General features: G+C 45.0%; 1 protein-coding gene across 1 annotated transcript; it reads right to left on the bottom strand.

The window, feature by feature from the left end:
* Positions 1-1,260: 1,260 nt before the first annotated feature.
* On the bottom strand, positions 1,261-45,535 carry ugt8 (UDP glycosyltransferase 8). Its single transcript, XM_056410227.1, has 6 exons — positions 45,352-45,535; positions 37,504-38,339; positions 11,836-11,978; positions 2,742-2,818; positions 2,277-2,496; positions 1,261-2,205 (listed from the first exon to the last, which is right to left on the bottom strand). Exons 2-6 carry the CDS (start codon positions 38,335-38,337, stop codon positions 1,845-1,847), a joined length of 1,635 nt encoding a protein of 544 aa, XP_056266202.1. The 5' UTR covers positions 38,338-38,339; positions 45,352-45,535; the 3' UTR covers positions 1,261-1,844.
* Between the last annotated feature and the right edge of the window lie 26,554 nt (positions 45,536-72,089).

The following is a 72,089-nucleotide window of genomic DNA, read 5'->3' on the forward strand; positions in this document are numbered from 1 at the left end:
GACTCCCAAGACCAGACTCTCAAGACCAGACTCTCAAGACCAGACTCCCAAGACCAGACTCCCAAGACCAGACTCACAAGACCAGACTCCCAAGACCAGACTCCCAAGACCAGACTCCCAAGACCAGACTCCCAAGACCAGACTCCCAAGACCAGACTCACAAGACCAGACTCCTAAGACCAGATTCCTAAGACCAGACTCCCAAGACCAGACTCACAAGACCAGACTCCCAAGACCATACTCCCAAGACCAGACCAGACTCTCAAGACCAGACTCCAAGACCAGACTCCCAAGACCAGACTCACAAGACCAGACTCCCAAGACCAGACTCACAAGACCAGACTCCCAAGACCAGACTCCCAAGACCAGACTCCCAAGACCAGACTCACAAGACCAGACTCCCAAGACCAGACTCACAAGACCAGACTCCCAAGACCAGACTCAAGACCAGACTCCCAAGACCAGACTCACAAGACCAGACTCCCAAGACCAGACTCACAAGACCAGACTCCCAAGACCAGACTCCCAAGACCAGACTCACAAGACCAGACTCCCAAGACCAGACTCCCAAGACCAGACTCCCAAGACCAGACTCCCAAGACCAGACTCCCAAGACCAGACTCACAAGACCAGACTCCCAAGACCAGACTCACAAGACCAGACTCACAAGACCAGACTCCCAAGACCAGACTCACAAGACCAGACTCCCAAGACCAGACTCACAAGTCCAGACTCCCAAGACCAGACTCCCAAGACCAGACTCACAAGACCAGACTCCCAAGACCAGACTCACAAGACCAGACTCACAAGACCAGACTCACAAGACCAGACTCACAAGACCAGACTCACAAGACCAGACTCACAAGACCAGACTCACAAGACCAGACTCACAAGACCAGACTCCCAAGACCAGACTCCCAAGACCAGACTCCCAAGACCAGACTCACAAGACCAGACTCCCAAGACCAGACTCACAAGACCAGACTCCCAAGACCAGACTCACAAGACCAGACTCCCAAGACCAGACTCACAAGTCCAGACTCCCAAGACCAGACTCCCAAGACCAGACAACCAAGACCAGACTCCCAAGACCAGACTCCCAAGACCAGACAACCAAGACCAGACTCACAAGACCAGACTCACAAGACCAGACTCACAAGACCAGACTCACAAGACCAGACTCTCAAGACCAGACTCCCAAGACCAGACTCCCAAGACCAGACTCACAAGACCAGACTCCCAAGACCAGACTCTCAAGACCAGACTCCCAAGACCAGACTCCCAAGACCAGACTCACAAGACCAGACTCCAGAAGAACACGAGTCTGTACTCAGTGTTCTTGGAATTGATAAACGGCTGAAGTCAGAAAGCTGTCTCTGCTAACTTCTGCTAACGGTTAGCTGAGCGAGCTTCAGCTCATGTGCCAGGCAGAAGTAGTCGAGCACAACACACCAGGTGCATCACACTCCTGTGACCAATCATGCTTTAGACAGAGGTTCGGACCGCCCAGCTCATTTGAATATACGGACACATAAATAAATGAAGAAATACAGAAATGTAGAGATATATTTATTTAATTATGTCCTGTTGATTTATAACTTATATTGATTAATTCCTATATTTATTTATTTATTCATGCATTTATTTATACATTTATTTAAGCATTTATTTATTTATACATTTATTTAAGCATTTATTTATTTATTCCTATATTTATTCATGCATTTATTTATTTATACTTAAGTCATTTTGAGTCCTCCATAACCTCCAGCTTCCTCCCAAAGCTCTTCTGAAGCCACTGGCCCTCCTCCCCTCCTCCCCTCCTCCTCGCTCCAGTCCCGCCGTTAGTTGCTCTTCTTCTCGCTCCGCGAGGCGCCGTTGCGCCGCGGCTTCCCGTTGGCCACGCCCTCGCCGTGGCAGTGTCCGTTGGCCCGGCCGCCATCGTCCCGTTCGCTCTGGCCCCGCCCCCTCAGCCTCCGGACCAGCCACCGCAGGGCGCAGAACGTCAGGACCAAGGCGGCGCCCACGGTCACCATCACGTCCAGCAGGAAGTACTGGTAGGGCGCCACCTCGTACACGGCGGAGCGCAGGTGGGCGGCGCCGTTGTGGCGCAGCACGTAGCTGATCCAGTACACGGCGCGGCTCACCGGGGTGCCGGGCTGGTCCTTGTGGATGTTGGAGAGCGCGAGCGCCCGCTGCCGGTACCTGGGGGACAGGGCGGAGACGTTGGTGGTGATTCCAGACGCGGCCACCGGGGGGCGGCGCGAGTCTCTCACCTGGAGTCCGTGATGACGGCGGTCAGCGCGGCGTGCAGGTCGTCCTCCGTCATGGCCTTCCAGTGCAGCATGACGCCCATGCCCTTGGCCGCCACGCGGGTCATGGTGTCGTAGTGGTCGCCGAACAGCGGCACGCCCACCACCGGCACGCCGTGGAACATCGCCTCGTAGATGCTGTTCAGGCCGCCGTGGCTCAGGAAGGCCCGGGTGTGGGCGTGGCCTGGATCACGGGGGGGGGGGGGGGGCATGTTGCATGCTGGGTGATTTGGTCATCAGGCTTTTGACATGGTGTTTATTTAGCTGCATTATTATGAGTTTGTGCAACATCCCATAATAACTTCACACAGTAGTGTTCACTGCGTGTGACACTTACACATAACACTAATAATAATAATACGTAGTGAGGAGCTTTGATAAATACATTTCTATGTAAATATTGCATTTAGAGCACAAAGTGTGACTCACCTAATAAATCGTTCTGTGGCATCCAATCAACGAGCTTGGTGTTGTTGCCAAGGTTACTGGGCGGAACTCCAGAGAACCTACGGAAACAGAAATCCACATCACCCGTGTGTGTGTGTGTGTGTGTGTGTGTGCTTTATTGATATTCTACTCTATTAATATTCTACTTTATTAATATTCTACTTTATTAATATTCTACACTATTAATATTCTACTTTATTAATATTTGAATTCATTAATATTCTACTTTATTCATATTCTACTTTATTGATGTTCTACTTTATTAATATTCTACTTTATTGATATTCTACTTTATTAATATTGTACTTTATTGATATTCTGCTTTATTAATATTCTACTCTATTAATATTCTACTTTATTGATATTCTACTTTATTAATATTCTACTTTATTAATATACTACTTTATTGATTTTCTACTTTATTTATATTCTACTTTATTAATATCCTACTTTATTGATATTCTACTCTATTAATATTCTACTTGATTGATGTTCTACTTTATTAATATTCTACACTATTAATATTCTACTTTATTGATATTCTACTTTATTAATATTTGAATTTATTAATATTCTACTTTATTAATATTCTACTTTATTGATATTCTACTTTATTAATATTTTAATTCATTAATATTCTACTTTATTAATATTCTACTTTATAAATATTCTACTTTATTGATATTCATTAATATTCTACTTTATTAATATTCTACTTTATAAATATTCTACTTTATTGATATTCTACTTTATTAATATTTGAATTAATTAAAATTATACTTTATTAATATTCTACTTTATTGATGTTCTACTTTATTGATATTCTACTTTATTGATATTCTACTTTATTGATATTCTACTTTATTAATATTCTACACTATTAATATTCTACTTTATTAATATTCTACTTTATTGATATTCTACTTTATTAATATCCTACTTTATTGATATCCTACTTTATTGATATTCTACTTTATTAATATTCTACTCTATTAATATTCTACTTTATTAATATTCTACTTTATTGATATTCTACTTTATTAATATTGTACTTTATTAATATTCTACTTATTAATATTCTATTTTATTAATATTCTACTTTATTAATATTCTACTTTATTGATATTCTACTTTATTAATATTCTACTTTATTAATATTCTACTCTATTAATATTCTACTTTATTAATATTCTACTTTATTAATATTCTACTTTATTAATATTCTACTTTATTGATATTCTACTTTATTAATATTCTACTTTATTGATATTCTACTTTATTAATATTCTACTTTATTAATATTCTACTTTATTGATATTCTACTTTATTAATATTCTACTTTATTAATATTCTACTTTATTGATATTCTACTTTATTAATATTGTACTTTATTAATATTCTACTTTATTAATATTCTACACTATTAATATTCTACTTTATTGATATTCTACTTTATTAATATTCTACCTATTAATATTCTACTTTATTGATAGTCTACTTTATTAATATTTGAATTCATATTCTACTTTATTAATATTCTACTTTATTGATGTTCTACTTTATTAATATTCTACTTTATTGATATTCTACTTTATTAATATTTTAATTCATTAATATTCTACTTTATTAATATTCTACTTTATTAATATTCTACTTTATTGATATTCTACTTTATTAATATTCTACTTTATTAATATTCTACTTTATTGATGTTCTACTTTATTGATATTCTACTTTATTAATATCCTACTTTATTAATATCCTACTTTATTTATATTCTACTTTATTAATATTCTACTTGATTGATGTTCTACTTTATTAATATTCTACTCTATTAATATTCTACTTTATTAATATCCTACTTTATTAATATCCTACTTTATTGATATTCTACTTTACTAATATTCTACTTTATTGATATTCTACTCTATTAATATTCTACTTGATTGATATTCTACTTTATTAATATTCTACTTCATTGATGTTCTATTTTATTGATATTCTACTTTATTAATATTCTACTTTATTGATATTCTACTTTATTAATATTCTACTTTATTGATGTTCTACTTTATTAATATTCTACTTTATTGATGTTCTACTTTATTGATATTCTACGTTATTGATATTCTACTTTATTAATATTCTACTTTATTGATGTTCTACTTTATTGATATTCTACTTTATTAATATTCTACTTTATTGATATTCTACTTTATTAATATTCTACTTTATTAATATTCTACTTTATTAATATTCTACTTTATTAATATTCTACTTTATTGATATTCTACTTTATTAATATTCTACACTATTAATATTCTACTTTATTGATATTCTACTTTATTAATATTCTACTTTATTAATATTCTACTCTATTAATATTCTACTTTATTGATGTTCTACTTTATTTATATTCTACTTTATTAATATTCTACTTTATTGATATTCTACTTTATTAATATTTTAATTCATTAATATTCTATTTTATTAATATTCTACTTTATAAATATTCTACTTTATTGATATTCTACTTTATTAATATTCTACACTATTAATATTCTACTTTATTGATATTCTACTTTATTAATATTTGAATTCATTACTATTCTACTTTATTAATATTCTACTTTATTGATGTTCTACTTTATTAATATTCTACTTTATTGATATTCTACTTTATTGATATTCTACTTTATTAATATTCTACTTTATTAATATTCTACTTTATTAATATTCTACTTTATTGATATTCTACTTTATTAATATTCTACTTTATTAATATTCTACTCTATTAATATTCTACTTTATTGATATTCTACTTTATTAATATTCTACTTTATTGATATTCTACTTTATTAATATTGTACTTTATTAATATTCTACACTATTAATATTCTACTTTATTGATATTCTACTTTATTAATATTCTACACTATTAATATTCTACTTTATTGATATTCTACTTTATTAATATTTGAATTCATTAATATTCTACTTTATTAATATTCTACTTTATTGATGTTCTACTTTATTTATATTCTAGTTTATTAATATTCTACTTTATTGATATTCTACTTTATTAATATTTTAATTCATTAATATTCTATTTTATTAATATTCTAGTTTATTAATATTCTACTTTATTGATATTCTACTTTATTAATATTCTACACTATTAATATTCTACTTTATTGATATTCTACTTTATTAATATTTGAATTCATTACTATTCTACTTTATTAATATTCTACTTTATTGATGTTCTACTTTATTTATATTCTACTTTATTGATATTCTACTTCATTAATATTTTAATTCATTAATATTCTATTTTATTAATATTCTACTTCATTAATATTCTACTTTATTGATATTCTACTTCATTAATATTTGAATTAATTAAAATTCTACTTTATTAATATTCTACTTTATTGATGTTCTACTTTATTGATATTCTACTTTATTAATATCCTACTTCATTTATATTCTACTTTATTAATATTCTACTTTATTGATATTCTACTCTATTAATATTCTACTTGATTGATGTTCTACTTTATTAATATTCTACTCTATTAATATTCTATTATTGATATTCTACTTTATTAATATTTTAATTCATTAATATTCTACTTTATTCATATTCTACTTTACTAATATTCTACTTTATTAATATTCTACTTCATTGATATTCTACTTTATTAATATTTGAACTCATTAAAATTATACTTTATTAATATTCTACTTTATTAATATCCTACTTTATTAATATCCTACTTTATTAATATCCTACTTTATTGATATTCTACTTTATTAATATTCTACACTATTAATATTCTACTTTATTAATATTTGAATTCATTAATATTCTACTTTATTAAGATTCTACTTTATTGATGTTCTACTTTATTAATATTCTACTTTATTGATATTCTACTTTATTAATATTTTAATTCATTAATATTCTACTTTATTCATATTCTACTTTACTAATATTCTACTTTATTAATATTCTACTTCATTGATATTCTACTTTATTAATATTTGAACTCATTAAAATTATACTTTATTGATGTTCTACTTTATTGATATTCTACTTTATTGATATTCTACTTTATTGATATTCTACTTTATTAATATTCTACTCTATTAATATTCTACTTTATTGATATTCTACTTTATTAATATTCTACTTTATTAATATTATACTTGATTAATATTATACTATATTAATATTCTACTTTATTGATGTTCTACTTTATTGATATTCTACTTTATTAATATTCTACTTTATTGATATTCTACTTTATTGATATTCTACTTTATTGATATTCTACTTTATTAATATTCTACTTCATTCATATTCTACTTTGTTAATATTCTACTTTATTGATATTCTACTTTATTAATATTATACTTTATTAATATTATACTTTATTAATATTCTAATCTATTGATATTCTACTTTATTAATATTTTAATTCATTAATATTCTATTTTATTAATATTCTAGTTTATTAATATTCTACTTTATTGATATTCTACTTTATTAATATTCTACACTATTAATATTCTACTTTATTGATATTCTACTTTATTAATATTTGAATACATTACTATTCTACTTTATTAATATTCTACTTTATTGATGTTCTACTTTATTTATATTCTACTTTATTGATATTCTACTTTATTAATATTTTAATTCATTAATATTCTATTTTATTAATATTCTACTTCATTAATATTCTACTTTATTGATATTCTACTTCATTAATATTTGAATTAATTAAAATTCTACTTTATTAATATTCTACTTTATTGATGTTCTACTTTATTGATATTCTACTTTATTAATATCCTACTTTATTTATATTCTACTTTATTAATATTCTACTTTATTGATATTCTACTCTATTAATATTCTACTTGATTGATGTTCTACTTTATTAATATTCTACTCTATTAATATTCTATTATTGATATTCTACTTTATTAATATTTTAATTCATTAATATTCTACTTTATTCATATTCTACTTTACTAATATTCTACTTTATTAATATTCTACTTCATTGATATTCTACTTTATTAATATTTGAACTCATTAAAATTATACTTTATTAATATTCTACTTTATTAATATCCTACTTTATTAATATCCTACTTTATTAATATCCTACTTTATTGATATTCTACTTTATTAATATTCTACACTATTAATATTCTACTTTATTAATATTTGAATTCATTAATATTCTACTTTATTAAGATTCTACTTTATTGTTCTACTTTATTAATATTCTACTTTATTGATATTCTACTTTATTAATATTTTAATTCATTAATATTCTACTTTATTCATATTCTACTTTACTAATATTCTACTTTATTAATATTCTACTTCATTGATATTCTACTTTATTAATATTTGAACTCATTAAAATTATACTTTATTGATGTTCTACTTTATTGATATTCTACTTTATTGATATTCTACTTTATTGATATTCTACTTTATTAATATTCTACTCTATTAATATTCTACTTTATTGATACTCTACTTTATTAATATTCTACTTTATTAATATTATACTTGATTAATATTATACTATATTAATATTCTACTTTATTGATATTCTACTTTATTAATATTTTAATTCATTACAATTCTACTTTATTAATATTCTACTTGATTGATGTTCCACTTTATTGATATTCTACTTTATTGATATTCTACTTTATTAATATTCTACTTCATTCATATTCTACTTTGTTAATATTCTACTTTATTGATATTCTACTTTATTAATATTATACTTTATTAATATTATACTTTATTAATATTCTAATCTATTGTTATTATACTTTATTAATATTATACTTTATTAATATTATACTTTATTAATATTCTACTTTAGGTCCTGAGTGTTGTTGCTGACGCTCATGAGACATATGAACCTTCTGCATACGATGAACGATCATTCATCGTTCATCGTATGCAGAAAGTGAACAAAGGGGAATTCAACGTCGATCTCTAGAAGAGGGGCGTGGCTTAGAGGTTGTTTAGGGTCCGACCTCTGCCCTCGGGATGGGGTGGGGGGGGGGATACTGTCTGTGGTTGCGTGTGCGGAAGCTTTCTCCAACAGTCGCAGCACACATCCACACACATGCTACATGCCCATCCCTCCTTTCATCTCTCTCTCTTCAACAAAGACCCAATTCACTGCGCAGCCAATCAGAGCCCTCATTCATGCAGCCAATCGTCAATGACGCGATTCATCTGGTCCTTTGGGACACAGAGGACCAATCAGAGTCCCCGATTGAGGCTCCGGCTCCTCTCATTGGTCAGACACCCCCACGGGGAGCGTCGCCGTCAGGGCTGGAGATTCAACGTCGTCCTTTGACCTTTGACCCACATCCCTGAAAAGATTCTTGACATCAGCTGGACGCGTCTCCAACCCACACATGACGTCACGCGGTGGAGGAGGTGACCTCCACGGAGAAGAAGAAGAAGAAGAAGAAGAAGAAGAAGAAGAAGAAGAAGAAGAAGAACGCTATTGTCTTATCTGGGTTACGCAACCCGCAGCCGTCCCATTGGATGTCCTCTTGCTGAGACGAGGCTCTTTGGGATGAAGAAACGTCAATGAACTCCAAGACGGAGACGGCTGCTTTTGAAAGTATGATTGCCAGGATGAAGAACAGTTCAAGCCAAACTGACCAAGCATGGAAAAGTCTGATGGCTTTCATTACAAATTAGAGGAGGGGTCAAATACTCCGGGGTAAGATTTGGATTTTGAGGGGATTGCAAATGCAGAGGCAGGGTAGTGTATACACACTTACAAGTAAAAGATAATTAAGGGGGTGCCGGGGTTGTTTTTGTTGTTGTTGTTGTTTTTTTGTGTTTTGGAGGAGGGGAGGGTATGTGTGTGTGTATATATGTGTGTGTATATGTATGTATGTCTGTGTGTGTGTGTATGGGTATGTATATGGGTGTATATATATGTTTATGTTTATGTCTGACATTTCTGTACTTGTTTTATGTTTATATCATTAAACAAATCAAAAAAATTAAGTGAAGAAAAAAAAAAAATGAACTCCAAGACGAGAGATAAGGATTAACTGGCTCAAGGTTGAACTCCCCCCCCCCTCCTCCTCCTCCCTCTCTCGTCCCACTCCTCCTCCTCCCCCTCCTCCCTCCTCCTCCCATCTCCCCCCTCCCTCTCCCCCTCCTCCTCCCCCTCCTCCTCCCCCCCTCCTCCTCCCTCTCTGTTGGTCTCTTGGTGAGACGAGGCTCTTTGGGATGAAGAAACGTCAATGAACTCCAAGACGAGAGATAAGGATTAACTGGCTCAAGGTTGAACCCTGTAAAGTAGTCTATTACAACCTAACAACCCCTCCTCTCCCTCCTCTCCCTCCTCCTCACCCCCTCCTCCTCCCTCTCTGTTGGTCTCTTGCTGAGACGAGGCTCTTTGGGATGAAGAAACGTCAATGAACTCCAAGACGAGAGATAAGGATTAACTGGCTCAAGGTTGAACCCTATAAAGTAGTCTATTACAACCTAACAACCCCTCCTCTCCTTCTCCTCTCCCTCCCCCTCCTCCTCCCCCCCCTCCTTATATTACAATTATATATGTTGTTGAATGTTGCTTAAAGCCGTAGACCAGGATAAGATGGTTCTTTTTTTACAATGTTTTAATGATATTTTTTAGGGCTGTCAGCGTTAACGCGTTAATCTATGCGATTAATTTGGCCGCGTTAACGCACTAAAATATTTTAACGCAATTAACGCAACTGTGTTTACTTCCGGTGTTCGTTGAAGTAGTTTCACTCCCCTGAGTGTCAAACGGCGGCAGTACGGTTTGACACCGTTTCCGTTTTTAAAACAATTATTTCTCCGCGAAAATAAGGAGCATGAATCAGTTTAAACTCGTGGATGAATCAGTCGGGTTTCCTCCTGCTCCTCCTTCCTCCCGTCTCCCCCTCTGATACACAGAGGAACGGAGGGGCGACGTGTCGGGGGACGCGGCGCGGAAAGAACTCGTCACACGAAACCTTCACCGTGATTGGTCAATCCGTTTGTCTGTCAACATTTAGCGAAAAAAACAACCAATGATCACTCAGTAAATCACAAAGGACCTCCCACCTCACAGGTGAGGCTCATTAGCAGCCTGTCAGTCAGAGAGCAGAGAACACGGCAACAGGACAATGAGCCTCATTGAATAGAGCTGAGATTGTTCTGGAATGTTTGATGTAGAACACGTGGGGGTGTGTCATATGAAAACGCCTTTAAAAGGTGAATTTACATGTTTTTGTAAAATGGAGACATGAGCCCAGCCTCCAGAGGGTCACGTGACATATGTGAATGTCAGTCAGTTATCAAGGCCACTGGTTCTGCTGTTCAGTGGTAAAGATGACAGGACCAATGGGGTCTCAATATACTTCTTTTTTTTAAACTAATCTGATGTTTCACTGAAGAAACAATTTATCATCCACAATATTAAATACCTCGCTGGCACTTTATAGGTAGGAGCCTCTTTGAAACACAGCTCTGTGTGAAGTTTGGTCTTTAAAAAGAAAAGAAAAAACTTTTAATCGCGATTAAATTTTTTTAATCGATTGACAGACCTAATATTTTTAAAACGTTTTAACCATATTTTAACCTTATTTTAACCATATTTGTTATCATATTTTTACAATGTTTTAACCATATCTGTATCATATGTTATGGTATGTTTTGACCATGTTTTAACCTTATTTTAACCATGTTTTAACCATATTTTAACCATGTTTTTACCATGTTTTACGTGTCTGTGACTGCTGACTTGAGTCAAATACTCCGTGGTCGTGAAGTCTTCCTGAGGAGAACAACGTGTCTTCAGTTAACACTCGAGCAGCTTTTCCTCCTGACGACCTCAGAGATGTGAGTCTGGACTTTGTTCTGGAGGCCCGGCTCAGAGGAACCGCCCACAGACGCGTTTATGAAGTCGTATAGATTATGGAGGAGCATGTGAAACCATAAATCACGTCTGACATGAGGGTCAGCGGCGTGAAGCGGCGGCGGCGGCGTTACCTCCAGACGACGCGCTGCGGCAGCCGGGCCAGGGCGCCGGCCAGCTTGTGAGCGATGTCCTGGGAGAGGAACTTCACGCCGGCGCCGAACGACACGACCACGAAGCCGTGCTCCGCCGAGCCGTTCACCCACGACTCAAAGTCCTGAGGGCGAGAGACGAGGAGGGGTCAACAATACAGAGAGGCGGAGACAGGTGAAGGGAATGAACCAATCAAGGGACGAGGAAGGGTCATGAATACAGAGAGGGAGGAGACAGGTGAAGGGAATGAACCAATCAAGAGATGAGGAGGGGTCATGAATACAGAGAGGGGGGAGACAGGTGAAGAAAATGAACCAATCAAGAGATGAGGAGGGGTCATGAATACAGAGTGGGGAGACAGGTGAAGGGAATGAACCAATCAAGAGATGAGGAGGGGTCATAAATAAAGAGAGGGGGGAACAGGTGAAGGGAATGAACCAATCAAGAGATGAGGAGGGGTCACGAACACAGAGAGGGGGAGACAGGTGCCAATCAAGAGATGAGGAGGGGTCATGAATACAGAGGGGGGAGACAGGTGAAGTGAATGAACCAATCAAGAGACGAGGATGGGTCACGAACACAGAGAGTCCATGAGGAAGGTCATCATCACAATGCAACACTACTGAGGGTCTTCCTCCTGTTTTCATCCTCCTCCTCCTCCTATTCTAGCAGTTCCTCAACTTGTCCCGGGTGAGGCTCAGGTTAGAGGGACAGGCTGGAGAGGAACTCAATCACTTTACATCAAAAAAGGTCAAACATAAAAACTCTGGCTTGAAAGAAACTACAAAAAACTGTAAGAATCAGAGACTGAGAACGAGACATAGAAACAGAGACAGTAGAGACAATAGAGACAGTAGAGAGAGTAGAGACAATAGAGACCAGTGGCGGCAGGTGAATTTTGGGGGGGGTGGGCGCAGTTGGGCGTCGCGGTTTAAATATCACTCAACAATGAGAAGAAAAGAGGTTTTGAGTAGAATATAGTGAAAAACAAAGCTTTATTTCAAGAACACAGCGTGCTCAACACGGTCCAATAACAACTATCAACACACTGTGACTTTGGGCATGAGAGGTTCAGAGCAGCTTTAAGGAACATGGGGTTGGGTTTCAGAGGTTTACAGAATAAAAGAGTTTCACCCTCACATGAAAGAGGTTCAGAGCAGAATAGAGTCAGAGAGATCACATGTTACATGGGGACAGAGTAGAGTCAGAGAGATCACATGTTACATGGGGACAGAGTAGAGTCAGAGATCACATGTTACATGGGGACAGAGTAGAGTCAGAGATCACATGTTACATGGGGGACAGAGTAGAGTCAGAGATCACATGTTACATGGGGACAGAGTAGAGTCAGAGAGATCACATGTTACATGGGGACAGAGTAGAGTCAGAGATCACATGTTACATGGGGACAGAGTAGAGTCAGAGATCACATGTTACATGGGGACAGAGTAGAGTCAGAGATCACATGTTACATGGGGACAGAGTAGAGTCAGAGATCACATGTTACATGGGGACAGAGTAGAGTCAGAGATCACATGTTACATGGGGACAGAGTAGAGTCAGAGATCACATGTTACATGGGGACAGAGTAGAGTCAGAGATCACATGTTACATGGGGACAGAGTAGAGTCAGAGATCACATGTTACATGGGGACAGAGTGAGTCAGAGATCACATGTTACATGGGGACAGAGTAGAGTCAGAGATCACATGTTACATGGGGACAGAGTAGAGTCAGAGATCACATGTTACATGGGGACAGAGTAGAGTCAGAGATCACATGTTACATGGGGACAGAGTAGAGTCAGAGATCACATGTTACATGGGGACAGAGTAGAGTCAGAGAGATCACATGTTACATGGGGACAGAGTAGAGTCAGAGATCACATGTTACATGGGGACAGAGTAGAGTCAGAGATCACATGTTACATGGGGACAGAGTAGAGTCAGAGATCACATGTTACATGGGGACAGAGTAGAGTCAGAGATCACATGTTACATGGGGACAGAGTAGAGTCAGAGATCACATGTTACATGGGGACAGAGTAGAGTCAGAGATCACATGTTACATGGGGACAGAGTAGAGTCAGAGAGATCACATGTTACATGGGGACAGAGTAGAGTCAGAGATCACATGTTACATGGGGACAGAGTAGAGTCAGAGATCACATGTTACATGGGGACAGAGTAGAGTCAGAGATCACATGTTACATGGGGACAGAGTAGAGTCAGAGATCACATGTTACATGGGGACAGAGTAGAGTCAGAGATCACATGTTACATGGGGACAGAGTAGAGTCAGAGATCACATGTTACATGGGGACAGAGTAGAGTCAGAGATCACATGTTACATGGGGACAGAGTAGAGTCAGAGATCACATGTTACATGGGGACAGAGTAGAGTCAGAGATCACATGTTACATGGGGACAGAGTAGAGTCAGAGATCACATGTTACATGGGGACAGAGTAGAGTCAGAGATCACATGTTACATGGGGACAGAGTAGAGTCAGAGATCACATGTTACATGGGGACAGAGTAGAGTCAGAGATCACATGTTACATGGGGACAGAGTAGAGTCAGAGATCACATGTTACATGGGGACAGAGTAGAGTCAGAGATCACATGTTACATGGGGACAGAGTAGAGTCAGAGATCACATGTTACATGGGGACAGAGTAGAGTCAGAGATCACATGTTACATGGGGACAGAGTAGAGTCAGAGATCACATGTTACATGGGGACAGAGTAGAGTCAGAGATCACATGTTACATGGGGACAGAGTAGAGTCAGAGAGATCACATGTTACATGGGGACAGAGTAGAGTCAGAGATCACATGTTACATGGGGACAGAGTAGAGTCAGAGATCACATGTTACATGGGGACAGAGTAGAGTCAGAGATCACATGTTACATGGGGACAGAGTAGAGTCAGAGATCACATGTTACATGGGGACAGAGTAGAGTCAGAGATCACATGTTACATGGGGACAGAGTAGAGTCAGAGATCACATGTTACATGGGGACAGAGTAGAGTCAGAGATCACATGTTACATGGGGACAGAGTAGAGTCAGAGATCACATGTTACATGGGGACAGAGTAGAGTCAGAGATCACATGTTACATGGGGACAGAGTAGAGTCAGAGATCACATGTTACATGGGGACAGAGTAGAGTCAGAGATCACATGTTACATGGGGACAGAGTAGAGTCAGAGATCACATGTTACATGGGGACAGAGTAGAGTCAGAGATCACATGTTACATGGGGACAGAGTAGAGTCAGAGATCACATGTTACATGGGGACAGAGTAGAGTCAGAGATCACATGTTACATGGGGACAGAGTAGAGTCAGAGATCACATGTTACATGGGGACAGAGTAGAGTCAGAGATCACATGTTACATGGGGACAGAGTAGAGTCAGAGATCACATGTTACATGGGGACAGAGTAGAGTCAGAGATCACATGTTACATGGGGACAGAGTAGAGTCAGAGATCACATGTTACATGGGGACAGAGTAGAGTCAGAGATCACATGTTACATGGGGACAGAGTCAGAGATCACATGTTACATGGGGACAGAGTAGAGTCAGAGATCACATGTTACATGGGGACAGAGTGAGTCAGAGATCACATGTTACATGGGGACAGACTAGTAGAGTCAGAGATCACATGTTACATGGGGACAGAGTAGAGTCAGAGATCACATGTTACATGGGGACAGAGTAGAGTCAGAGATCACATGTTACATGGGGACAGAGTAGAGTCAGAGATCACATGTTACATGGGGACAGAGTAGAGTCAGAGAGATCACATGTTACATGGGGACAGAGTAGAGTCAGAGATCACATGTTACATGGGGACAGAGTAGAGTCAGAGATCACATGTTACATGGGGACAGAGTAGAGTCAGAGATCACATGTTACATGGGGACAGAGTAGAGTCAGAGATCACATGTTACATGGGGACAGAGTAGAGTCAGAGATCACATGTTACATGGGGACAGAGTAGAGTCAGAGATCACATGTTACATGGGGACAGAGTAGAGTCAGAGATCACATGTTACATGGGGACAGAGTAGAGTCAGAGATCACATGTTACATGGGGACAGAGTAGAGTCAGAGAGATCACATGTTACATGGGGACAGAGTAGAGTCAGAGATCACATGTTACATGGGGACAGAGTAGAGTCAGAGATCACATGTTACATGGGGACAGAGTAGAGTCAGAGATCACATGTTACATGGGGACAGAGTAGAGTCAGAGATCACATGTTACATGGGGACAGAGTAGAGTCAGAGATCACATGTTACATGGGGACAGAGTAGAGTCAGAGATCACATGTTACATGGGGACAGAGTAGAGTCAGAGATCACATGTTACATGGGGACAGAGTAGAGTCAGAGATCACATGTTACATGAGGACAGAGTAGAGTCAGAGATCACATGTTACATGGGGACAGAGTAGAGTCAGAGATCACATGTTACATGGGGACAGAGTAGAGTCAGAGATCACATGTTACATGGGGACAGAGTAGAGTCAGAGATCACATGTTACATGGGGACAGAGTAGAGTCAGAGAGATCACATGTTACATGGGGACAGAGTAGAGTCAGAGATCACATGTTACATGGGGACAGAGTAGAGTCAGAGATCACATGTTACATGGGGACAGAGTAGAGTCAGAGATCACATGTTACATGGGGACAGAGTAGAGTCAGAGATCACATGTTACATGGGGACAGAGTAGAGTCAGAGATCACATGTTACATGGGGACAGAGTAGAGTCAGAGATCACATGTTACATGGGGACAGAGTAGAGTCAGAGATCACATGTTACATGGGGACAGAGTAGAGTCAGAGATCACATGTTACATGGGGACAGAGTAGAGTCAGAGATCACATGTTACATGGGGACAGAGTAGAGTCAGAGATCACATGTTACATGGGGACAGAGTAGAGTCAGAGATCACATGTTACATGGGGACAGAGTAGAGTCAGAGATCACATGTTACATGGGGACAGAGTAGAGTCAGAGATCACATGTTACATGGGGACAGAGTAGAGTCAGAGATCACATGTTACATGGGGACAGAGTAGAGTCAGAGATCACATGTTACATGGGGACAGAGTAGAGTCAGAGATCACATGTTACATGGGGACAGAGTAGAGTCAGAGAGATCACATGTTACATGGGGACAGAGTAGAGTCAGAGATCACATGTTACATGGGGACAGAGTAGAGTCAGAGATCACATGTTACATGGGGACAGAGTAGAGTCAGAGATCACATGTTACATGGGGACAGAGTAGAGTCAGAGAGATCACATGTTACATGGGGACAGAGTAGAGTCAGAGATCACATGTTACATGGGGACAGAGTAGAGTCAGAGATCACATGTTACATGGGGACAGAGTAGAGTCAGAGATCACATGTTACATGGGGACAGAGTAGAGTCAGAGATCACATGTTACATGGGGACAGAGTAGAGTCAGAGATCACATGTTACATGGGGACAGAGTAGAGTCAGAGATCACATGTTACATGGGGACAGAGTAGAGTCAGAGATCACATGTTACATGGGGACAGAGTAGAGTCAGAGATCACATGTTACATGGGGACAGAGTAGAGTCAGAGATCACATGTTACATGGGGACAGAGTAGAGTCAGAGATCACATGTTACATGGGGACAGAGTAGAGTCAGAGATCACATGTTACATGGGGACAGAGTGAGTCAGAGATCACATGTTACATGGGGACAGAGTAGAGTCAGAGATCACATGTTACATGGGGACAGAGTAGAGTCAGAGATCACATGTTACATGGGGACAGAGTAGAGTCAGAGATCACATGTTACATGGGGACAGAGTAGAGTCAGAGATCACATGTTACATGGGGACAGAGTAGAGTCAGAGATCACATGTTACATGGGGACAGAGTAGAGTCAGAGATCACATGTTACATGGGGACAGAGTAGAGTCAGAGAGATCACATGTTACATGGGGACAGAGTAGAGTCAGAGATCACATGTTACATGGGGACAGAGTAGAGTCAGAGATCACATGTTACATGGGGGACAGAGTAGAGTCAGAGATCACATGTTACATGGGGACAGAGTAGAGTCAGAGATCACATGTTACATGGGGACAGAGTAGAGTCAGAGATCACATGTTACATGGGGACAGAGTAGAGTCAGAGATCACATGTTACATGGGGACAGAGTAGAGTCAGAGATCACATGTTACATGGGGACAGAGTAGAGTCAGAGATCACATGTTACATGGGGACAGAGTAGAGTCAGAGATCACATGTTACATGGGGACAGAGTAGAGTCAGAGATCACATGTTACATGGGGACAGAGTAGAGTCAGAGATCACATGTTACATGGGGACAGAGTAGAGTCAGAGATCACATGTTACATGGGGACAGAGTAGAGTCAGAGATCACATGTTACATGGGGACAGAGTAGAGTCAGAGATCACATGTTACATGGGGACAGAGTGAGTCAGAGATCACATGTTACATGGGGACAGAGTAGAGTCAGAGATCACATGTTACATGGGGACAGAGTAGAGTCAGAGATCACATGTTACATGGGGACAGAGTAGAGTCAGAGATCACATGTTACATGGGGACAGAGTGAGTCAGAGATCACATGTTACATGGGGACAGAGTAGAGTCAGAGATCACATGTTACATGGGGACAGAGTAGAGTCAGAGATCACATGTTACATGGGGACAGGTAGAGTCAGAGATCACATGTTACATGGGGACAGAGTAGAGTCAGAGATCACATGTTACATGGGGACAGAGTAGAGTCAGAGATCACATGTTACATGGGGACAGAGTAAGTCAGAGATCACATGTTACATGGGGACAGAGTAGAGTCAGAGATCACATGTTACATGGGGACAGAGTAGAGTCAGAGATCACATGTTACATGGGGACAGAGTAAGTCAGAGATCACATGTTACATGGGGACACAGTAGAGTCAGAGATCACATGTTACATGGGGACAGAGTAGAGTCAGAGATCACATGTTACATGGGGACAGAGTAGAGTCAGAGATCACATGTTACATGGGGACAGAGTAGAGTCAGAGATCACATGTTACATGGGGACAGAGTAGAGTCAGAGATCACATGTTACATGGGGACAGAGTAGAGTCAGAGATCACATGTTACATGGGGACAGAGTAGAGTCAGAGATCACATGTTACATGGGGACAGAGTAGAGTCAGAGATCACATGTTACATGGGGACAGAGTAGAGTCAGAGATCACATGTTACATGGGGACAGAGTAGAGTCAGAGATCACATGTTACATGGGGACAGAGTAGAGTCAGAGATCACATGTTACATGGGGACAGAGTAGAGTCAGAGATCACATGTTACATGGGGACAGAGTAGAGTCAGAGATCACATGTTACATGGGGACAGAGTAGAGTCAGAGATCACATGTTACATGGGGACAGAGTAGAGTCAGAGATCACATGTTACATGGGGACAGAGTAGAGTCAGAGAGATCACATGTTACATGGGGACAGAGTAGAGTCAGAGATCACATGTTACATGGGGACAGAGTAGAGTCAGAGATCACATGTTACATGGGGACAGAGTAGAGTCAGAGATCACATGTTACATGGGGACAGAGTAGAGTCAGAGATCACATGTTACATGGGGACAGAGTAGAGTCAGAGATCACATGTTACATGGGGACAGAGTAGAGTCAGAGATCACATGTTACATGGGGACAGAGTAGAGTCAGAGATCACATGTTACATGGGGACAGAGTAGAGTCAGAGATCACATGTTACATGGGGACAGAGTAGAGTCAGAGATCACATGTTACATGGGGACAGAGTAGAGTCAGAGATCACATGTTACATGGGGACAGAGTAGAGTCAGAGATCACATGTTACATGGGGACAGAGTAGAGTCAGAGATCACATGTTACATGGGGACAGAGTAGAGTCAGAGATCACATGTTACATGGGGACAGAGTAGAGTCAGAGAGATCACATGTTACATGGGGACAGAGTAGAGTCAGAGATCACATGTTACATGGGGACAGAGTAGAGTCAGAGATCACATGTTACATGGGGACAGAGTAGAGTCAGAGAGATCACATGTTACATGGGGACAGAGTAGAGTCAGAGATCACATGTTACATGGGGACAGAGTAGAGTCAGAGATCACATGTTACATGGGGACAGAGTAGAGTCAGAGATCACATGTTACATGGGGACAGAGGAGTCAGAGATCACATGTTACATGGGGACAGAGTAGAGCCAGAGATCACATGTTACATGGGGACAGAGTAGAGTCAGAGATCACATGTTACATGGGGACAGAGTAGAGTCAGAGATCACATGTTACATGGGGACAGAGTAGAGTCAGAGAGATCACATGTTACATGAGGGACAGAGTAAAGTCAGAGATCACATGTTACATGGGGACAGAGTAGAGTCAGAGATCACATGTTACATGGGGACAGAGTAGAGTCAGAGAGATCACATGTTACATGGGGACAGAGTAGAGTCAGAGATCACATGTTACATGGGGACAGAGTAGAGTCAGAGATCACATGTTACATGGGGACAGAGTAGAGTCAGAGATCACATGTTACATGGGGACAGAGTAGAGTCAGAGATCACATGTTACATGGGGACAGGTAGAGTCAGAGATCACATGTTACATGGGGACAGAGTAGAGTCAGAGATCACATGTTACATGGGGACAGAGTAGAGTCAGAGATCACATGTTACATGGGGACAGAGTAGAGTCAGAGATCACATGTTACATGGGGACAGAGTAGAGTCAGAGAGATCACATGTTACATGGGGACAGAGTAGAGTCAGAGATCACATGTTACATGGGGACAGAGTAGAGTCAGAGATCACATGTTACATGGGGACAGAGTAGAGTCAGAGATCACATGTTACATGGGGACAGAGTAGAGTCAGAGATCACATGTTACATGGGGACAGAGTAGAGTCAGAGATCACATGTTACATGGGGACAGAGTAGAGTCAGAGAGATCACATGTTACATGGGGACAGAGTAGAGTCAGAGATCACATGTTACATGGGGACAGAGTAGAGTCAGAGATCACATGTTACATGGGGACAGAGTAGAGTCAGAGATCACATGTTACATGGGGACAGAGTAGAGTCAGAGATCACATGTTACATGGGGACAGAGTAGAGTCAGAGATCACATGTTACATGGGGACAGAGTAGAGTCAGAGAGATCACATGTTACATGGGGACAGAGTAGAGTCAGAGATCACATGTTACATGGGGACAGAGTAGAGTCAGAGATCACATGTTACATGGGGACAGAGTAGAGTCAGAGATCACATGTTACATGGGGACAGAGTGAGTCAGAGATCACATGTTACATGGGGACAGAGTAGAGTCAGAGATCACATGTTACATGGGGACAGAGTAGAGTCAGAGATCACATGTTACATGGGGACAGAGTAGAGTCAGAGATCACATGTTACATGGGGACAGAGTAGAGTCAGAGATCACATGTTACATGGGGACAGAGTAGAGTCAGAGATCACATGTTACATGGGGACAGAGTAGAGTCAGAGATCACATGTTACATGGGGACAGAGTAGAGTCAGAGATCACATGTTACATGGGGACAGAGTAGAGTCAGAGATCACATGTTACATGGGGACAGAGTAGAGTCAGAGATCACATGTTACATGGGGACAGAGTAGAGTCAGAGATCACATGTTACATGGGGACAGAGTAGAGTCAGAGATCACATGTTACATGGGGACAGAGTAGAGTCAGAGATCACATGTTACATGGGGACAGAGTAGAGTCAGAGATCACATGTTACATGGGGACAGAGGAGTCAGAGATCACATGTTACATGGGGACAGAGTAGAGTCAGAGATCACATGTTACATGGGGACAGAGTAGAGTCAGAGATCACATGTTACATGGGGACAGAGTAGAGTCAGAGATCACATGTTACATGGGGACAGAGTAGAGTCAGAGATCACATGTTACATGGGAACAGAGTAGAGTCAGAGATCACATGTTACATGGGGACAGAGTAGAGTCAGAGATCACATGTTACATGGGGACAGAGTAGAGTCAGAGATCACATGTTACATGGGGACAGAGTAGAGTCAGAGATCACATGTTACATGGGGACAGAGTAGAGTCAGAGATCACATGTTACATGGGGACAGAGTAGAGTCAGAGATCACATGTTACATGGGGACAGAGTAAGTCAGAGATCACATGTTACATGGGGACAGAGTAGAGTCAGAGATCACATGTTACATGGGGACAGAGTAAGTCAGAGATCACATGTTACATGGGGACAGAGTAGAGTCAGAGATCACATGTTACATGGGGACAGAGTAGAGTCAGAGATCACATGTTACATGGGGACAGAGTAGAGTCAGAGATCACATGTTACATGGGGACAGAGTAGAGTCAGAGATCACATGTTACATGGGGACAGAGTAGAGTCAGAGATCACATGTTACATGGGGACAGAGTAGAGTCAGAGATCACATGTTACATGGGGACAGAGTAGAGTCAGAGATCACATGTTACATGGGGACAGAGTAGAGTCAGAGAGATCACATGTTACATGGGGACAGAGTAGAGTCAGAGATCACATGTTACATGGGGACAGAGTAGAGTCAGAGATCACATGTTACATGGGGACAGAGTAGAGTCAGAGATCACATGTTACATGGGGACAGAGTAGAGTCAGAGATCACATGTTACATGGGGACAGAGTAGAGTCAGAGATCACATGTTACATGGGGACAGAGTAGAGTCAGAGATCACATGTTACATGGGGACAGAGTAGAGTCAGAGAGATCACATGTTACATGGGGACAGAGTAGAGTCAGAGATCACATGTTACATGGGGACAGAGTAGAGTCAGAGATCACATGTTACATGGGGACAGAGTAGAGTCAGAGATCACATGTTACATGGGGACAGAGTAGAGTCAGAGATCACATGTTACATGGGGACAGAGTAGAGTCAGAGATCACATGTTACATGGGGACAGAGTAGAGTCAGATCACATGTTACATGGGGACAGAGTAGTCAGAGATCACATGTTACATGGGGACAGAGTAGAGTCAGAGATCACATGTTACATGGGGACAGAGTAGAGTCAGATCACATGTTACATGGGGACAGAGTGAGTCAGAGAGATCACATGTTACATGGGGACAGAGTAGAGTCAGAGATCACATGTTACATGGGGACAGAGTAGAGTCAGAGATCACATGTTACATGGGGACAGAGTAGAGTCAGAGATCACATGTTACATGGGGACAGAGTAGAGTCAGAGATCACATGTTACATGGGGACAGAGTAGAGTCAGAGATCACATGTTACATGGGGACAGAGTAGAGTCAGAGATCACATGTTACATGGGGACAGAGTAGAGTCAGAGATCACATGTTACATGGGGACAGAGTAGAGTCAGAGATCACATGTTACATGGGGACAGAGTAGAGTCAGAGATCACATGTTACATGGGGACAGAGTAGTCAGAGATCACATGTTACATGGGGACAGAGTAGAGTCAGAGATCACATGTTCCATGGGGACAGAGTAGAGTCAGACAGAGAGATCACATGTTACATGGGGACAGAGTAGAGTCAGAGATCACATGTTACATGGGGACAGAGTAGAGTCAGAGAGATCACATGTTACATGGGGACAGAGTAGAGTCAGAGATCACATGTTACATGGGGACAGAGTAGAGTCAGAGAGATCACATGTTACATGGGGACAGAGTAGAGTCAGAGATCACATGTTACATGGGGACAGAGTAGAGTCAGAGAGATCACATGTTACATGGGGACAGAGTAGAGTCAGAGATCACATGTTACATGGGGACAGAGTAGAGTCAGAGATCACATGTTACATGGGGACAGAGTAGAGTCAGAGATCACATGTTACATGGGGACAGAGTAGAGTCAGAGATCACATGTTACATGGGGACAGAGTAGAGTCAGAGATCACATGTTACATGGGGACAGAGTAGAGTCAGAGATCACATGTTACATGGGGACAGAGTAGAGTCAGAGATCACATGTTACATGGGGACAGAGTAGAGTCAGAGATCACATGTTACATGGGGACAGAGTAGAGTCAGAGATCACATGTTACATGGGGACAGAGTAGAGTCAGAGATCACATGTTACATGGGGACAGAGTAGAGTCAGAGATCACATGTTACATGGGGACAGAGTAGAGTCAGAGATCACATGTTACATGGGGACAGAGTAGAGTCAGAGATCACATGTTACATGGGGACAGAGTAGAGTCAGAGATCACATGTTACATGGGGACAGAGTAGAGTCAGAGAGATCACATGTTACATGGGGACAGAGTAGAGTCAGAGATCACATGTTACATGGGGACAGAGTAGAGTCAGAGATCACATGTTACATGGGGACAGAGTAGAGTCAGATCACATGTTACATGGGGACAGAGTAGAGTCAGAGATCACATGTTACATGGGGACAGAGTAGAGTCAGAGAGATCACATGTTACATGGGGACAGAGTAGAGTCAGAGATCACATGTTACATGGGGACAGAGTAGAGTCAGAGATCACATGTTACATGGGGACAGAGTAGAGTCAGAGATCACATGTTACATGGGGACAGAGTAGAGTCAGAGATCACATGTTACATGGGGACAGAGTAGAGTCAGAGATCACATGTTACATGGGGACAAAGTAAGCAGAGAGGTCACATGTTGCATGGGGACAGAGTAGAGTCAGATCACATGTTACATGGGGACAGAGTGAAGTCAGAGATCACATGTTACATGGGGACAGAGTAGAGTCAGAGATCACATGTTACATGGGGACAGAGTAGAGCCAGAGATCACATGTTACATGGGGACAGAGTAGAGTCAGAGATCACATGTTACATGGGGACAGAGTAGAGTCAGAGATCACATGTTACATGGGGACAGAGTAGAGTCAGAGAGATCACATGTTACATGGGGACAGAGTAGTCAGATCACATGTTCCATGGGGACAGAGTAGAGTCAGAGATCACATGTTACATGGGGACAGAGTAGAGTCAGATCACATGTTACATGGGGACAGAGTAGAGTCAGAGATCACATGTTACATGGGGACAGAGTAGAGTCAGATCACATGTTACATGGGGACAGAGTAGAGTCAGAGAGATCACATGTTACATGGGGACAGAGTAGAGTCAGAGAGATCACATGTTACATGGGGACAGAGTAGTCAGAGATCACATGTTACATGGGGACAGAGTAGAGTCAGAGATCACATGTTACATGGGGACAGAGTAGAGTCAGAGAGATCACATGTTACATGGGGACAGAGTAGAGTCAGAGATCACATGTTACATGGGGACAGAGTAGAGTCAGAGATCACATGTTACATGGGGACAGAGTAGAGTCAGAGATCACATGTTACATGGGGACAGAGTAGAGTCAGAGATCACATGTTACATGGGGACAGAGTAGAGTCAGAGATCACATGTTACATGGGGACAGAGTAGAGTCAGAGAGATCACATGTTACATGGGGACAGAGTAGAGTCAGAGATCACATGTTACATGGGGACAGAGTAGAGTCAGAGATCACATGTTACATGGGGACAGAGTAGAGTCAGATCACATGTTACATGGGGACAGAGTAAAGTCAGAGATCACATGTTACATGGGGACAGAGTAGAGTCAGAGAGATCACATGTTACATGGGGACAGAGTAGAGTCAGAGATCACATGTTACATGGGGACAGAGTAGAGTCAGAGATCACATGTTACATGGGGACAGAGTAGAGTCAGAGATCACATGTTACATGGGGACAGAGTAGAGTCAGAGAGATCACATGTTACATGGGGACAGAGTAGAGTCAGAGATCACAGATCACATGTTACATGGGGACAGAGTAGAGTCAGAGATCACATGTTACATGGGGACAGAGTAGAGTCAGAGATCACATGTTACATGGGGACAGAGTAGAGTCAGAGATCACATGTTACATGGGGACAGAGTAGAGTCAGAGATCACATGTTACATGGGGACAGAGTAGAGTCAGAGAGATCACATGTTACATGGGGACAGAGTAGAGTCAGAGATCACATGTTACATGGGGACAGAGTAGAGTCAGAGATCACATGTTACATGGGGACAGAGTAGAGTCAGAGATCACATGTTACATGGGGACAGAGTCGAGTCAGAGATCACATGTTACATGGGGACAGAGTAGAGTCAGAGATCACATGTTACATGGGGACAGGTAGAGTCAGAGATCACATGTTACATGGGGACAGAGTAGAGTCAGAGATCACATGTTACATGGGGACAGAGTAAGTCAGAGATCACATGTTACATGGGGACAGAGTAGAGTCAGAGATCACATGTTACATGGGGACAGAGTAGAGTCAGAGATCACATGTTACATGGGGACAGAGTAGAGTCAGAGATCACATGTTACATGGGGACAGGTAGAGTCAGAGATCACATGTTACATGGGGACAGAGTAGAGTCAGAGATCACATGTTACATGGGGACAGAGTAGAGTCAGAGATCACATGTTACATGGGGACAGAGTAGAGTCAGAGATCACATGTTACATGGGGACAGAGTAGAGTCAGAGATCACATGTTACATGGGGACAGAGTAGAGTCAGAGATCACATGTTACATGGGGACAGAGTAGAGTCAGAGATCACATGTTACATGGGGACAGAGTAGAGTCAGAGAGATCACATGTTACATGGGGACAGAGTAGAGTCAGAGATCACATGTTACATGGGGACAGGTAGAGTCAGAGATCACATGTTACATGGGGACAGAGTAGAGTCAGAGATCACATGTTACATGGGGACAGAGTAGAGTCAGAGATCACATGTTACATGGGGACAGAGTGAGTCAGAGATCACATGTTACATGGGGACAGAGTAGAGTCAGAGATCACATGTTACATGGGGACAGAGTAGAGTCAGAGATCACATGTTACATGGGGACAGAGTAGAGTCAGAGATCACATGTTACATGGGGACAGAGTAGAGTCAGAGATCACATGTTACATGGGGACAGAGTAGAGTCAGAGATCACATGTTACATGGGGACAGAGTAGAGTCAGAGATCACATGTTACATGGGGACAGAGTAGAGTCAGAGATCACATGTTACATGGGGACAGAGTAGAGTCAGAGATCACATGTTACATGGGGACAGAGTAGAGTCAGAGATCACATGTTACATGGGGACAGAGTAGAGTCAGAGATCACATGTTACATGGGGACAGAGTAGAGTCAGAGATCACATGTTACATGGGGACAGAGTAGAGTCAGAGATCACATGTTACATGGGGACAGAGTAGAGTCAGAGATCACATGTTACATGGGGACAGAGTAGAGTCAAGAGATCACATGTTACATGGGGACAGAGTAGAGTCAGAGATCACATGTTACATGGGGACAGAGTAGAGTCAGAGAGATCACATGTTACATGGGGACAGAGTAGAGTCAGAGATCACATGTTACATGGGGACAGAGTAGAGTCAGAGATCACATGTTACATGGGGACAGAGTAGAGTCAGAGATCACATGTTACATGGGGACAGAGTAGAGTCAGAGATCACATGTTACATGGGGACAGAGTAGAGTCAGAGATCACATGTTACATGGGGACAGAGTAGAGTCAGAGATCACATGTTACATGGGGACAGAGTAGAGTCAGAGATCACATGTTACATGGGGACAGAGTAGAGTCAGAGATCACATGTTACATGGGGACAGAGTAGAGTCAGAGATCACATGTTACATGGGGACAGAGTAGAGTCAGAGATCACATGTTACATGGGGACAGAGTAGAGTCAGAGATCACATGTTACATGGGGACAGAGTAGAGTCAGAGATCACATGTTACATGGGGACAGAGTAGAGTCAGAGATCACATGTTACATGGGGACAGAGTAGAGTCAGAGATCACATGTTACATGGGGACAGAGTAGAGTCAGAGATCACATGTTACATGGGGACAGAGTAGAGTCAGAGATCACATGTTACATGGGGACAGAGTAGAGTCAGAGATCACATGTTACATGGGGACAGAGTAGAGTCAGAGATCACATGTTACATGGGGACAGAGTAGAGTCAGAGATCACATGTTACATGGGGACAGAGTAGAGTCAGAGATCACATGTTACATGGGGACAGAGTAGAGTCAGAGATCACATGTTACATGGGGACAGAGTAGAGTCAGAGATCACATGTTACATGGGACAGAGTAGAGTCAGAGATCACATGTTACATGGGGACAGAGTAGAGTCAGAGATCAAGAGATCACATGTTACATGGGGACAGAGTAGAGTCAGAGATCACATGTTACATGGGGACAGAGTAGAGTCAGAGATCACATGTTACATGGGGACAGAGTAGAGTCAGAGATCACATGTTACATGGGGACAGAGTAGAGTCAGAGATCACATGTTACATGGGGACAGAGTAGAGTCAGAGATCACATGTTACATGGGGACAGGTAAGTCAGAGAGATCACATGTTACATGGGGACAGAGTAGAGTCAGAGATCACATGTTACATGGGGACAGAGTAGAGTCAGAGATCACATGTTACATGGGGACAGAGTAGAGTCAGAGATCACATGTTACATGGGGACAGAGTAGAGTCAGAGATCACATGTTACAGAGATCACATGTTACATGGGGACAGAGTAGAGTCAGAGATCACATGTTACATGGGGACAGAGTAGAGTCAGAGATCACATGTTACATGGGGACAGAGTAGAGTCAGAGATCACATGTTACATGGGGACAGAGTAGAGTCAGAGAGATCACATGTTACATGGGGACAGAGTAGAGTCAGAGATCACATGTTACATGGGGACAGAGTAGAGTCAGAGAGATCACATGTTACATGGGGGACAGAGTAGAGTCAGAGATCACATGTTACATGGGGACAGAGTAGTCAGAGATCACATGTTACATGGGGACAGAGTAGAGTCAGAGATCACATGTTACATGGGGACAGAGTAGAGTCAGAGATCACATGTTACATGGGGACAGAGTAGAGTCAGAGATCACATGTTACATGGGGGACAGAGTAGAGTCAGAGAGATCACATGTTACATGGGGACAGAGTAGAGTCAGAGATCACATGTTACATGGGGACAGAGTAGTCAGAGATCACATGTTACATGGGGACAGAGTAGAGTCAGAGATCACATGTTACATGGGGACAGAGTAGAGTCAGAGATCACATGTTACATGGGGACAGAGTAGAGTCAGAGATCACATGTTACATGGGACAGAGTAGAGTCAGAGATCACATGTTCCATGGGGACAGAGTAGAGTCAGAGATCACATGTTACATGGGGACAGAGTAGAGTCAGAGAGATCACATGTTACATGGGGACAGAGTAGAGTCAGAGATCACATGTTACATGGGGACAGAGTAGAGTCAGAGAGATCACATGTTACATGGGGACAGAGTAGAGTCAGAGAGATCACATGTTACATGGGGACAGAGTAGAGTCAGAGATCACATATTACATGGGGACAGAGTAGAGTCAGAGATCACATGTTCCATGGGGACAGAGTAGAGTCAGAGATCACATGTTACATGGGGACAGAGTAGAGTCAGAGATCACATGTTACATGGGGACAGAGTAGAGTCAGAGATCACATGTTACATGGGGACAGAGTAGAGTCAGAGATCACATGTTACATGGGGACAGAGTAGAGTCAGAGATCACATGTTACATGGGGATAGAGTAGAGTCAGAGATCACATGTTACATGGGGACAGAGTAGAGTCAGAGATCACATGTTACATGGGGACAGAGTAGAGTCAGAGATCACATGTTACATGGGGACAGAGTAGAGTCAGAGATCACATGTTACATGGGGACAGAGTAGAGTCAGAGATCACATGTTACATGGGGACAGAGTAGAGTCAGAGAGATCACATGTTCCATGGGGACAGAGTAGAGTCAGAGATCACATGTTACATGGGGACAGAGTAGAGTCAGAGATCACATGTTACATGGGGACAGAGTAGAGTCAGAGATCACATGTTCCATGGGGACAGAGTAGAGTCAGATCACATGTTCCATGGGGACAGAGTAGAGTCAGAGATCACATGTTCCATGGGGACAGAGTAGAGTCAGAGATCACATGTTACATGGGGACAGAGTAGAGTCAGATCACATGTTCCATGGGGACAGAGTAGAGTCAGAGATCACATGTTCCATGGGGACAGAGTAGAGTCAGATCACATGTTCCATGGGGACAGAGTAGAGTCAGATCACATGTTCCATGGGGACAGAGTAGAGTCAGAGATCACATGTTCCATGGGGACAGAGTAGAGTCAGATCACATGTTCCATGGGGACAGAGTAGAGTCAGATCACATGTTCCATGGGGACAGAGTAGAGTCAGATCACATGTTCCATGGGGACAGAGTAGAGTCAGAGATCACATGTTCCATGGGGACAGAGTAGAGTCAGAGATCACATGTTCCATGGGGACAGAGTAGAGTCAGATCACATGTTCCATGGGGACAGAGTAGAGTCAGATCACATGTTCCATGGGGACAGAGTAGAGTCAGATCACATGTTCCATGGGGACAGAGTAGAGTCAGATCACATGTTCCATGGGGACAGAGTAGAGTCAGATCACATGTTCCATGGGGACAGAGTAGAGTCAGATCACATGTTCCATGGGGACAGAGTAGAGTCAGATCACATGTTCCATGGGGACAGAGTAGAGTCAGATCACATGTTCCATGGGGACAGAATAGAGTCAGAGATCACATGTTCCATGGGGACAGAGTAGAGTCAGAGATCACATGTTCCATGGGGACAGAGTAGAGTCAGAGATCAGATGTTACATGGGGACAGAGTATAGTCAGAGATCACATGTTCCATGGGGACAGAGTAGAGTCAGATCACATGTTACATGGGGACAGAGTAGAGTCAGATCACATGTTCCATGGGGACAGAGTAGAGTCAGATCACATGTTCCATGGGGACAGAGTAGAGTCAGATCACATGATCCATGGGGACAGAGTAGAGTCAGATCACATGTTCCATGGGGACAGAGTAGAGTCAGATCACATGATCCATGGGGACAGAGTAGAGTCAGATCACATGTTCCATGGGGACAGTAGAGTCAGATCACATGTTCCATGGGGACAGAGTAGAGTCAGATCACATGTTCCATGGGGACAGAGTAGAGTCAGATCACATGTTACATGGGGACAGAGTAGAGTCAGATCACATGTTCCATGGGGACAGAGTAGAGTCAGATCACATGTTCCATGGGGACAGAGTAGAGTCAGATCACATATTCCATGGGGACAGAGTAGAGTCAGATCACATGTTCCATGGGGACAGAGTAGAGTCAGATCACATGTTCCATGGGGACAGAGTAGAGTCAGATCACATGTTACATGGGGACAGAGTAGAGTCAGATCACATGTTCCATGGGGACAGAGTAGAGTCAGAGAGATCACATGTTCCATGGGGACAGATTAGAGTCAGATCACATGTTCCATGGGGACAGAGTAGAGTCAGATCACATGTTACATGGGGACAGAGTAGAGTCAGATCACATGTTCCATGGGGACAGAGTAGAGTCAGATCACATGTTCCATGGGGACAGAGTAGAGTCAGATCACATATTCCATGGGGACAGAGTAGAGTCAGATCACATGTTCCATGGGGACAGAGTAGAGTCAGATCACATGTTCCATGGGGACAGAGTAGAGTCAGATCACATGTTACATGGGGACAGAGTAGAGTCAGATCACATGTTCCATGGGGACAGAGTAGAGTCAGAGAGATCACATGTTCCATGGGGACAGAGTAGAGTCAGATCACATGTTCCATGGGGACAGAGTAGAGTCAGTGATCACATGTTCCATGGGGACAGAGTAGAGTCAGTGATCACCACCACTGATAGAGACATACGAGACACTAGAGACAGAGATAAAGACAACACGCCCACAGGAGACAGGGGACAGACTGGCACAATAAATGGGGGGAGAGAAAGGTGAAGGAAATGAACCAATCAAGGGACAGGGGAGGGACCGAGGGTGAAGGGAATGAACCAATCAGGAGACAGAGGAGGGGCTGAGGGTGAAGGGAATGCACCAATCAAGAGACAGGGGAGGGGTTGAGGGTGAAGATAATTAACCAACCAAGAGACAGGGGAGGGGCTGAGGGTTAAGGAATGAACCAATCAAGAGACAGGGGAGGGGCTAAGTGGGAAGGAATTAATCAATCTAGAGACAGGGGAGGGCTGAGGGTGAAGGGAATGAACCAATCAGGAGACAGGGGAGGGGCTAAGGGTGAAGGAATGAACCAATCAAGAGATAGGGGAGGGGTGTTACACAAATGCTCAGCTTCTGGGAGAGAAGCATCTGGACTTTCAGTGGGTGATCAACCATGTTGGAGGCCGAGAGGAGGAGGAGAGACTGGAGGAAGAGGGAGGAGGAGGAGGGAGGAGGGACTAGAGGAGGATGAGGAGGGACTAGAGGAGGAGGGAGAAGGGACTAGAGGTGGGGGCGGCCTAGAGGAGGGACTAGAGGAGGAGGGACTATAGGTGGAGGAGGCCGGAAGGTGGGACTAGAGGAGGAGGAGGAGGCCTAGAGGAGGAGGGAGGAGGAAGAGGAGGGAGGAGGGAGGAGCCTCCGGTCCAGCTGGTTCAGCTCAGGCCGCCCTGCGGGGGACACTGGCCTCCTTGTTGCCCTCCGGGAGCCGTGAAGCGTCCCAGTGTCCCCCGGCCGGACAATGGCGTTCTTCTCCGTCCACGCCGCGCAGCAACAATGCTTCCTGTCTCCCGATTGGCCGGCGTGGTATTCCGAAGCCTCCCCGACCCCCCCCCCCCCCCCCCCCGCTGTGGAGACCGGCGGCCCGATCCCCGTCACCGGCCGCCTCCGCTCTCAAGAGTTCACGGCCTCCTTTCAGCCTGGGACTGCCTCCCCATAAAGGACTCTCTGTGGGGGTCACAACAGGACCAGCAGGACCAGCAGGACCAACAGGACCAACAGGACCAACAGGACCAGCAGGACCAGCAGGACCAGCAGGACCAGCAGGACCAACAGGACCAACAGGACCAACATGACCAACAGGACCAGCAGGACCAGCAGGACCAACAGGACCAACATGACCAACAGGACCAGCAGGACCAGCAGGACCAGCAGGACCAGCAGGACCAGCAGGACCAACAGGACCAACAGGACCAGCAGGACCAACATGACCAACAGGACCAGCAGGACCAGCAGGACCAACAGGACCAACAGGACCAGCAGGACCAACAGGACCAGCAGGACCAGCAGGACCAACAGGACCAGCAGGACCAGCAGGACCAGCAGGACCAACAGGACCAACATGACCAACAGGACCAGCAGGACCAGCAGGACCAGCAGGACCAGCAGGACCAACAGGACCAACAGGACCAACAGGACCAGCAGGACCAGCAGGACCAACATGACCAGCAGGACCAGCAGGACCAGCAGGACCAGCAGGACCAACAGGACCAACAGGACCAGCAGGACCAACAGGACCAACAGGACCAGCAGGACCAACAGGACCAGCAGGACCAACATGACCAACATGACCAACAGGACCAGCAGGACCAGCAGGACCAACAGGACCAGCAGGACCAACAGGACCAGCAGGACCAACAGGACCAGCAGGACCAGCAGGACCAGCAGGACCAACATGACCAGCAGGACCAGCAGGACCAGCAGGACCAACAGGACCAACAGGACCAGCAGGACCAGCAGGACCAACAGGACCAACAGGACCAGCAGGACCAACAGGACCAACAGGACCAGCAGGACCAGCAGGACCAGCAGGACCAACATGACCAACAGGACCAACAGGACCAGCAGGACCAGCAGGACCAACAGGACCAACAGGACCAGCAGGACCAACAGGACCAACAGGACCAGCAGGACCAACAGGACCAACAGGACCAGCAGGACCAACAGGACCAACATGACCAGCAGGACCGTCAGGACCAGCAGGACCAGCAGGACCAGCAGGACCAGCAGGACCAGCAGGACCAACAGGACCAACATGACCAACAGGACCAACAGGACCAACAGGACCAACAGGACCAACAGGACCAGCAGGACCAGCAGGACCAACAGGACCAACAGGACCAGCAGGACCAACAGGACCAGCAGGACCAGCAGGACCAACAGGACCAACAGGACCAACAGGACCAGCAGGACCAACAGGACCAGCAGGACCAACAGGACCAACAGGACCAGCAGGACCAGCAGGACCAACAGGACCAACAGGACCAACAGGACCAGCAGGACCAACAGGACCAACAGGACCAGCAGGACCAACAGGACCAACAGGACCAACAGGACCAACAGGACCAACAGGACCAACAGGACCAACAGGACCAGCAGGACCAGCAGGACCAGCAGGACCAACAGGACCAACAGGACCAGCAGGACCAACAGGACCAACAGGACCAACAGGACCAGCAGGACCAACATGACCAACAGGACCAACAGGACCAACAGGACCAGCAGGACCAGCAGGACCAACAGGACCAGCAGGACCAACATGACCAACAGGACCAACAGGACCAACAGGACCAGCAGGACCAGCAGGACCAGCAGGACCAACAGGACCAACAGGACCAACATGACCAACAGGACCAACAGGACCAGCAGGACCAGCAGGACCAACAGGACCAACAGGACCAGCAGGACCAGCAGGACCAGCAGGACCAACATGACCAACAGGACCAACAGGACCAGCAGGACCAGCAGGACCAGCAGGACCAACAGGACCAACAGGACCAGCAGGACCAGCAGGACCAATATGACCAACAGGACCAACAGGACCAGCAGGACCAACATGACCAACATGACCAACATGACCAACAGGACCAGCAGGACCAACAGGACCAGCAGGACCAGCAGGACCAACAGGACCAACAGGACCAGCAGGACCAACAGGACCAACAGGACCAACAGGACCAGCTACCTCTCTACCTCTTTACATTACATTACATTACATGTCATTTAGCAGACGCTTTTATCCAAAGCGACTTCCAATAAGTGCATTTCAACCTAGAGTATAAACCAAGGACAACAAGAACACAGGAAGCAACACTTCCTCAACTCAATCAAACCACAAAAGCACCACAATAAGAGCCATCCCAGTGCCACTGAAGTGCATATCTGTGTTTTAATCCAGATATAGTCGGAAAAGATGTGTTTTCAGTCTCCGGGTGAAGATGTAGAGACTTCCTGCTGTCCTGATGTCAGTGGGGAGCTCGTTCCACCACTGAGGAGCAGGACAGCAACAGTCTGGATGTAGAGTGATGAGCTCGAGGTGCAGGAGGCACAAGACGGTTGGCTGTTGCCGAGCGGAGCGACGTGCGGGGTGCGGTGTGACCATATCCCGGATGTAGCGGGGCCCGATCCGTACAGAGCACGGTACGCCAGAACCAGTGTTTTGAAGCGGATGCGAGCAGCCACCGGTAACCAGTGAAGAGATCGAAGGAGCGGAGTGGTGTGGGTGAATTTCGGGAGACTGAAGACCAGTCGAGCTGCTGCATTCTGGATGAGCTGCAGAGGTCGGATGGCCTTAGCGGGTAGACCAGCCAGGAGGGAGTTGCAGTAGTCGAGGCGTGAAATGACCAGAGCCTGGATCAGAACCTGCGCCGCCTTCTGAGTAAGAAGAGGCCGTATTCTCCTGATGTTGTGCAGCATGTACCTACAGGAACGTCGTCACAGTGATGTTGGCCGTCAGGAGTTGACTGTCTAGTGTCACCCGAGGTTCCTGGCAGTCAGGGTAGGGGCCAACACAGAGCTGTTGAAGGTGGTAGTCAGGTCATGGGTGGGGAGCCTTTCCTGGAAGGAATAGTAGCTCGGTCTTGTCAGGGTTGATCTTCAGGTGGTGAGCAGACATCCACTGAGAGATGTCAGTCAGACAGGCAGAGATTCGCGCCGCCACCGTGTTTTCGGCGGTGGAAACGAGAAGATCAGTTGGGTGTCATCAGCATAGCGATGGTAGGAGAAGCCATGCGAACGAATGACAGAGCCGAGAGAATTTGTGTACAGAGAAGAGGAGGGGACCCAGGACGGAGCCTTGAGGAACCCCAGTAGTGAGAGGAAGAGGAGGGGACCCAGGACGGAGCCTTGAGGACCCCATAGTGAGAGGAAGAGGAGGGGACCCAGGACGGAGCCTTGAGGAACCCCATAGTGAGAGGAAGAGGAGGGGACCCAGGACGGAGCCTTGAGGACCCCATAGTGAGAGGAAGAGGAGGGGACCCAGGACGGAGCCTTGAGGAACCCCATAGTGAGAGGAAGAGGAGGGACCCAGGGGAGCCTTGAGGACCCCATAGTGAGAGGAAGAGGAGGGACCCAGGACGGAGCCTTGAGGGACCCCATAGTGAGAGGAAGAGGAGGGGACCCAGGACGGAGCCCTGAGGGACCCCATAGTGAGAGGAAGAGGAGGGGACCCAGGACGGAGCCTTGAGGGACCCCAAAGTGAGAGGACAAGGATCAGACACAGATCCTCTCTACGTTACCCGGTAGTTGTGGTCGTTAAGGTAGGAAGAGAATAGAGCGAGTGCAGTGCCTGAGATCCCCAGGTCCTGAAGAGAAGAGATCAGGATCTGGTGGTTCACGGTGTCAAATGCTGCAGAAAGGTCTAGAAGGATAAGGACAGAGGAGAGAGAGGCTGCTCTAGCAGTGTGAAGCTGCTCTCTACCTCTCTACCCCTCTACCCCTCTACCTCTCTACCCCTCTACCTCTCTACCTCTCTACCTCTCTACCCCTCTACCTCTCTACCTCTCTACCCCTCTACCTCTCTACCCCTCTACCTCTCTACCTCTCTACCCCTCTACCTCTCTACCCCTCTACCTCTCTACCCCTCTACCCCTCTACCCCTCTACCCCTCTACCCCTCTACCTCTCTACCTCTCTACCCCTCTACCTCTCTACCCCTCTACCTCTCTACCCCTCTACCCCTCTACCTCTCTACCCCTCTACCTCTCTACCCCTCTACCTCTCTACCTCTTTAATAATTAATTCAAATGATTCAATAACTGCTGAATACAAATTGACGGATGTGCAGAATAAGAAAACAGAGAGAACGAGTTGTTCCTGTGGCTTTGATATTAAAAATATTAAATCCTCCAAGGAGTCACACAAGACCTGAAACCACTTCTTCTAGCCTCATGAACAGAGCCCGGGTCCCCCACTGATCCTCATGAACAAAGCCCGGGTCCCCCACTGATCCTCATGAACAGAGCCCGGGTCCCCCACTGATCCTCATGAACAGAGCCCGGGTCCCCCACTGAGCCCGGGTCCCCCACTGATCCTCATGAACAGAGCCCGGTTCCCCCAGTGATCCCGGGTCCCCCACTGATCCTCATGAACAGAGCCCGGTTCCCCCAGTGATCCCGGGTCCCCCACTGATCCTCTTGAACAGAGCCCGGTTCCCCCAGTGATCCCGGGTCCCCCACTGATCCTCATGAACAGAGCCCGGTTCCCCCACTGAGCCCAGGTCCCCCATTGACCCTCATGAACACAAACACACACACATACTCACCACCACGTGTCTCACGGTGTGTGTGCCCCGGTACTGACCTGTGGCAGTGGGTTGGAGGGCTGGGTCAGGATCCCCCCGATGTAGACCACGTGGGGCAGGGTGGGCCGGGGGAACTCCAGGGCCATGTCGGTGCACAGCATCCACAGCTGGCTGCCCTGCACCAGGTCGGCCATGGCGGCCTGCGGCGTCACGCCGTGCTTCTTCATGATGCGGTCGTACTTGGGCAGCGCGATGTAGCGGACCCCGAAGCGCTGGACCAGGTAGACCGCCGTGTTGGCGATCCTCTGGCCCAGAGACATGTGGTCCGTGAGCAGCGAGTTGAACTCGGGGACGTAGGACAGCGGCGCCGGGGCGCCGGTCTCCGCCGGGTACCACAGCCCGGTGCTGAACACGGCGTACTTCACGCCCAGGATGTGCGCGATCACGAAGCCGCACATCTCGTTGGGGTCCACCAGCAGGAGGTCGAACCGCGCCTCCTTGAGGCGGGTCATGACCTCCACGCTGCCCACCACGGCGTCGCAGTTCTGCGAGTAGTGGTCCAGGATGTCGAACAGCTCCAGGAACGTCAGGCGGCCCGAGAAGATGTTCTGGACCTTTTCCTGCAGGAAGCGGTCGGCCGAGCTGCTGTTGAAGAGCCCGGCGTAGCGCTGCAGCTGGTAGTGGGGGGAGGGGGGCGCGGCGCGGCCCTCCGACAGCAGCAGGTGGGTCTCGTGGCCCTCGCCGTGCAGAGCCGTGGCCAGCGTCTTGAAGATGTAGAGGTGGGACTCGAACATGATGGGTGGCACCATGATCACCTTAGCGGCCCATGATGCACTGGGGCTCCAGGGGAGGAGGCCGAGGAGGAGCAGCAGCGACGACGGGAGGAGAAGCATGGCTGGAAGGAGAGAGAGAAGAGAACACATGACCCTCTGGTGCCGACCCTCTGGTTCTGACCCTCTGGTTCTGACCCTCTGGTTCTGATCCTCCTGTTCTGACCCTCTGGTTCTGACCCTCTGGTTCTGATCCTCCTGTTCCGACCCTCTGGTTCTGATCCTCTGGTCCCGACCCTCTGGTTCTGACCCTCTGGTTCCGACCCTCCTGTTCCGACCCTCCTGTTCTGACCCTCTGGTTCTGACCCTCCTATTCTGACCCTCTGGTCCCGACCCTCTGGTTCTGACCCTCCTGTTCCGACCCTCCTGTTCTGACCCTCTGGTTCTGACCCTCCTGTTCTGACCCTCTGGTCCCGACCCTCTGGTTCTGACCCTCTTGTTCCGACCCTCCTGTTCTGATCCTCTGGTTCTGACCCTCCTGTTCCGACACTCCTGTTCTGATCCTCTGGTTCTGGCCCTCTGGTTCCGACCCTCTGGTCCCGACCCTCTGGTTCTGACCCTCCTGTTCTGATCCTCCTGTTCTGACCCTCTGGTTCTGACCCTCCTGTTCTGACCCTCCTGTTCTGACCCTCCTGTTCTGACCCTCTGGTCCCGACCCTCTGGTTCTGACCCTCCTGTTCTGACCCTCTGGTCCCGACCCTCTGGTTCTGACCCTCTGGTTCCGACCCTCCTATTCCGACCCTCCTGTTCTGACCCTCTGGTTCTGACCCTCCTGTTCTGACCCTCTGGTCCGACCCTCTGGTTCTGACCCTCCTGTTCCGACCCTCCTGTTCTGACCCTCTGGTTCTGACCCTCCTGTTCTGACCCTCTGGTCCCGACCCTCTGGTTCTGACCCTCTTGTTCCGACCCTCCTGTTCTGACCCTCTGGTTCTGACCCTCCTGTTCTGACCCTCTGGTCCCGACCCTCTGGTTCTGACCCTCTTGTTCCGACCCTCCTGTTCTGATCCTCTGGTTCTGACCCTCCTGTTCCGACCCTCCTGTTCTGATCCTCTGGTTCTGGCCCTCTGGTTCTGACCCTCCTGTTCTGACCCTCCTGTTCTGATCCTCTGGTCCCGACCCTCTGGTTCTGACCCTCCTGTTCCGACCCTCCTGTTCTGATCCTCTGGTCCCGACCCTCTGGTTCTGACCCTCCTGTTCTGACCCTCTGGTTCTGACCCTCCTGTTCCGACCCTCCTGTCCCGACCCTCCTGTTCTGACCCTCTGGTCCCGACCCTCTGGTTCTGACCCTCCTGTTCCGACCCTCCTGTTCTGACCCTCTGGTTCCGACCCTCCTGTTCTGACCCACTCCCACACTAACCCAAAGAGCCATTCCGAGGCCACGGTGCCGTACCCGGGCCCTTCAGGCCTCTCACTTCATCATTCGTCATCCACACTGCAGAACCTCCTCCTGGACTCGTCCATTATTCAGGACCAAAGAGTCCGTTTCACACCTGAAGAGACGAGACTTCAAACTCATAAAGTGGATTGTTCCTCTAAAACAGGTCCAATGAATCATTAACAACACAATCAGAACTTCTGTTGACTTAAAGTCCATCCCCTCGCAAATATTTCCCTTCAGGCCGTTAAGCGTCTCTTTAAACACACAACGGCTCCGAGTCTGATGAGCTGCACCTCATAAGACCAATATGACCATTGTCTTGGGTTTAAATAGTAAGAGGTTTAAATAGTAAGAGTTACACAGGCGGGGCGAGGTCTTGTTCTGGAGTCTGTCGGCTCTGTTTGAGTCGGCATGGATTTATTTCCACAGTCCAAAGAAAGAAAATAAGTAAACATTAAGGAATGCCATTTGGACATAGGCTCGTAATGAGGTGAGGATAGGCCAAAGGTTTTGGAAGTTGTGTGACTTCAAATATTAGGCCACACCCCTTAAATGTTCATTGGTCCATATCCTCTGAACGCAATAAGATATCAACAATCTGTCACAACTATTCGTTTTAATTGATCCAATAATGAACCTCAGGAGTTTTCGTATGAATCGGACAAAGCGTTTTGGAGAAAAGTGAAAAACATTTTTACAAAATTCAAAATGGCGGAATATCTAAGTAGGCGGAGCTTAGGGGTGACGTTGGCATTGCAGGCAGAACTCAACTCAATCCGTCATCGACGAAAAAACCCGCGGGTATGAACACTAGGGGGCGCTAGAGACATTGTTTTATGAACAAATACGAAAACTAAAAAATCATAAATCTCACAGCAGGAGAGTCGCGGGTTCAATTCCCGCTGTGGGCGGTCCTTCTGTGGGCGGCACGTTCTCCCCGTGGGTTCCCTCTGGTTCTCCGGATTCTCCCACGGTCCAATCACATGCAGGTTCAAGGTTAAATGACCTCTAAATGTCCCGTGAGATGACCTCTGACCTGTCCAGGTGACCTGGGGTCGGCTCCAGCGCCCGCGACCCTGAAGAGGGTCAGAGGTCAACGGAAAACATTTAAAGGGTTCAGTTCCCGCTTCTTGTTCTTCGTTCCGTTGGTTTATTTTAAGAAAAGTCACATTCATATAAAGTTATTAGCCAAGAGGCTCCTCCTCCTCCTCCTTCTCCTCCCCCTCCTCCTGCTCCTCCTCCTCCTCCTTCTCCTCCTCCTCCTTCTCCTTCTCCTCCTCCTCCTCCTCCTCCTCCTCCTTCTCCTCCTCCTCCTCCTCCTCCTCCTCCTCCTCCTCCTCCTCCTCCTCTCCTCCTCCTCCTCCTCCTCCTGCTCCTCCTCCTGCTCCTCCTCCTCCTCCTTCTCCTGCTCCTCCTCCTCCTCCTGCTCCTCCTCCTCCTCCTCCTCCCCCTTCTCCTCCTGCTCCTCCTGCTCCTCCTGCTCCTCCTCCTCCTCCTCTGTCGTCCAGAGAGGCAAACAAGCCTAAAAACACAAGATTACGCCATGTTTATACATTATTTTTGGTGTTCAGAGGGTGAACTGACGAGAGTCTTCTTCCCGGGGGGGAGCAGTCTTCTTCCCGAGGGGGAGGAGTCTTCTTCCCGGGGGGAGGAGTCCAGAGACGCGATCGAGGCTGCAGGAGTTTGAACTTTTTAATCTGTTTTAAGAAATCTTCTGTATAATTGTGACTGCCGGGTTAATGACTCGTCGTGTTCGTGTGAAACATGAAGAGACGTCTCCACGCTCGCGGCTGTGGAGACGTCTCTTCATGAGACGAGTGGTTCTGTGTGTTTTACTCGTCACTGTGTCTGGATTTCTTGATATTTTAATGTTCTGGACTCTCTGGGCCTTGAGTCTGAAACAGTCGTGATGAAACGACGTGATGACGACATCGTGTCTTCACCTCAGCCGGACGAGGACGAGAGGCGTCCGGCGTTCATCGCGCCGTCCGGGGGATTCGGTTACGCGCACTGCTCGGTCCAGACTGTTGACGGTAACCATAGCAACCGGCCGCCGTCTACCCGCGATGCGTCGTTACTTAAATTACAATTAGCGGCGGCGGTGTCCGGTTACGTTGCCCACGGGGGGAGGGGGGGAGGGGGGAGTAATCCGGATTAAAGAAGTGAAGGTAAATCACCAGGTGAGGACGACGTGGAGAAGAATCAGATAAAAAAAGGTTTAATCCGTAAATAAAGATATTTAAAGGTTTGAGAGGAATTTACTTGAGTCTGTTTATTCAAATTCATTCAAAGTGCTCTGCTGAATATATTATTCATACCTCTTACCAATTTAACCAGTCTGCTCCCCTTCTTTGCAAAACATAGATTTAGTATTTATAGTGAGTCATATTGTGATAAGATTATCCGAATTATCAATTTTTACTTATTGCAATTATTCTTACTGAAACAATATAGGTTTTTTCTAACCATATGTAGAATTATTTTCAATGTAATGTATAATAACATGTAATTGCAATGAACATCAATTTTAATATTTCATATATATATATATATTAAAAAATATATAATTATATATAGTATATATATACTATATTAAAATATATATATATATATGTATAAATATATATATACAAATAAATATATATATATATTAATATATATACTGTATATCTAAATATATACATATATAAATATATATAAATACTATATATATACATATATATACTATATATATATAAATATACAATATATATAAATACATACTATATATATTTATATATATAAATACATATATATATAAATATATATAGATATATACTTAACTCAAGTTTACTGTGCAAAACAACTACAACTTAGGCCTCAATATTATATATATATATATATATATTTAGTAATAATTGGAAACCATACCTCTGCTCACATCTCAGATTATTGGCCTCATATTGAGCTTTACGTCGTTATTGAAACCAGGTGCAGCCCTCAGCTCACCTCCGGAAGGGCCTGATGATCTCTCTCTATGACATCATCCAGACCAACATGTTCCGCCTCCACCGGTGGGTTCATTAGCGCAGCGCCCCCTGTGGACAGGCGTGTCCTCGAGGAGTGAAGTCAGCCTTACTAACTGATGTGTCTGCTGCACAGTGATCCACAGGGGGCCATCAGCACCCACACCGTCACCACATGGGGCCATCAGCACCCACACCGTCACTAAAGGTTTACACTATTTCAAAAACAATGACGTAACAACCCTGGAGGTCAGATGTGAGAGCGACCAGAAGCTGTAGAGGTTCATTATTAATAATAATAATAATGATAATAACCTTCAATCTTATATAGCGCTTCTCTAAGTACCTGAAGTTGCTTTACAGAGTCCAGAGTCCAGTAGTCACACACACACACACACACACACACACACAGTCATCCCGGTGGAGGTGAGCAACTGACGGAAGGCAGCCAATCAGCGCCTCCGGCCCCTCCCCCACCACCAACACTCATTCACATCCATACGATGCGATAAATGAAGTGTGAAACATCCACTCTGAGAATAACAACATGAAGTCGCCCGGAGCTCAAAGTCCACGAGGGGTTAAAGGTCATCATGTGATATCTGTGAAAAGAACCACTTTACATATCTAACATGAGAGGCGGAGCCCCGAGGAGATAAGTGAAGGTCACGACCTTTAGAACAGGAAGAACTGAGGGACATGAGGACTTTATGATGAGGTGCATTATAACTGTTCATAATGAGGTGCATTATAACTGTTTATAATAAGTTGCATTATAACTGTTTATAATAAGTTGCATTATAACTGTTTATAATAAGTTGCATTATGACTGTTTATAATCAGGTGCATTATAACTGTTTATGATGATAACATCGTTGTTATATCTTTAATCGTTCTACGTGACGTAAAGGGAACATTCATGAGGTTTACTCCTCAGACGTATGAACAATGTTAATACACAAACTGCTTCAGGGAATCAGGAACACAGTCAGTCAGTTAGTCAGTCAGACAGTCAGTCAGACAGTCAGTTAGTCAGACAGACAGTCAGACAGTCAGTTAGTCAGTTAGTCAGTTAGTCAGTCAGACAGACAGACAGTCAGACAGTCAGTTAGTCAGACAGACAGTCAGACAGTCAGTTAGTCAGTCAGACAGTCAGTCAGACAGTCAGTCAGTCAGTCAGTCAGACAGTCAGTCAGTCAGACAGTCAGAAAGTAAGTCAGTCAGACAGACAGTCAGTCAGTCAGACAGACAGACAGTCAGTTAGTCAGTCAGACAGTCAGACAGTCAGTCAGTCAGTCAGTCAGTCAGACAGTCAGTTAGTCAGTTAGTCAGTCAGACAGACAGACAGTCAGACAGTCAGTTAGTCAGACAGACAGTCAGACAGTCAGTTAGTCAGTCAGACAGTCAGTCAGTCAGTCAGACAGTCAGACAGTCAGTCAGTCAGTCAGACAGTCAGACAGTCAGTTAGTCAGACAGACAGTCAGTCAGACAGTCAGTTAGTCAGTCAGACAGTCAGTCAGTCAGTCAGATAGTCAGACAGACAGTCAGTCAGACAGTCAGTTAGTCAGTCAGACAGTCAGTCAGTCAGACAGTCAGTCAGTCAGACAGTCAGTCAGTCAGTCAGTCAGACAGTCAGTCAGTCAGACAGTCAGTCAGTCAGACAGTCAGACAGTCAGACCCCCCCCCCCCCGTGTCGTTTCTCTGAACTCTCTCTTTGATCATCTCATATTACAGAAGCCACAAAGGAACAACGAACCGGTCGAGCCGGCCTTAATGAGCCCGACAGACACGCCGCGGCATCGCCATGACGATCCCACAGGAGCAGAGAACTGGCCCCGGGCCCCTGAGGGCCCCAGAGGGCCCCGGAGCCGCTGCCCCACAGGCCTCCACCTCCCGACAGGTGTAGCTCCATCACGAGGAGCTGATCACAAAGATAGACTCTGGAGAGAAGTCAGAGCGGCTCGGCAGCTGGAGGAGGCTGTGTGTACACACACACACACACACACACACAGCCTGGAACACACACACACACAGCCTGGAACACACACACACACACACACAGCCTGGAACACACACACACACACACACACACACAGCCTGGAACACACACACACACACACACAGCCTGGAACACACACACACACACAGCCTGGAACACACACACACACACACACACAGCCTGGAACACACACACACACAGCCTGGAACACACACACACACACAGCCTGGAACACACACACACACAGCCTGGAACACACACACACAGCCTGGAACACACACACACACAGCCTGGAACACACACACACACACAGCCTGGAACACACACACTCACACAGCTTGGAACACACACACACAGCCTGGAGTATACACAAATAACTCACTTTACATAGTGTATTTATGTTTATTGTGTATTTATGTTTATTGTGTATTTATGTTTATTGTCATTAATTATGCGGACACATCAAAGTGTGACTTTAAGAGCTTTACATATATATAATTGCGATGATTGCTGAAGTCCCGCATAGTGAGCGATGACGTCATGGCAATAAGGAGCTCGGGGACGCCTCGGGAGGAGAACTCAAACAACACAACAACAACAACAACAACACAACAACAACAGGCTGGAGTCGTCCGCTGCTCAGGTGAGACACAGCGTCGTCTCCAGGTGAGCCACGCGCACCTGTTCCACCGTACCTGGAGCAGAGAGACGGCTCCGGGGCTCCGTTGGCTCCGGGGCTCCGTTGGCTCCGTTGGCTCCGTTGGCTCCGGGGCTCCGTTGGCTCCGGGGTCCGGGGTCCGGGGTCCGGGGTCCGGGTCTGCAGGGGTCAGAGTGTCCCTGGAGGTGGAGCACGCAGAGGAGCCGGCGGAGTAAAATGGACTCTCGGACATCAACGACGCGCAGAAGGAACACCATGAGGGGGCGGGGCTAGAGGGGGCGGGGCTAGAGGTGATGGCGAGGAGGAGGAGGGGCGCTGTGATTGGCTGAGGAGGGAACATCCCGGGCGGAGTCGCAAGTGAGCCGTGTTGTTATGCCAACAGGTGAGAGGGGGGGGGGGGGGGGGCAATATCTGGACGCCTTCTCTGACGTCATGGGAGGATCGATGGGTTCAGATATTGATGTCTTGATGAGCTGAAGGGAGAGACGTGTTGCTCCATCTGGATTATGCAGAATATCTTCTCTTTGTAGTCGATCGATAACATTATTGATCAATGTCAGAATTCTTGGATCAGGTCAAATACTTTGTAACTGACCATCGTATAAATAGTTAATAACTGATATAAAATGCTTTATAGATCAGTTATAAACTAAGAGAAGAAGGAGGAGTTTGGGTTGCCAGGTTGGGAATAATCCTTTAATGATTCCGTTGTTTATAATCAATATGAATGATGTGGATCCATCGAGTTCACGTCTCCCCTCTGGAGGCGGTCCGCAAGAACCAAGACCTCATGACAGCCGGGCTCATAGACAAGGCCCAGGACCCCCAGAGCCCAGAGCCCAGGACCCCCAGAGCCCAGGACCCCCAAACTGACTCGCTCATCCCTTGAAACACACTTGCCACATCCAACTATATAAATACTTGATATGAAAATAGTTATCTGATGTGTTTATTGTGTTTATTGATGTAATGGGTTGATGGTTCTATTCTCTGTGTTTATTGTGTTTATTGATGTAATGGGTTGATGGTTCTATTCTCTGTGTTTATTGTGTTTATTGATGTAATGGGTTGATTGGCCCTTGATCCTCACAGAGTTTTCATGTTGCTTTCATATCATCAAACAGATCGATAACGTCCACAACCTGGCAACCCCAAAGTTATTATTAAAGTTATAAAGAAGAAGCAAATGATTCACCATGAACTATAACAATAACAACAACAATAACAATAACAATAACTCCATAACACGATAAAACTATAAAACCTCAAAGAGGAGAAGAGATCAACTTCATGTGACAGAGACTTAAAATATGATGTGTTAGTGCATAACTCTGTGTGTGTGTGTGTGTGATAGGTGTTGTGTTATAGAAGAAGCAATGATTCATGAACTATAACAATAACAACAACAATAACAATAACAATAACTCCATAACACGATAAAACTATAAAACCTCAAAGAGGAGAAGAGATCAACTTCATGTGACAGTGACTTAAATATGACAAGCATGACAACCTGTGTGTGTGTGTGTGTGTGATTGCACAACCCCGTGTGTGTGTGTGTGTGTGTGTGTGTGAGGTGTGAGTGTAGTGTGTGTGTGGAGTGTGTGTGATGAGGTGTGTGTGTGTGTGTGAGTGGTTGTATTGTGTGTGTGAGTTATTGTGTGTGTGTGAGTGTGTGAGTGTGTGTGAGTGTGTGTGTGATTCTGTGTGTGTGAGTGTGAGTGTTTATTGTGTGTAATGGAGTGTGATGTGTGTGTATGTGTGTGTGTGTAGTGTGTTTGTGTGAGGTGAGTGGGTGTGTGTGAGGTGTGTGTATGGTGTTTATTGTGTGATGTGTGTGAGTGTGTGTGTGTGTGTGTGAGGAGTGTGTGTGTGTGTGGGTGTGTGTGTGTGTGTGTGTGAGGTGTATGTGTGTGTGTGTGTGTGTGTATGTGTGTGTGTGTGTGAGTGTGTGTGTGAGTGTGTGTGTGTCTCCTCTCCAGCCTCCCCTCATTTGGGTTTCACCGACAAGATGGAACAACTGGTGAATGCTGGCCTCAAACTGACCCCCCGATCCTTCCCCCATTCCATCCTAGCCAGCCCTCGGCTATCACCCCCAATACCCCCCCGATCACCCTCATCCATCCTAGCCAGACCACCCCTAAAACCCCCACCCCGATCGACTCTACCTCCCCCACAACCTGTGAAGAGACTTACACCCCAGCCCCCCATCCTGGTGTCAGGATTACCGAAAAAACTATCAGCACTTAAGATATACTGAAACTACAGCAAACCTAATAGCTGTTCCCAACAGTCTATTATTTCTCTACTGCCTGTCACTAAAACCATAAAAGCTGCATTACTTAATGTAAGATCGCTATCGAATAAGTCTTTTCTAATCAATGACCTGATTACTGGGTTATGAATTAGATTTCATGTTCCTTATTGAGACCTGGCTTGATATGAATAACAGAGCGTGTTCTTACTGAATCAACCCCCAAATTTTACTTCATTGATGCCCCAGTAGAAAAGAAGGGGAGGAGTTGCTGTTATATTTTCAGATGTGTTTCAATGTAGGCAGATATCATTTGGGGACTTTTCATTTGAGTATCTTGCTGCTGTTCTGAAATGTTCTCTGTGTTTTACTACTGATTATTTACAGACCCCCAAAACATTCTGGAAGTTTCTTTGATGAATTTGCTGAACTACTGTCCATAGTATCCATGGAATATGACTGTCTGTCTATATCAGGAGATTTTAACATTCATATGGATAACCCCAATGACAACAATACCAAAGAACTTAATAACTTACTTGACACCTTTGGACTGTATCAACATGTCTCCGGCCCACCCACAATCGGGGCACACTTAGATTTATTTATCACAAAGGGTTGTAAGTCATCATTTCTTACCGCTATTGATGTTGCTTTGTCCGATCATCTTTGTATCTTCTTTGAAATGTCCATTATTCCTGACATTCATAGTAGATCGGAAATTGTTAAAAACGATATATCAATGAGAATACTATGACTGTTCATGGAAACTATCTCTGTCACCAGCTTTCACCTCAACCTCTGTTAATGGTTTTCAGATAATTTCAATGCTAAGATTGTGAATGTTATAGATACCATTGCACCTGCTAAGGTTAAATTAATTTCTGTAAGCAAAAGCACCGTGGAGAAATGCTGCATCTGTAAAATACAGAAAAAGAGTGCCGGAAAGCTGAGCGAAAATGGCGAAAACTAAACTCAGATTCACCATGACATCTTAAAAGAGAGACTTAATCTTTACAATCTAGAACTGAGAAGTGCTAGACAATCCTTTTCTCTGACATCATTAACAAAAACACTAATAATGCACGACTTTATTTGCCACTGTTGATAGGCTGACTAAACCCCGCACTAATAGCCCTGAACTCCTATCCACTGATAAATGCAATGAGTTCGCTTTTTAGGATAAAATTCTAAACATCAGACAAGCCATAATATTTCTATGTTAAACAAAAAATGATATCACCACCACAGTCACACAAAAGTAGTTTAATAAACATGACACAGTTTAACGAATTGACTACAAAACTCTGGAGGAAACTGTGCAACTTCTTAAGCTATCTACCTGTTGTCTTGATCCTTTGCCCACAAGCTTTTTAAAAGGTTTTACCTGCTTAGCAACAGACTTACTGCAAATAGTTAACAGTTTCTCCAATCTAGCATTTTTCCAAAGGCTTTGAAAACAGCAGTTATTAAGCCTCTACTAAAGAAATGTAACCTAGACGCTACTGTACTTAGCAACTACAGACCTATATCAAATCTACCTTTATAAGTAAAATAATAGAAAAGGTCGCTCATCAGCAACTTAGCAACTTTTAACCTCAAATGGTATCTTAGACAAATACCAATCAGGATTTCGACCCCATCACAGCACTGAAACTGCTCTCACTAAGGTTCTAAAATGATATTCGCATAAACACTGATTCTGGCAAAATTTCATCCTAGTGTTATTGGATCTTAGCGCTGCATTTGATACTGTCGACCATTCAATACTTCTAGACAGACTAAAAACTGGGTTGGACTCTCTGGTACGGTCCTAGACTGGTTCAAGTCCTACCTACAAGACAGGGACTATTTTGTCTCCATTGGCAACTATGTATCTGAGCGGACTAACATGACGTGTGGAGTTCCACAAGGTTCAATCTTTGGGCCTCTTCATTCAACCTCTACATGCTCCCCTTAGGCAGAATTATAAAATAACAAAATCGCTACCATAATTATGGACGACACTCAACTATACATAGCTCTCACCAAGTGACTATGCTTCCATAGACTTACTGCCAGTGCACAGACCAAATCAATGATTGGATGTGCCAAAATTTCCTCCAACCAAATGAAAATAAAACCGAGATAATTGTGTTTGGTGCTAAAGAAGAAAGGCTGAAAGTTTGTGCTCATCTGACTTTTCTTTAAAGTCGAAAATCAAGTTAAAATTTAGGTGTTATAATTGATTCGGATCTGAATTTTAATACCCACATCAAATCAATAACAAAATCAGCCTATTACCATCTAAAATATAGCAAGAATTAGAGGATTTATGTCCAAACAAGATTTAGAAAAACAATTCACGCCTTCATCTCCAGTAGGTTAGACTATTGTAATAGTCTTTCAGGTCTCCCAAAAAGCACTTCACAGCTACAACTTATTCAGAATGCCGGCCAGAGTCCTAACAAAGACTAAGAAAGTTGAACACATTACACCCATTCTCAGGTCTCTGCATTGGCTACCAGTACGCCAGAGAATCGACTTCAAAATACTGCTGCTCGTTTATAAATCTCTAAATGGTGTGGTAGGTCCAAAATATATCTCTGACTTGCTTCCACCTTATGAACCCTCTAGGCCTCTTAGGTCATCTGGGGCAGTCTCTAACTGTTCCCAGGGTTAAAACAAAACATGGTGAAGCAGCATTCAGTTATTATGCACACACAGTTGGAACAAACTTCCGAAGAGCTTAGATCTGCACCAACTCTTACTACTTTCAAAACAGGCTAAAAATCGTTTATGTTCTCCATTGCCTTAAATTGAATCTTGTATTAATCCTGAAATAATAAGACAACGACAGAAGGAATGATTCTTTGCACTTAGATTTTTATCTCTTTATTTTTTCTTTATTAATCTTCTTTTATGCTTTTATGCCTTTTTAAATTGTTACTTTGATGCACTTTGTATTCCTTTTTTTTTTTATTTCTTATTCTTGATCTATTTTTTGTAAAGCACTTTGAATTGCATTCATGTATGAAATGTGCTATATAAATAAACTTGCCTTGCCTTGCCTTGTGTGTGTGTGTGTGAGTGTGTGTGTGTGTGTGAGTGTGTGAGTGTGTGTGTGTGTGTGTGTCTGTGTGTCGTTTCCCTGCAGGGGGACCCGGCTGTGGGTTGGAACCTGAAGCAGAGAGAGGACCTCATCCGGCAGAAAGAGGGCGGAGCCAGACTGAAGGGCGTAGCTCCTCTTCAACCGACACACACACACACAGGATGCACTGAGTACCTATCTCCTCTTTTTTTCTCTCCTTAAGGATGAATTTTCATCTCTCAATCACACGTTACTAACTCTGCTTTCTCCCGGGAAGTCCTTTTGACTTTACGTCTCATGGGGTCATCGGACCCTATGAGACGGCATAGATCCTATCTGCCTGATGGATCGTCTGGGTCGTGGAATTCCTGCTCATGACTACGCCACTGTCCTGTTGAGACTCGCCACTCCTCCTCCCCACCGCCATCGGCCTGATGGATCGTGTGGAGGTCTCCATCGTGGAATATGCCTACTATGAACTATTCATACACTCTGTCATATTCATTGAATGTTTTAACTCTAAATCTGTCCTGGTCACATGACATCTATTGTTCTGTCCATCCTGGAGAGGATCCTCCTGTTGCTCTCCTGCAGGTTTCTTCCTTTTTTCCCTGAAGGTTATTTGGGAGTTTTTCCTGGTCCGATGTGAGGTTTTGGGGCAGGGATGTCTATGTGTACAGATTGTAAAGCACTCCGAGACAAATTTGTAATTTGTGAAATTGGGCTATACAAATAAACTGAACTGAATTGAATTGAATTTACCATGTGTGTGTTTACCGTGTGTGTGTTGTAAACACACTCACGGTGAACACCGGAATGCAGTCGGGTCGCTTTGGTCATCGGCCGGAGAACAAAACCACGAAGGAGTTTAGGACAAGAGAATGTTTGTGGTCCACATAGAGGCCCTGTTGTTTATCATGACACACTCACACACACAGACACACACAGACACACACACAGACACAGACACAGACACACACACACACACTCACACTCACACACACACACACACAGTCTCTTGTGTGTCTGTGTGTATATCATAAAGACATGCACCGCAGCCTCACCCCGGTTCGTATGGATGTGAATGAATGTTGGTGGTGGGGGAGGGGCCGGAGGCGCTGATTGGCTGCCTCGCTTCCGTCAGTCTGCCCCAGGGCAGCTGTGGCTACTGATGTAGCTTACCTCCACAGGGATGGTGTGTGTGTGACTACTGGACTCTGTACTCTGTAAAGCGACTTCGGGTGTCTAGAGAAGCGCTATATAAAATAAATGATTATTATTATTATTATTATTGTGTGTGTCCTCTCTCCACACGCTGCTCTCCTATTGGCTGCTCTCTGCTCGACTGTTCTATTTATATGTGTTTCTCTCTCTCCCCCCCTCTTCTTTTATTCCCTCGCCCCCCCCCCCCCCCCTTCCTTTCTCCCTGTGGCCAGATATCAGGTGTGTTACCTGAGCTCTCTATCAATAGTTAATCACCCTGGGACACCCAATCGACAAAGAGGGGTGTGTGAGTGTGTGTGTGTGTGTGTGTGTGCGTGTCTATAAAACGAACATTTGGGGGCGGCTGTAGCTCAGTGGGGTAAGAGGGCCGTCCTGCAACCCCAAGGTTGTCGGTTCGATCCCGGCTCTCCCCATTAGTTGCAAGTCAGTGTCCTTGAGCAAGGCACTGAACCCCAGTTGCTTCCCGGGCGCATCACCGCAGCCCACTGCTCCTTAATAACTAAGGAGGGGTTAAATGCAGAGAACTAATTTCCCCTTGGGGATTAATAAAGTATTTATCTATCTATCTATCTAACATGCAAAGCCAATGCTCTGATGTCTTCATTCATCATAAACCTGCTGAATGAATACAAAGTGTGTTTTTGTCTATAACTGAATTAAACTGTATATTACACAACAACAACAACAACAATTAGATAAAGGATCAATACTTGGAGAGTATGAGGATTCATAGCTTTGAAGGATGTCCTGCATGTTGAGTTGTAGACTCTGCTCCTGTTCCGCTGCTCCCTCTAGTGGACACTCAGCGGTACTATACGAATCAGCTCGAGTAACATTTACTCTGTTTTGTTGGATTTTTTTGAGTTCAGCCGGGAGATCAGTTTAAATGAAAACACATAAAAATGTTACATACAAATGAACGTAGATTATGTCACTCATTGAAGCTCTGAGATTATTTAAAGAAGTTTTTTAAATAATTTCCCCCCCCAACACATTGTTTACATATTTACCATAAAATACAAATATGTATAACACAACAACAAAAGGGTGAAATAAAAATGTTTGAAAGCTCAGTTGCCAGTTTAGATACAATCAGGTCGAAATAATGCTCGACAACACCAGTTCTGAAATATAAATGTTAAACACCTAACCCTCACCCTAACCGTAACCCCTTAACACTAACCTTAACCCTAACCCCCTATATTATTATTTTGAACGAGATGAAACTTTTTTTTGTTACTCGGTTTTTTGGGGTTTTACTTTTTTATACAGGTGAAACTTCTGATTTTTAAACTTAATTAAAACTTTTTAAAAACTTTTTTTAACCAGATGAAACTTAATTTTTTTGTAATACTTTATTCAACCAAGTGAAACCTTTTTTTACTTTTTTAACCAGGTGAAATATATATATATTTGTAACTAGATGACTTTATTTTATTTCTCATCGGGTCCGGTCCTCATCGGGTTTGGTCCTCATCGCGTCCGGTCCTCATCGTGTCCGGTCCTCATCGCGTCCGGTCCTCATCGGGTTTGGTCCTCATCGTGTCCGGTCCTCATCGGGTCCGGTCCTCATCGGGTTTGGTCCTCATCGTGTCCGGTCCTCATCGGGTTTGGTCCTCATCGTGTCCGGTCCTCATCGGGTTTGGTCCTCATCGTGTCCGGTCCTCATCGGGTCCGGTCCTCAGGTCGGTCCTCATTTTGTCTCGCCGTGTCGGTCCTCATATCGTGTCCGGTCCTCGCCGGGTTTGGTTCCTGTCCGGTCCTCATCGTGTCCGGTCCTCATCGGGTTTTGTCCTCATCGTGTCCGGTCCTCATCGGGTTTTGTCCTCATCGGGTCCGGTCCTCATCGGGTCCGGTCCTCATCGTGTCCGGTCCTCATCGGGTTTGGTTCTCATCGTGTCAGGTCCTCATCCTGTCCGGTCCTCATCGGGTTTGGTCCTCATCGTGTCCGGTCCTCATTGGGTCCGGTCCTCATCGTGTTCGGTCCTCATCGGGTCCTCATCGGGTTTTGTCCTCATCGTGTCCGGTCCTCATCGGGTCCGGTCCTCATCGTGTCCGGTCCTCATCGGGTTTGGTCCCCTTCGTGTCCGGTCCTCATCGGGTCCGGTCCTCATCGTGTCCGGTCCTCATCGGGTTTGGACCTCATCGGGTTTGGTCCTCATCGTGTCCGGTCCTCATCGGGTCCGGTCCTCATCGGGTTTGTTCCTCATCGTGTCCAGACCTCATTGTGTCCGGTCCTCATCGGGTCCGGTCCTCATCGTGTCCGGTCCTCATCGGGTTTGGTCCTCATCGTGTCCGGTCCTCATCGTATCCGGACCTCATCGGGTTTGGTCCTCATCGTGTCCGGTCCTCATCGTATCCGGACCTCATCGTGTCCGGTCCTCATCGGGTCCGGTCCTCATCGTGTCCGGTCCTCATCGGGTTTGGTCCTCATCGTGTCCGGTCCTCATCGTATCCGGACCTCATCGGGTTTGGTCCTCATCGTGTCCGGTCCTCATCGTATCCAGACCTCATCGTGTCCGGTCCTCATCGGGTCCGGTCCTCATCGGGTCCGGTCCTCATCGTGTCCGGTCCTCATCGGGTCCGGTCCTCATCGGGTTTGGTCCTCATCGGGTCCGGTCCTCATCGTGTCCGGTCCTCATCGTGTCCGGTCCTCATCGGGTTTGGACCTCATCAGGTTTGGTCCTCATCGTATCCGGACCTCATCGTGTCCGGTCCTCATCGGGTCCGGTCCTCATCGGGTCCGGTCCTCATCGGGTTTGGTCCCCATCGTGTCCGGTCCTCATCGTGTCCGGACCTCATCGTGTCCGGTCCTCATCGTGTCCGGTCCTCATCGTGTCCGGTCCTCATCGGGTCCGGTCCTCATCGGGTTTGGTCCCCATCGTGTCCGGTCCTCATCGGGTCCGGTCCTCATCGGGTTTGGACCTCATCGGGTTTGGTCCTCATCGTGTCCGGTCCTCATCGGGTCCTGTCCTCATCGGGTTTGGACCTCATCGTGTCCGGTCCTCATCGGGTCCGGTCCTCATCGGGTCCGGTCCTCATCGTGTTTGGTCCCCATCGTGTCCGGTCCTCATCGGGTCCGGTCCTCATCGGGTTTTGTCCTCATCGTGTCCGGTCCTCATCGGGTCCGGTCCTCATCGGGTTTGGTCCCCTTCGTGTCCGGTCCTCATCGTGTCCGGTCCTCATCGGGTTTGGTCCTCATCGTGTCCGGTCCTCATCGGGTCCGGTCCTCATCGGGTTTGTTCCTCATCGTGTCCAGACCTCATTGTGTCCGGTCCTCATCGGGTCCGGTCCTCATCGTGTCCGGTCCTCATCGGGTTTGGTCCTCATCGTGTCCGGTCCTCATCGTATCTGGACCTCATCGGGTTTGGTCCTCATCGTGTCCGGTCCTCATCGTATCCGGACCTCATCGTGTCCGGTCCTCATCGGGTCCGGTCCTCATCGGGTCCGGTCCTCATCGTGTCCGGTCCTCATCGGGTTTGGTCCTCATCGTGTCCGGTCCTCATCGTATCCGGACCTCATCGGGTTTGGTCCTCATCGTGTCCGGTCCTCATCGTATCCAGACCTCATCGTGTCCGGTCCTCATCGGGTCCGGTCCTCATCGGGTCCGGTCCTCATCGGGTCCGGTCCTCATCGGGTTTGGTCCCCATCGTGTCCGGTCCTCATCGGGTCCGGTCCTCATCGTGTCCGGTCCTCATCGTGTCCGGTCCTCATCGGGTTTGGACCTCATCAGGTTTGGTCCTCATCGTATCCGGACCTCATCGTGTCCGGTCCTCATCGGGTCCGGTCCTCATCGGGTCCGGTCCTCATCGGGTTTGGTCCCCATCGTGTCCGGTCCTCATCGTGTCCGGACCTCATCGTGTCCGGTCCTCATCGTGTCCGGTCCTCATCGTGTCCGGTCCTCATCGTGTCCGGTCCTCATCGGGTCCGGTCCTCATCGGGTTTGGTCCCCATCGTGTCCGGTCCTCATCGGGTCCGGTCCTCATCGGGTTTGGACCTCATCGGGTTTGGTCCTCATCGTGTCCGGTCCTCATCGGGTCCTGTCCTCATCGGGTTTGGACCTCATCGTGTCCGGTCCTCATTGGGTCCGGTCCTCATCGTGTTTGGTCCCCATCGTGTCCGGTCCTCATCGTGTCCGGTCCTCATCGGGTTTGGACCTCATCAGGTTTGGTCCTCATCGTGTCCGGTCCTCATCGGGTCCGGTCCTCATCGGTTCTGCTCACCTCCTCTCAACCGTCTCTTCTGCCACATGAACTGAATGTCCAAAGAACGCTCTCTTAACACCAGAGGGTTCAGGCTGCTTCCTCCCACGCAGCCTCTTTACTGCTTATGGTTTTCCTTTTTAAAGATCACGTGTCTTCCTGCTGCTCTGCGTGGAGGCTCCTCCCTCTCACCTGTTGCCCTCTGGAACATCATCTGACCCCAGGTAGTCATGACAGGATGTTCTGTGTGTAGGAAGAGTTTTAAAAACACGGCTTCTGGAATAAACTAAGGTGTGTGAGTTAACCACCGTCTGTGCTGGGAGAGCCAATCAATGCACCCGAGTGAGCAGGTGACGAGGCGGAAGGCCTCGGGATCAATCAAGTCAATTGAAGGGCCAGCGCTCTCATTAGTGGTTTCATCATGTGTGTAAATGACCCAACATAATGCAGATTACCCACTGAAGTCCAACAGCGTGATAAACCTCATGATGTGTTCATTATGGGATGTATCAGATTACACTCGCTGGATGTCACACATGTTAATAACGTCATGCACACTGCACCTTTAAGAGAGTAGGGTCCGCCGGGAGGGAAACGTTCAAATATAAAGGTGAATACGGTGTTTTAATTCTGTAAACATTGATTTGTACATTTATATTAAAAAACACGGTTATAGTTAAATACATTTGTTTGTCATTCTATACATGAAACTCAAACATTGAAATATTTTACATCTCTTGCTAAAGTAAACACAAAATAAATTACTTTATAGTTCCAGATGCAAACTGAGTAATAAATACTTATCTAGTCCTTCAGAGCTGTAAATAGTAATTTATATATACAATTATATATATATATTATATATATATATGGATATATATTAATATATATAATATTATATATATGTATATATATATATGTATATATACATATACATATATATATAATATTATACATATTCATATATATATAATAAAATATATGAATAATAATTTATATTATTATTATAGATATTAATACATCAAATAGTATTATGTATATAATATAATTATTATATATATTCATATATATATAATATTATATATATATTCATATATATAATATTATATATATTTATATATAATATATATATTAATATTATTATTATATAGATTAAATTATATATATATATATATATATTAAATGATATATATATTCATATATATAAGAATATATATATTCATATAAGAATATATATAAGAATATATATATTCATCTATATAATATTATTATTAATATAATATAATAATATTAGTCACAGAGGAACTACATTGAAGGTTTTTGGGTGCAGGTGTGTTTCCAGGTGCATTCTGGGAGCAGGTGTGTTTCCAGGTGCATTCTGGGAGCAGGTGTGTTTCCAGGTGCATTCTGGGTTAATACACATCAACATCTGGTAGTTGTTTAGTAATTGAGTGACAAACAAATTAAATGTCACGATGCTCTTTGTTTGGTGTAATGTGTGATGACCTCCACTAGAGGGAGCACAGCACCAGAACCACAGATCTGCACTACGTCATCAGGTCATAATATTCAGGAATAGATGATGTTCTCCTCCTGATTAAAACTTACTGGAGGTCAGGGGTCAGAACATCCACATGTCACTCATTGACTCTTTCTCTCTCTCTGTCTCTCCCTCTCTCTCTCTCTCCCTCTCTCTCTCGCTCCCTCTCTCCCCCTCTCTCTCTCCCTCTCCCTCTCTCCCTCTCCCTCCTCTCTCTCTCTCCCTCTCTCTCTCTCAGTTCACGCTGAGCGTCAGAGCGACAGGGTGTGTGTTTGGGAGCTGCGGAGCGTTGGTTGTGTGTGTTTCTCTCTTCTATTCTTTCATAGTTGTGTGTATTTAAAGTTTGTTTATGGTATTAGTTGGGTTTCACAGTAGTTTAAATTGTTTTGTGATTAGTTGGGTTTTTCTCTGCGTCTTCCCGCTGCCGTGCCTCACCCAGACTGCTCGCGTATGGAAATGTTTGCCCTGTTCTTCGCTGCTCACACGAGGAGACACGATTAAGATCTCCGTGACTCCTCGCAGCGTGGAGGAATTGGCTCGCAGTCGGAAGAAGGTCGTGGTTCGCAGCGTGAAGTCCGCCGCCAAGATGAGCGGCATGTCATCGTGATCTTTCCTGGATCAGGTGGGGAAGGTGAGTCGAGTGGTGGAGGAGGTCTCTCGTGGGAGATTTGTTTGTGCAGGTGTTTCCGCTGGACCAGCCGCCCACCAGAGTCCTCGCTTCAACGTCCCTCCGCCATCTCCGATGAGTTCCTCAGCAGAGAGCTCTCCCGCACGGAAAGTTATTGGTCCCCGGCGATGAGAGATCTCATCGGGTTCAAGGAGGAGCCGATGAAGCTACATCATGAGTCACCGCAGATCGGTTTATATGATACTCAACGACCGAGCGCTGGAGTTAAACCTGCGCTCAGCGCCAGAGTAGATGATGTTAACTATAACGCCTACGCCGCCTTCACTGGCGGCTGAAGTGCTTTCATTGCGGGGAGGAGGGGCACACACCGCGAGGGTCTGCTCGCCAGGCGACCCGCGCCAGCTGGTCCAGGCGGTTCGGTCCGTCAGCGCGCCGGGCGGGCCGCTGCACCTGCGGCGCTCTGAGAGGAGAGTGCGCGGCAGCTCCGATTCCACAACCTGTATCACAAAATTACGTTCCCCAGACCTAAATACAATTGCAGTTACGCTTGACTGAAATGTATTTCTCCACCACGCTTGACTGAAACGTATTTCTCTCCAGATTACGCTTTGTATTTGACGTATATAATTAAGGCGCTGATGTTTCATCAACGATCTTTGCCGCTTGTTGTCTCTCTTTTCTACAATGCTGTAATGAATTGTAAAAAGCGTCCTCTAGTCTTATTTATTATTATGTTATATGTTGTTTCGCCTGCGTAATCTATACCATAAAGTTCGCCTTTTAACCTAAAAAAAAAGTGTGCTTCCTTTTAACCTTTCAAAATAAAAGTCTGATTTGTCTGTTAAGCGGAAGTAGTATAAAACGTCTATATTTATTCAAACAATACAAATATAAAAGCATACATCAAAATCAATAAGGAAATGCTAAACAGTCAAACAACTCAAAACAATAAACCCTTTCATGGCGTTATTTACAGGTGTGTTACTTCTCATCAAACAAAAGAGTAGGTATCCAGAAAATCTGGGAAATAATTTGGGAATTGTTAATAAAACATGATTTACCCTTCAACTTCCACTGATATGCATGCAAACTAATACATCGCTTCACACACACACACACTGACAGAAACACAAAGACACTTCTCATGTACACACACACACAGGCAGAGACACACACATACACACACAGACACACACTCTCACACGCACACTCTTACATGCACACACAGACAGACATGATTTCTCACACACACACATAGAATGACACACACACACAGACACGTTGCATCTTCACACACACAGACACATCAGACACACACATACAGGTTACAAACACAGCAGAACCGCCAAACGCACACACACACCCACACACACACACACATATACACATGCACACACACGCTTACACTGCAGACTGACCCTTGACCTCCCAATTGTCTCTCAGATATAACCCTTCTGCTTTATATTTAATATATTATATTTACCTAACTATAAGACTTTGAGGTCGTGGGGGGAATCCCCTCAAAAACTTTCACAAGAGAAAATTGTCACCCCGTGTACAATAACCCTTTGTGGTTGATATCCTTAAAAACCAGTCTTTTGAAGTTAATTTTTCAAACTTTCAATCAACTTAAAGATCTGGATTCTTTCAGATTCAAAGAAGGGCCTCGCGAATATGAATACCCACACTACGGCTTTGGACCGATAGCTCTGAGTTAAGGGCCCCAAAAATTTTAAGGGGGAAATTTTTCCCCCTTTTATTTTTTTTTAATTTTTTTTAAAAGTGAAAGTTTTTTTTTTTTTAAATTTTTTAAATTTTTTAAAAACCCCCAAAACCAAAACCCAAATTTCTTTTTTTTCAAAAAAAAGTTTTTTTTTTGGGAATTTGAAAGTTTTTAAAAAATTTGAACCTTGGAAAATTGTTTTTGAAACCCTTTTAAAAACATAACTTAGTTTTTAAGGTGTCCTCCCAAAAGGGGCCCCCAAAATCGGGGAAATAATTTGGGAAGGGGAAAAAAACCCAAAACCCCAAACTTAAAAGGGGGAAACTAAAATTTTTTAAAAAACCAAACCCATTTACCCCTTTTGCCAAAAAAGGGGGGCCAATTTTTAAAAGACCCTTTTAACCCAAACCCCAAAGGGAAAAAATTTAAAAAAACAGAATACGAAACAAGGGACAACTCCCAGAACCCCCCCCCCCAAATTTGGGGGGGGGTCCCCCCCCCTTTTTATTCCAAAGGGGGGGGTTTTTTTAGGGGGGTTTTTGATTTAAAATTGTTCTGGGAAAATTTCTTTTTTTTTTTTTTTAAAATTGGGTTTTGGGGGTGTGGGGTTTTTCAAAAAATTTAAAAAAAAAAATTGGGGTAGTTAAATTATTAAAATTTTTAGTTTTTTAAATAATAAAAAGAGGAAAAAGGGAAAAAAAAGGGGCCCGGGGGCCCTTTTTTGGGGGTAAAGGGTTAAAGGGCAAAAAAGGTAAAGGGTAAAGGGCCCCCAAAAATTTGCAAAAAAGGGGGAAAAAGGGGCCTAAAAAAAGGCCCCAAAAAGGGGGGGAAGGCCTACAATGAGGGGGGGTAAAATTTTTTCCTTTTTTAACAAGATTTTGGCCCCTTTTTCGGGGCTGGGGGTTTGGGTTAAAAAAAATTGGCCCTTTTGACCTGGGCTTTTATTTCCCTTAAAAATTAGAGAAGTTTTTGGGGGTTTTAGTCCCAAAAGGGGTCCCCCGGGGGAGGCTCCTTGTTAGATTTGGGGGGGAAAAAGAAAAAATTTTTTTAAAAAACCCCTTTTTTTAATAACAATTTCAATGGGGTTTTAAAAAGGGGGGCCCCAAAAGAAAGAACTTTTTTTAAATTTAACAAAGATAAGGGGGTTTTTTTTAAAGAGGGGAAGGAAGAAAAAGGGGAGGAAGGATGAAGGCTTGGCCCCCCTTTTTTTTTTTGGGGGGGGGGGGTTTTTTTGGGGTTTTTAAAAATTTTTGGGGTTTTGGGGGGGGTGTTTTTGTGGGGTTTCGATTTTCGGGTTTTTTATTTTGCCCCCCTTTGGGGAGAGGCAGTTTTTTTTTTGGGTTTTTTGGGGGGTTTCAGGATTTTTTTTTTTTTTTAATAAATGATTTTTTGGGGGGGAAAAAGAGAAAAAAAGGGGAAAGGTTTAGAGCCCTTTTGGGGCGGGGGTGGGGAAAAGGAGAGGCTCAAAAAGGTAGAAGGGAAAGGAAGCCGGGGGAAAGGGCCCTTTTAAAAAAAAGGGCAGGGGTGGGGGGAGCACCTTTAGGCGGGGTTTTTGGGGTTTTAAGGACGGTTTTGTTTTAAAATTTGAGGAAAAAAAAGGGGTGTTTTTTTGGGTTTTTAAAAAAAAGAGTGATTTTATTTTTTGGGATTAAGGGGAAAAAAAAAGCGCAAAAAATTTGGGTTTTAAAAATTTCCCAATAAAAGGACCGGGGGGGGTTGGGATCCAATTTGTTTAGGGTTTGTTTTTTTTTTTTTGGGGGGAAACCTTTCAAGGGGAACCATTCAATGGATTAAACCCAAAAAGGGGGCCTAAGGAAAAACCCTTTTTAAAAAAAAGGAAAATTTTCTCCTTCTACAAAAGTGTGACAGCCCAGAGGGGATAGAGAGGGGGCCTCCCCCCAAAAAAACCTAGGGAGGGGGGCTCCTTTAGCCCCCCCGGGAGGAGGTCAAAACCCCCGGGGGGCTGCCCTTTTGGCAGGTTCCCTTTAGGGGCCCCAAAACTACAGGGGACTTTTAAAAATTTGGTTTTTGACGCCCAGGATTTTACCCGGGGATTTCGGGAAAGGGGGTGTTTTGCCCACCCTGTCCGGTCGGGGGCTTTTCCCTAGCGGGGGGGGGAGGGGACCGCTGGGAAACCCAGGGGGATTTCCCTCCCCCGGGAGCCTAAGTCACCAAATTTTAAAATGTCACCCCCTTTTTTGAACTGGTTTAGCCCAAAGGATTCCCCCCAGGCGGAAGGTTATCCTAAAGGAAAGGGGGTTTTTTTTTTGGGGAAACAAGGGGGGTTTTTAAAAAGGATTTGGGGGGTTTTAGGTAAAAGGGGGGAAAATTTTCCCGAAGGCTCACCGCAAAGGACCAATGGTTTTTGGGAATTGGGTTTTTTCCCAAAAAAAGGTTTCCCCCAAAAGGGTTTCCTTGGGGGCCGGGGAATTGGGGGCCCGGCCAATAAGTACCTAAGAGGGGTTTCCCCTTTTGGCGGCCGGTGAGGGACTTTGGAAACCAGGGGCGGAGTGGGTCTCCTGGTTTAAAGGGCAGCGGGGTTGGGGATGTAAAAAAACTGGGAGGGCCAAACAGACTGAAACCTTAAAAACCCCTTTTTTTTAACACCTTATTTTTCCAAAAACCCCTTGAGAGAACAGCTTTTCTGTCCAAAACCCCCCGTTTTAAGGGCCCCTAAAGGGGTGGGCCTGCCCTTGGGTTTTTTCCTTTTTCCAGAGGGGCTGGGCTGCGCTAATTTTTTTTAAAACCACCCGCTAAAAGGGGTCCTTGACCGGTTCGCAAGGAACCCCAAAGCCGGACCCAAAGGTTTTTTAAACTGAACAGGGTGGGTTTTTAAATTAGCCTTTTTCCCGCTAAAGGGGTTGAAACGGGTTTTTGGGGAGGGTTAGGAGGGAGGGTTTTAGGGAGAAAAACCTCTGGTGACCGCCCTGGCCTGGTTTTAAAACCAATTCCCCTTTTTTAAAGGTTCGACTCAGAAAAAAGGAGGGTTTCAAATTTCCCCGGTGCCCCTTCGGCCTCCCGTATTTATACCCCTGTTTTGCTAAATTTAACCCGGGGGCCCCAGTCCTCCCCCCTATTTCCTTGGTCCCCCTTTTAAAGACCTTTTTTCCCACCGGCTTCCTCCTGCCCCCTTTTTCAAACGCCCTTCCTTCCCCCTTTTTCCTGCCCCTTTTCTTTGTCTCCCATTGCAACCGAAAGTCCTTATCCCCAGGGGATTTTTCCTCGCCCCCTTTTAAGCTTCCCCTCTTTTTTTTTTCCTCTCTTGGCCCCGAAAGGCGGGATCCGGGGGATTCCTTTTTTGTCTCGAAGGGGATTTTTAAAATTTTCCCCCTGGGATTTGGTCTTTCTCCCACCCCCTTTTGGTTTCCGTTTTTTTTGCTTTCCACCGGGCCTTCCTTTAAAGGGGTTAACCCTAAAAAGGGACGGTTTAGGGGAAAAGTAAGGCCAAAAAGGTGGTTTTGAACCCCTTTTTCGGGTTTTCCGGGGCTTAGGGGGTGGTCGCTTCTAAAGCCGAAAAGGAAGTCTGGGGGTTTTATCCTTTTGGAAAAAGGCGTCCCCACTAGGTTTTTCCCCGGGGCGGGGGAAGACCCCTATTTAAAGGGGGCCCATTCCTGTGAGGCAGTTTTTCCCCCCAAGGAAAGTGTACAGCAGGGGTTAAGCCCTTGGGCGGGGGGAATAAAAGGGGGGGGGGAAAGGGAAAGGGGAAAACCAGCAAAGATTTTGGGGGATGAAAAAGGAAGGGTTTAAGGTGGGGTTTTTTAACCCCGTTTTGGGTGGGGGGTGGGGTAAAATTTAAAAGAAGAAATTTTTTTGAATGGGGGGGGGGAGGGGAAAATGGGGAAGCAGGTGGAAGGGGGAGCGGAAGGGGGGGGGGGCCACTGGGAATTTTTTTTGGGGGGGACTTTTTCCCCCCAAAAAAACCCAACAGGGGCAAGGGGGTAAAAAGTTTATTTTAAAAAGGGTTTGGATTTTAGGGGGGGGGGAAAAAAATTCTTAAAGGGGGATTTAAAGGGATTAATTTAAAAAAAAGAACAGTGAATTTTTTAAAGTTTGCAGGGGCCCCTTGAATTTTTTAAAAGGGGGGTTTTCCCCGGGCCCTTAGGGGATAAACCGGGGGAAAGGGCACGGCCCTAAAGGGGTTTTCCCGGGTTTGTCCACCCTCCCGGGGGGCACCTTTGGGAACCCCAACCCAATTTAAGGTTTTTCTCCCCCTTTTCTGGGAAGGGAAAATTTTGTTTTAGGTTGGGGAAAAAATTTGGGTTTTTTTAACGACAAAAACAAAATCCGGGGGGGAATTTTGTTTTACCCAAGCACGGTGTTACACCAAAGACTGGGTTTTTTGTCGGCCGGGACAGAGAAAAAACTAGCTCCCTTCTTTTGTGGTTAGGGTTCTAAATGGGGGGGGAAATTTTTGACCAGCCCGGGGGGGGTCCCAGGTTTTCCTCGGGTTTAAATTTTTTTAAAATTTCCTGTTTTTTCCCGAAAGTTTGTTTGTTTTTTACTTTTTTATTTTAACAAACCCCTTTTCGGTTTTCCCCCCTTTCCCATTTAAAATCGATTTCGACTGTTTTTCCAGGCCGGAAGGGGCTCCCGTAAAAAATTTTTTTGGGACCAAAGCATTCTACCAAAATTTTAAAAAACCCCCGGGGTTGGGTTTAGGCTCCCTGGTTTTAGGAAAAATTGGCGTACAGTTTAAAAAGAATGGGACGAGTGGGCCAAAAAATTTGGGGGAGCCCCGGGAATAAATTTGGGAAGTTCAAAGGGTGGCCGATTTAAAAGGGAAGGAAAGGGTAGGGTTTCAGCCATGGAAGGAATTTCCCACTTTTCCCGGGAAAAGGGTGGGGGCAACCCCTCACGGGAAAGGACCCACTTTCCCCAAATAAGGGGCCGGGGGGGTTTTTCCCTTTTCCATGGTTTTTGGGGAAAGTCTGGGGGGGGGACCCCCGGGGTCCCAGGAACTAATGGGATCACCCCAAGGCGGGGTCCCCCTGCAGGGGGGGCCCGGCCCGGAGGGGGCGGGGGTGCCCTGGATGTTGAGGGACCCCCCCAAAATCCCTCTTTCCGGGATTCGAGAGGCATGCCCTTTTTAAAAAACCCGGGGGAATTCTGGGCCCCTGTGTCTCGCTGTGTGTATTAAAACCCCTTTCCGGGGTCCTGGTCCGGTGAGGGGAGCTTGGAGCAGGTCCTCCAAAACCGAAGTAGCCCGGCGGTCCAGGTCTCCAATTGGGATTTTTTTAGGTCCCACCTTGGGTAAAGGGTTGATTTCCTAGATGGGAAAAGGTTTTTGACCCGGGAACACGGCTTCCTCTAAAAAGTTCTGGGGGTTTTGGGGTTTCGGGGCTGGTTTCATGCTAAGATCGGTTTGACAGAAGTTGAGGTCTGAAGATAAACGGCAGGCTGGTGCCCTTTTAGAGGGGAAGGGGCCGGAGGGTTGCCGTGGGGGGCCCCTCCCCTCGAGCCCCCTATTAAAAATTAACTTTTTTTTACCTTTTTTTATAAAATGATTTTATTTCCGAGGGTTTTATCAAGAATCAAATGATGAAATTTTAAATCAAAGTCAGGATTTTAGCAGCATCATCAGCGGGGGTGAACTGGGAAGAAGCCCTGCTGTGGGGGGGGCGGGGTTTTCCCAAAAAACTCTTGGAAAAGGACGGTTTTTTTTAGGAAATACCGGGAAACCGGCTTCCGAAGAATGGGGGCGTCAAGAAGATAAGGTTTAAAGTAAGTGGTGTCCCGTTTTTTTTAAAGGAGGCTGGTTTTAAAAATTTAGACCCCAAACTGTGGCCGGTTGCCGTTTGACCCTCCTTTTTTAGCCAACATACAAAGAAGAGGGGGATTTTTTTGGGAGGGTTACACTGGGTCCACAGGGGTCTGTTTTACCGAAAGGGGACGGGCCCGCCCCTGGAGGGCGGCCCTTTTAAAAGTTTGAAAGTTTTAAATTTTTAGGTACTGGCCAGCTGCCCCCAGGGGGAAACCTGGGGGGCGCCGAAAGAAGCTTTTAATAAGGGGGCTGCCCCTTTTTAGGGTGTTTTAATCTGGGCCCTTTTCAAGGTCCCCCCGTTGACCTCTTTCTGGTTTTGGGGAAACCCTTTAAAGGGAAATGAATTGAGGGTCCCCCCTGGCAAGGTGCGGTTTCCGAGAGGGGGACAGGGGGCCACCTGGCACCCCGGCCCTGGGTCCGTGGGGAGTTCCGACCGGGTGGCGAGGCCCTTGGAGCGGGGACAGAGGCTGACCGGGGTTGGAACCCTTTTAAGACTCAGCAAAAACAAGGGCCCCTGCCCCTTCCCAGAATCTCCCTACCCCGGGGAGGGGCCCCCGCCCCTGCTGAAGAGCCCCCCAAAAATAATGAAAAACGACAAGAAGCTTTTTTTTAAACCCTGGACTAACGGCCGCTGTGCAACAGACCCCCACGTTGGTGAGATTGGGCGGAGGCCCTGGCCCGCTGGGGGTCCATCAAGCCCCCCTGAAGGGAGCGACCTCCGTGGGGATTTTCAGGGGTTTTCGCCCAAGCACGGAATCAATCCCGCTTCCTAGCCAGTGCCCCTGTGACCCCGGGAAATTTTTTCCATGAACAGGAAGAGATTTTTGATTTTTCCTTTTTTTTAACATGGTTTTTAGTTTTTTAAGGGTTTTTTCAGAAAATTTTTTTCATGGAGCTGCCCAAAAAAGAAAAGAAAAGGGCGCCCCCTTTTTACCGGCTGGCCAATTTATTTAACAGGAAGTCCCGGTGGAAAACAGAGAGGGGAGGAGCCGGAGTTGGCTCTTAACATGAGCCAATTGGCTGGAGTTCAGGTTTTAAAACAGGAGATGGATCTTTTAAACAAGCTGGTTTTTAAAGAATTTTTTTCGGGTGGAGGAGGGCGGGGCACATGTTTTAAACAACCAATTTTCATTTATTTTAAAAACTTGGGGAAAGCTAAAATGTAAAAAGTGTTTTAAAAAAAAATTTTTTTCTGGGGTTTTTTACTTGTTGCATTTTTTTCAACCATTTTTACCTGAAAAGCTGTAACCTGAAAAAAAAAAAACCCAAAATCAAAAAAACCCTCCCCCCCTCCCCCCCTACCCCACCCCAACCAAAACCCCCCTCCCCCACACACCCCCACACACCCCCACACACCCCACCACACCCCCACACACCCTTTCCACCCCCTCCACACACCCACAACACCACTCACACTTTTCCCCCACAAACTCTTTAACCAAATTTTTCCCCCCAAAAACTTTTTAAACCCTTTCGCGGGTTCCCCCGCCTACCCCGGCCCGCTCCCCCTGACCCATCTCTCTTTAATGTGAGACTTTTTCCCGGGGGAAAAACCCCCTCCAAAAACACACCCCCTCCACACCAACACACACACCCCTACACACACACACATATAAACACAAAAACCACACCCCAACATCACACACCTTTTTGTTCCCCCCACATTTGAAAAAGGAAAAGGCAACAGACCCTAAAGATGTGATCAGATCATTTTCATTCATTTTTTTGATCTGATGTCGGGATTTTATGATCTGTTCATGTGATTTGTGATCATGTCGATTTATGATCTGATGTCATGTGATCTTATGCGTGATTTTGGGATCTGATGTCATGTGATCTTTTCTGATTCATGTAAAGATCTGATGGTGATCTTAGTTTGATGTCGGTTTTGTTCAGGGATCTTGTGATCTGTCAGGGATCTGATGCGGATTTTTATCTGATGTCATGTGATCATGATCTGATGTCTGATCACATGACATGTATCTTTTTCTGTGCGTGATCGGATCATGCCTGATATTTGATCTGTTTCATGTGATAAATGACATGTGATTTTATGATCTCGTTTGTTGGGATCTGGCGTGATCTGATGTCTGGATCTTATGATTTGATGTCAGGGATCTGTGATCATGTCATGTGATCAGATCATGTCATGTGATCTGATGTCATGTGATCTTATGATCTGATGTCATGTGATCTGATGTCATGTGATCTGATGTCATGTGATCTTGTGATCTGATGTCATGTGATCTTATGATCTGATGTCAGGATCCATGACAGGGATCTTTGATCACCAGGGATATTATGATCTGATGTTGATCACAAGGATCTTATGATCTGATGTCATGTGATCTTGTGATCTGATGTCATGTGATCTTATGATCTGATGTCATGTGATCTTATGATCTGATGTCATGTGATCTGATGTCATGTTTTGTGATCAGATCTGATGTCATGTGTTTTTTTGACTGATGTCTGTGATCTTGTGATCACAGGGATCATGACTGATTCAGTGATCCATGACAGGGATCATGATCTGATGTCATGTGATCTTGTGATCTGATGTCATGTGATCTTATGATCTGATGTCATGTGATCACATGTTATGTGATCTTATGATCTGATGTCATGTGATCACATGACATGTGATCTTATGATCTGATGTCATGTGATCTTGTGATCTGATGTCATGTGATCAGAAACAAGTTTCACAGAAAGGCCCCAGAAACCTCACCACCCTTTTTTGTGCCCCCTGTTGGGTGAACGGGGTTGTGTGTGTGTGTTGTGTGTGTGTGTTGTGTGTGTTTGTTGTGTGTGTGTGTCTGTGTGTCTGTGTGTGTGTGTGGGGACCAATCAGCAAGGATGCTCTCCCTCTGTTGAACCACGCCAAAAATTTATTTTAAACTGACCCTTTTTGTTTTTCCCTTTTTGTCTGTTCTTTTGTTTCTCCTTTTTTTTCGTTTGCTTTTTTTTTTTTTTTCTGTGTATGGAGGCCCCACATGAATCACACCTTGTGTTTTCATTTCAACCTTCATGATCTGTATCAACAGAGTGTTGAAGAACATCTGAGAATAAAGAATATTTATGTTGTCATTAACAACAATGTTACTACATGATGTCTGTTGTTGTTTGTTGTTGTTGTTGAATTTTAAAAAATCACACAGGGTCGCCTGTTTGAACATTAATTACTAATCACAGACATGTGATAAGAGGTGATCAAAACTGCCGCCCATGCGCTCCCCTGTTCTGCCCCACAGAGGGGTGCTGGGAGAGAGAGAGAGGGAGGGAAGAGAAAAGGAGAAAAGGAGAGAGAGAGGAGAGAGAGAGAGAGAAGGGGAAACAAAGGGGAAGGGAGAGAAAGGGAGGGGCGAGAGAGAGGAGGAGGAGGGAGGGGGAGGAGAAGAAGGGAAAGGAGAGAAGAGAGAAGGAGAGAAAAGAGAAAAAGGAGAAAAAAAGGGAGAGATAGAGAGAGGAGAGAGAGAGAAAAGAGAGAGAGAAGAGAGAGAAAAGAGAGAGAAAAGGGGGGGAGAGAGAGAGAAGGGAGAAAGAGAGAGAAAAAAAAGAGAGAGAGAGGGAGGGAGGAGAGAGAGAGAGAGAGGACATCACACAGTCTGAGAGCAGCTGATTAAGGTGATTGTGCCCCCCCGTGACTCTGTGTTTGTGTGGTCTTGTGTTGTTGTTTTGGGTTGGGTGTTCCTGGTTTTTTGTGTGTGAGTGGGGGTTGTGTGTGTGGGGGGGTGTGTTGTGTGTTTTGAGGGGGTAGGGGTCTGGGTGGTCTCCCTTGTGTGGGGTTTGTGTTTTTGGTTGGTTGTGTGGTGTGTGTGTGTGGTGTGGTCTGTGGGGGTGGGGTGGTGAGTGTGTGTGTGTGTGTGTTGTGTTGTGTGTTTTGTGTAAATTTGTTGGTGGTGTTGTGTGTGTGTGTTTGTGTGTGTGATGGTGTTTTTTTCGGGTTTTATAAAAAAAAAATGTTTTTATATAAAATTTAAAATTATATATATATTATTTTTTATTTCCTTTTTTTTTGATTATTTATTTCTTAAACCAAAAAAAAGAAAAAACAAAATTTGACACTTCTCTGTCGGTAAAACCATTGGGGGTGCATGCTGGTCCCGGTTTCCCCACAGTAACCACATCCCATTTAAAAAACCCCCAAAAAATTTTTAAAAAAAAAAAACATAGAAACAACTAACATATCAAACATAACCTAAATAAAAAAAATAAATTTTTTTAAAAAAAATAAAACAAAAAAAATAAAATATATATATATATTATATATATTTATATAAATTTATTTAGGTTCCCAAAGGGGTTTTTTTTTTTCCTTTTTCTTAATTTAATTTTAACTTCTTTTGGCTTTTTTAAATACTGTTTCCCACATGGTTTGAAATTGGGGTTATTATAAAAGGGCCAAATTTAAAGACTCAGGTACATGGTATGATCAGGTCTGTAGTCATGAAGGCATGTGTCATGACTTAAAATTATCCCCCCGGGAAAATTATAGGGTTTTTCCCGGGGTATGAAAATTTTTTACAGGAATTGGGAAGGGCATGGGTTTGGGGTATTATAAGTCTGACTCAGGGAATGTCTGACTGGCATGGGAAATTAGGACATGTGTCATGACTCAGGACATGATGGGAAAAAACCCTGGGAAAATGGCATGGGTTTGGAAAAAGTATGACTCAGGTTTTTCAGTGGGGGGGTATGACTCAGGTACATGATATGACTCAGGTAATGTAGATGATAGTAATACTAAAAGAATGACAGAACAGAAACAGTTTTCCAAAAAAAAAAAAGAATTTTTTTTGGGAAAGGGGAACTTTGGACTCAAACCAAAATCCCCACGGGGAACAAAAAAGAGAGGTTTGGGGGTTCTTGTTTTTAGAAAAAGTGAAAGGGTGGGGGGGGAAAAGGAAGGGGGGGGGGGGAAAGGGAAAAGGGAGGGGGAAAGGAAAGGAAAGGGGGGGGGGGGAAAAGGGAAGGGAAGGGGGAAGAAAGGTGGGAGTCCTGGGGGGACAGTAGTAGCCCGGGGGCCCTTAGGCCCGACCCCGGGGAAAAATTTTTTGGGGGGGGTGGGCTTGGGCATGATGGGGCCCGCCCCCCCAGGGGGACTCAAAAGGGGGGGGTCCAGGGGGGGAGGGTCGACTCTTTTTGGGTTCAGGACCTGGAAATGAACAGGACCTGGGGAACAGTTCAGCCGATAATTCGGCCCATGATCTCTGGCCCCGCGTTTTTTGGGGTTGGGTCAGGGGGCCGCGGGAAGGAGCAGATGAGGACTAACATCCAACTTACCTACTTCCCCGGTTGAATTTTTAGCTGTCGGAAGAACTCCTCCGGGGTTTTGGGGAACCATTTCGCTCCACTTTATCCGGGGAAGGGGCCCCGGGGGGGACCAAAAACCCCAGTCCCGGTAGGGGCGGGTGGGGGCCCCCTGAAAACCCCCCTCTATTTTGGGTTTACCCCTTGTTCTGGCTGCTTTTCCAGGTTCCTCTCCCATGTTTTGGGGTCCCCCCGGAGGCCCCCTTTCTTTGTCAAAACCCAAAAAGCGAGAGCGAATGTAGAAAAACTTCTTCCCCCCAAAAGAAAAATTTTAAAAAAAAAAACAGTAAAGAAAACACTACAAATAAAAAAACAATGAATAAAAAAAAACACTTTTTAGACAAAAATTTTTTTCTCTTTTTCAAAATTTTTTCTTTTTCCCCCTTTTTCCTTTTCTTTGGTGGTTTTAGGTCCCCTTTTCCACCTAGGCCGATGAAGAAGCTGCCCCTTTTGGGGGATTTAACTGGATGTCCTGAAAGGAATGAACAGTTTTCGGGTGGACTTTACTCTTTCCCTTTAAGGCCTGGGTATTTTCGGATGGAGGGAACCATAATTACCGAGAACCCCCGAGGGCCCCCGTCCCGGGGGGGATCCAAAAAGGGGGGGGTGTGCAGAACACCTTGAGGCTTGTTTCTGAGGATGGGGGCCAGGAAATTTTCCCCAGCGCCCCGGAAAACAGGGTTTTGGGTTTTCACTGAGTTGTTTTTGGGGGCCCCCCTTTACCTGGGGAAAGTCCCAGGAAGAACCCCCCCTTTTTCCCCGGGGGATGGCTCTCCTCCGCCCCAGCCCCATCCCCTGGTCTTTTTGGGGGAAACAGGTGTTCCCTGGCCCCCCCCGACCAAATATCCCCTGAGGGGGTGACCGAACTTTTTTCTTGGGATGGTGACTGGAGGTCATGTTTTAAGGGGGAACACAAGGGGGAAAAACCAGCCTTGGGGGGGTGGTGGCCGGGGGGCCCCTGTTTTCCCCCCCCTCACTGGCTTTTGTTCGGAAATTTTGACCCCCTGAGGTAGTCGGGAGTGACTGGGGGAAACTTGTCCTCCAAAAACGGGGTGAAAAT

Source organism: Pseudoliparis swirei, chromosome 24, assembly GCF_029220125.1.
Source record: "Pseudoliparis swirei isolate HS2019 ecotype Mariana Trench chromosome 24, NWPU_hadal_v1, whole genome shotgun sequence".
In the NCBI taxonomy this organism is placed as follows: domain Eukaryota; kingdom Metazoa; phylum Chordata; class Actinopteri; order Perciformes; family Liparidae; genus Pseudoliparis; species Pseudoliparis swirei.

Bases quoted from the DNA above. Each gene is read 5' to 3' on its own strand.
- ugt8 (XM_056410227.1), bottom strand. From the start codon at position 38,337: ATGCTTCTCCTCCCGTCGTCGCTGCTGCTCCTCCTCGGCCTCCTCCCC. The intron at 11,979-37,503 runs GTCAGTACCGGG...TCTCGCCCTCAG, and splicing joins CCTCCAACCCACTGCCACAG to GACTTTGAGTCGTGGGTGAA. The intron at 2,206-2,276 runs GTGAGAGACTCG...CCTGTCCCCCAG, and splicing joins GCCGTCATCACGGACTCCAG to GTACCGGCAGCGGGCGCTCG.